Consider the following 72089-nt stretch of genomic DNA (forward strand, 5'->3'; position numbering starts at 1 on the left):
AGAGATTGTGGAACACACAACAAGCTGCAATAACAATGGGAATATTAGTTTAAATGTGCAAATGCACACACTACCAACGTTCTGCACTTGCTCAGCCTATAGTTGAACAGCTCCTGACTACTGTGCAGGATGCCTGCGTACGGCTTCATGAGCCATGTCATTAAGGGGTAGGCTGGGTCCCCAAGAATTACTATAGGCATTTCAACATCCCCAACAGTTATTTTCTGATCTGGGAAGTAAATCCCTTCCTGCAGCCATTTAAACAGACTAGAGTTCCTGAAGATGCAAGCGTCATGAACCTTTCCCAGCCATCCCACATTGATGTTGGTGAAACATCCCTTGTGATCCACCAGTGCGTGCAGCACCACTGAAACGTACCCCTTGCGGTTTATGTACTGGCTGCCCTGGTGGTCCAGTCCCAAGAGAGGGATATGGGTTCCGTCTATAGCCCCACCACAGTTAGGGAATGCCATTGCAGCAAAGACATCCACTATGACCTGCACATTTCCCAGAGTCACGACCTTTGATAGCAGCAACTCAGTGATTGCATTGGCTATTTGCATCACCGCAAACCCCACAGTAGATTTGCCCACTCCAAATGATTACCAACTGACCGGTAGCTGTCTGGCATTGCAAGCTTCCACAGGGCTATTGCCACTCGCTTGTGAACTGTGATGGCTGCTCTCATCTTGGTATTCTTGCGCTTCAGCGCAGGGGAAAGCAAGTCACAAAGTTCCATGAAAGTGCCCTTACGCATGCAAAAGTTTCGGAGCCACAGGGAATCATCCCAGACCTGCAACCCTATGCAGTCCCACTACTCTGTGCTTGTTTCCCGGGCCCAGAATCGGCATTCCACGGCGTTAGCCTGCCCCATTAACACCATGATCTCCAAATTGCAGAGGAACAGGGTTTTAGAGAAAAAAGTGTGTTCATGTCCTCATCACCGCGCTGCCGTTGCCTCCTCGCCTGGTTTTTCAGGTTCTTGGTCTGCATACACTGCACGATAATGCGCGAGGTGTTTCCAATGGTCATAACTGCTGTGGTGAGGTGAACGGGCTCCATGCTTGCTGTGCTATGGCATCTGCTCCTGCTCGGGCAATCCAGGGAAAAGGGCACGAAACAATTGTTTACCGTTGCTCTGGCAGAGGGAGAGGTGACTGACAACATGGCTTACAGGGTCGGCTTATAGGGAATTAAAATCAACAAAGGGGGTGGCTTTGCGAGAAACAGAATGGCCCCCTCAAGGACAGAACTCAAAACCTCAAGGGTAGAACTCAAAACTGGGTTTAGCAGGCCGTTGATTTCATGGAGAGAGGGAGGAGAAAATGAATACAAAACAAATCTGGTCTATTTCTTGTTTTGAGCCACTTCATCTATCTTTATACATCATGCTGGCAGCAGACTGTTAGCCATTGTCATCTCCTGGGTGCTCTGCAGAAGATGGTGCAGTATGACTGCTGGCCATCGTCTTCTGCTGGCTGCAGATTAAAAGACAGTGCACTGCCGGTAGGACTCAATCGCCATGAGACGAAACAAGGGAAATGACCTGACTGAGTCACTCCCATGTTTGCCCAGACTCCCGGTTAAAAGAGCATCCAGGACTACATTGACGACGGCTACCAGTTATACTGCACTGTCTGCTGCCAAAAGGCAATAAACTGCTGCTGTGTAGCAATGCAGTACCATGTCCGCCAGCACCCAGGAGACATATGGTGACGATTAGCTGAGCGGGCTCCATGCTTGCTGTGGTATGGTGTCTGCACAGGTAACTCAAGAAAAAAGGCGCAAAACAATTGTCTGCCCTTGCTTTTACAGAGGGAGGGAACGGGAGCCTGATGATATGTACCCAGAACCACCTGCGACAATGTTTTAGCCCCATCAGGCACTGGGATTTCTACCCAAAATTCAAATGGGCGGTGGAGACTGCGAGATAGCTACCCACAATGCAAAGCTCCGGAAGTCGACGGTTGCCTCGGTACTGTGGACACACTCCGCCGACTCCATGCACTTAGAGCATTTGTGTGGGGACGCACACACTCGACTGTATAAAAACGCTTTCTACAAAACTGACTTCTATAAATTCAACCTAATTTCATAGTGTAGACATACCCTAAGATACCTTTGGGGGTCACACGCGAATATGAAGCGGCCATTAATTACCTTATAGAGAGTAAGAATTTCCTGAACCAAAACTGAATGTGGAAACTCCAATTCATATGGCACCAAGAAGCCAATATCTTGCATGCCTGTAGAAGGTATTTATACTAGAGTCAGAGTTTAAGGACAGAAGGGACCACTAGATCTAGTCTGACCTTATGTATATCACAAGCCAACACCAACACCCAGTACTTACACACTAAACTTAACTGAAATTAGCCTCAAGTGTTGCAGCCTACAAGAGGCTAGACTAAAATATAGACTAGACATTCAAATATAGAAGTAAAAAGAAAAGGAGTACTTGTGGCACCTTAGAGACTAACAAATTTGAAAATTTTCATGAAGTTGACAGATTTCCACTCTATACGGCTAAATTCAGTGCCTTGCATAATCACAGGTTTCAGAGTAGCAGCCGTGTTAGTCTGTATTCGCAAAAAGAAAAGGTGCCACAAGTACTCCTTTTCTTTTTGCGAATACAGACTAACACGGCTGCTACTCTGAAATATAGAAGTGTTCTTACTCTGCTGATGCTAAAGGGAAAACATCAACATGAAGATTTTAAGGCTAGATTTCAAAACTTTAAGACTTATTGATACTATGGTGAAGGGTGACACAGAAGAATCTATAGATTCCTAACCAAACTGCTTTCTTACAACAAAAATGTTAAGGCTTACATTTAAATGTTAAAAGAAATTTCACCAATGAGATTCTAAATGTAACTGAATGCTTCCAAAGTACGTGGCAGTTAGGGGTAGTACAGAATTGTGACAATACTATAGTTAGAAATAGAGTCAACTAAATCTCATTTTTAGTTAAAACTCAAAAATGACTGTTCAGACTAAAATTTTTCATACTGAGTGCAGCCCAAAAGGAGAGGAGGAAAATGCAGTCTTAGCCAGTTTCTAAGTCTCTGCCACAACTGCCAAAGAGGCAATGAAATACCATTTCTCTGGCAAAGAGGTGGCAGAGTCCAAGTTAAGAGAGCTTTTCAGAATGTAAATCACTTAGGGTATGTCACATTTCAATAAGAGACCTGTAGCCCAGCCATGGCTGCCCCGGGTCAGATGACTTGGGCTCATTAGGCTACACAATTACAGTGTAATGTTGAGGTTTACTAATAGTTTGTCTACACTGCGATCAAAAACTTGCGGCACCAATTCTCAGAGCCCAGGGTCCAGCCAGAGCCAGAACGTCTATACTGCAATTTTTAGCTCTGCAGCATGAGCCCCACAAGCTTGAGTCTGCTGACATGAGCTCTGAGACTTAGTGCCACAAGTTTTTTTTAATTGCAGTGTAGATATACTGTTTGTAAACCCACATTACTTCCACACAACCCCAGAAGGCAGCAAGTCTTATTGCAAAGGGATTATCTTATTATTTCCAAGAGAAATCAGAATGTCATCCCCTGAAACTATAACCCCAACACTCCCTTTTCAAGAATTTGGCCCATTCACATAAAGTAGGAGTTGGGAAACCTACAGCCCAGATCCGGCCCACAGCTTAATTTCATCCGGCCCACGGCAAGTCTCTGCACTATGGACCAGAAGCTAGAGTTGCCAGGCCATTAAAAGTCTGGTCAGCTCCACACAGCTCCCAGAAGCAGCTGGCATATTGTGATAGATTTCTGTTACCAATCTGCCTGAGGCGTCTGGTGATCAATCAGGCTGAAGCTGCAAAATTGTTTGGGGAGGAGATGACGAAACACACCAAGTGTCTGAATTTTAAAGCTTTATTGATAAAATAATAAAGTAACAGCGGAAAGTGATGGGTGCTCCCCACATCACTCAGAGGAAGGAAGAAAGCGTTAGTGCCCCAAGCCCTAACCCACTTTCATACTCTCACATGCTCTACCTGAGGCTGGCCAAGCCTGGGTGTAACATAAGAAGAAGAGGGGGAGAGATGGACAGGAGTTCTTGTCCCAAGCATTGGTTGTCCAGGATCCGCTGCCAATCTCCGATGTGCCTCAGCTCCCAGGAGGGTTTTAAGTCCTGGGGTCTCTTGGGGGCATCTCCTTCAGAGACCTTTGTTCCCCCTGCTCTGTGTACCAGCCCAAACAGGCCTTCCGTGGCTTCTTTGGTTTTCCCAAAACATCCTGGCTTTAGGGACGCTACATCAGTTGTTTTCCCCCTCGTCGGCCTTCAGCGTCTCGCTCCTTTTCGCGACCCCTGCATTTCGTTCAACAATTCTCCTTTCTTACAGCTGGTTGGGTGGGGGTGGACTTCCCTTGCTTGTGTCTTGGCAGGCAGCAGCTGGCCTGGGGCTAAAGTCAGCTTCTATATTTGGGTTTAGCTGGAACATCAAGTTAACCCGTTCCTTTCTTTTTTTCCCTCCCCCTTTCCGGCCTTTTGCAACCTGCAACTAAACCTTTTAGTTCACATTCATAACTTTAACCCTTCCCTACATTCTTTCCATTACCTACAAAAGCATTAGCAGAATATAAGGCTAGTGTTTACTCAGCCCCAGCATATTGTGAGAGTGTCCCTGTGGTCCCTAGGCACAGGGGCAATCAGGGAAGTTCCATGTGAGGTTCCCGACCCCAGCGCCAGTTCCGCAGCTCCCATTGGCTGGGAACCACACACCACACAGAGCCACCTGGCCGCACCGCTACCTAGGGACCGGACATGCCAGCTGCTTTTGGGAGCAGCGTGGAGCCAGGGAACTGGACTTACCCTCACTGCGCTGCTGACCAGGAGCTGCCTAAGGTAAGTGCCATCTGGCCAGAGCCTGCACCCCAAACCCCCTGCCCCAAGTTGGAACCCCCTCCCTCACCCTAACTCACTCTCAGATGCCACACCCCCACCCCGACTTCCTGCCCCAGCCCTGAGCCCCTCCTGCACTCCAAACCCTTCATTCCCAGCCCCATCCCAGAACCCACATCTCCAGCCGGAGCCCTCACCCCCTTCCACATCCCAACCCCCTGCTCCAGCCCAGAGCCCCCTCCTTCACCCTGAACCCCTCATTTCTAACCCCACCCCAGAGCCTCAGGGAAGCCCTGAGCCTCCGTGCCCCACCATGGGGCTGTGTGTGGCCCATGACTGATTTTTTTCTGTGGGTCAATGGCCCAGATAGAAAAATGGTTTCCCACCCCTGACAGAATTGTTTTAGAGGTAGGCACCAATCGGGACCACCACCTATGACTGATTCCTGCCTTACCTACACAGTAAAAGGAGTAGCAAATTCCTAGGACATCAACTAAAGGGAGAGGGAAATCTGCTAGCTACCCTAAAATATGCAATAGTCTGACCTATTCCAGAGAAACCACTGCTTGACCCTAATGATTTGGCAGACTAATCCTTAGTGTCCAATTTTTTCTAAGCAAACTGAAAGACAATCTAAGTACTTTGTCTTCAACTCCTGCCCATTTCTATCTGAAATTGGCAAGGAGATTGCTCCCTTACCTGTCAGTCTCAGACTTAACTAAGTGATCTAAACATTTACGAAGTCCAGGCTTGAGGATTACAATTCATATTTAGGTATAACCACAACCCCCCCCCAATGTCACCTGGTACAAAATGCAGCAGTCCAAATGCTTAGCAACACGGACTGCCATTGTGCTTCACTGTGTTCCACTACATTCACTGGCTTCCTACTGAAGACCGTCCAATTCAAAATTTCTGTCCTGATAACCAAAGCCCTCAATAGCAGTAGCACAAGAAACTTGAGAATGCCTCTCCCTCTACAACTAGGTCACCTATCTTCTACTGGAACTTGAGGGATGCACCGAATAGAATTTTCTTGGGACTAGACCTAGAATATGGAATTCACTCTTGCAAGTGACTAGAAGTCTCATTTCATTTAGAATTAAGAGCCAAATCCAAAAGCCAGGTATGCAAATGGAAATCTTTCCATTGATTTAACGGGTCTCTGGATTAGACCTAATTGCAAAATTCAGATCTGACTTGGCTTTTCCTCAGATTTTACACATACACACAAGTGAACTAATCAGCTGTTTTTCCAGTAGGCTGAGAAGGGGAAAAAAGGGCAAGATACAGATGCTATGGCAGTTGAGACCAGATAAATACAGGAACTCCTCACTTAACGTCCTCCCGCTTAATGTTGTTTCAAAGTTACGTCGCTGCTCAATTAGGGAACATGCTCATTTAAAGTTGTGCAATGCTCCCTTATAACGTTGTTGGCTGCCTGCTCTGTCCACTGCATGTAAGATTTTGTGGAAGAGCAGTGACTTTACAAGATAGCATTGCACAAGTTCTTCTTCTCCGCCTCCTCCCCATCCCTCCCAGCGCTTCTCCAGGCACTTAGGACTTTCTGGGAAGGAGGGGTAAGAGCAGGGAAGCGCCTCCTCTCCCTCCCTCCCAGAAAGTCCTAAGCCCACCAAACAACTGCTTGGCAGCGCTTAGGACTTTCTGGGGGTGGGGAAGGAGTGGGCATGCAGCATGATCTGGAGAGGAGGTGGAGTGGGAGTGGGAAGAGGTAGGCCTGGAGCGGAGTGGGGGTGGGAAGAGTTGGGCCTGGAGTGCAGCGGGGACGGGAAGAGGCGGGCCTGGAGCATCCCCTGGCAAAGTCGGTGCCTGTTCTTCTCCAGGTAAGCTGCTACTGCTGCTGTGAAGATGCTTCCTAGTGTCCTTGCCTGCAGCGGGCTGTGCCTGTGTGAGAAGCCAGAGGCACTTCCCAACCACAGTACAGTACAGTATATAATGCCTTTTGTCTGCCCCCCAGAAATTTCCTTGGAACCTAACCCCCCGCATTTACATTAAAATGTATGAGAAAATTGGATTGGTTTAACATCGTTTCACTTAAAGTTGCATTTTTCAGGAACACAAGTACAACGATAAGTGAGGAGTTACTGTACCTTTTTTCTCTTGGGGAGATTGGGCCAGGGGGTTGTTAATCAAGTAATTGCTCTGGAAATTAACTCTGGATTTCCTTGCTTGTGAGAGTGTTCATGTCAGTGAAAGATCTGTCTTTACATTTATTGTTCTTTGGTGAAGTTCATTATTGGTTCCCCATTAAAACATTCAGTTTGCTCCAAAGTGCAAATATTTTGGCAAGAATTAAGCATTTTCAAAACACACAAAATAACTCTACACAATGCACCCATTAAATAAAGATGGACGTTACAATGAATATACTATGTACCTGCAAAATTATACATTTCCAGCCTTTTTCCTGTATTGTTTCCTAGCTTCATTTGGATCCATTTTAAAACTTCTGGCAACACAATAAGATAGTGTCTACAGGGGGAATTATATTTAGATTGCAAGCATCTAGCCTTAGAGGCCTTTAAATAGTAATAAAGAATTGAGATATAAAATCCAAACCTTCTATCTTCAGTTTGATAGCTTCATGCTTCAGAGTTCCATCAAAGGATCTAATTAACTAGATCAAATTACCAAAAAATATTCCGTTGTCTCAAGAAGATAAAAAAAATACTATTAAATGGGCATTTTCAATTTAATAAGAAAACAGTTATTTCCACGAAGTGCAATGGAATTATTAGCAATCCACATATTTCTTTTAAGAATTAGGATAAAAATGCTTTAGTGGAAAAGTGCTAAACATTTTTAATAACTGCCTTAACCGTATTGCTTCTTCAAGAAATAGAGCAGATAAGAGTTCAAAAATAGTCTTTTTCAATGAGGGTCAGGTAGCATGCTAACATACAGATTTCTCAGAGCGTAAGACATAATTGCACAATATGGCTTCTGTATACAAAAACATGGATAAATATATAAGCACAAGAGATATTGTTTCAGTAAGTGTAAATGTAGAATGTGAGCATTCTGAAGGGGTGGCATACTGTCTTGCAATTAGTGCAGATGTACAAATTTATGACCCACCATGCAGAAGCACTTCTAGTTACAGAACAGGCTCCAATATAATCTGTTCTTAGCCATGGAGTTGGGAATTCCCAAACTGATATGGTATATAGACAATTCTTCAACACACTTTATTTAGAAGATACTGCAGAACCTTTCCTTTGTATAAAGATAGTTCTTTAATAGCCTAAAGGAAAATGTCAAAGGAAAACCACCAAGTGGCTTAATGTGAGACAGAGCCACTTCCCCTTTTTCTGCACTGTCATCCGACACAACACTAGTTGCAGTTTCCATTTGAGTCCCCTTCAATTTTAAGAGTCTGCTCTAAGAAGTCACATTGATAATCCCATTAGGACTAAGATGTTCATAATCTTCTAAATATCAATGTTGTGGACACCAAAAGGGACACCCTGTAGTCTTCAATGATTCTCTTCATGACTCATGCACTTCATCAGTATGCCTATATGCAATCACGGACTCCTCTTCCCCAACATCTATGAGGAGATCCATTGGTACATGAGGTTTGTCATAACCAGAAAACTTGTTGCAGCTCTTTAGGACAAGGGACTCTTGCATCTCAGTATTGGAAGGCTCTGGGTTTGAAGGAATACTATTTAACTCCATTTGGCTACTATTAGAATGAAAATAATTCTCTTTCACTCTCTGGCTTTGTTCATCATCAGGGGTCATTTCAGCAATGCTTTCTTGGATAGCCATCTCTTCTGTTTTGTTTGATATCTCCTGGGAACTGGCAGTGTCTGATTCTTCACTGCAGTCTTCAGGATTAGGGGTCCCTATTTCTTTAACTTGGTCTACTTGTTCTATCACGTTTATCTCGTCACTCACCGAAAACATTGGCTTGGATGATGAGATTATGACCGAGATATATTTTGCTTCTGGTTTTGTTTCTAAAATGTTGCGCGAGTTCAGATTTCGTACCACAGTGACCTTAAAAGTAAAGAGGAGGTACTTTTAGTTATACATACATTATGTGTTCTGATGATAGTTTACTGTCTCTATAAATCAAAGTTTAGAGGCAAGACAAAAATAATGCTTTAAAAAGGGATACATGTGATAATTTAACTATATTTTCCTCTCAGGAAATCTGAATTCAAACAGGAGTTAACTGACATAAGTGTATGGTTTGACACCAACAGACCTGCTGGACTTTTTAGGTGAGATGTCACAAATTCCACAACCATCTAGCAGGGACCTAAAAAAAGTTTCATCACCCATTAGACTAGAAGAAGTGGTGGTATGTAAACAAGAAGGAAGGAGGAGGAAAAAGCAGGGAATATTCCTCTTACTCCTGTTATTTAAGCAATCTTACAAGCTTCAGCTACAAAGGAAGTCAAATCCTGAAACTAGCCATTTTCTTCACCAATTTCCAGCCCAGCTACTTCATTTGCAGAATTTTTTTTAGGTTATTTAGGCTTTGTCTACACCACCACTTTTGTCACTAAAACTTTTGTCAGTCGGGGTATGAAAAAAACATCCCCCTGACTAACATAAGTTTCACCGGCAAAAGTGCTGGTGTGGACAGCTATGCCTCTCCCATTGACAACAATGCTCATTGGGGTGGTTTAATTATGCCAGCAGGAGAGCTCTCTTCTGCAGGCAAAGAGTGGCTACACGGTAGACCTCACAGCGGTACAGCTGTGCTGCTGTAATGTAGACATAGTCTCAGTCTTACAACAACATTAGAGCCCTAAAACATCCCTTTTATAATCTTTAGGTATGTTAAAAGTGATATTTCTCCTTGAAAATTAATCCACAAGAAGAGCACCTGATGTGCTTTGGCTGATTTTGGCTGAAAAAAAAAAAAAAGATGAGTTGAGGGGTGCTTTAGGCTCTCAATTTCCTGGGACTATAAACTGAGGAATATGGGATGGAAAACAATGTAATTTTAAACTGTCATGAGCCCTGCTGCTTTTTTGGCAGCTGTGTCTCTCTAAATATACAATTAACTTAGGCTTGAATAGAGACTGGGAGTGGATGGGTCATTACACAAAGTAAAACTATTTCCTCCCCTCCCCCTCCCCCCGTTCCTCAGATGTTCTTGTCAACTGCTGGAAATGGTCCACCTTGATTATCACTACAAAAGTTTTTCTGCCCCTCCTCCCCCGGGCTGGTAATAGCTCACCTTACCTGATCACTCTCGTTACAGCGTATATGGTAACACCCATTGTTTCATGTTCTCTGTGTATATAAATCATCTCCCTACTGTATTTTCCACTGAATGCATCCGATGAAGTAAGCTGTAGCTCATGAAAGCTAATGCTCAAATTTGTTAGTCTCTAAGGCGCCACAAGTATTCCTTTTCTTTTTGCGAATACAGACTAACATGGCTACTACTCTAAAACCTCTCTAAATGTGCGTCACTTCTTTCTGTTATAATGGAGACAAGTATTCAGGGTCTTTTTTTGCACATGCGCACTCAAAACTATCTGAAAGTGGCCACTGGATTAAAAAGCTGCTAAAGAACAGTCACGGAAAATATAGGGAGAGAGACAAAGGGTCAGGAGTATTCATGTATCTCAAAGTAGTTATGAACTGCTGCAGTTAATCCCTAACTTTTTTGTACTGGAGTTGGAGGGTGGGGAAGAGAATCTTACATTGCTACTTCTAAGAGGACACAAAATAGTTAAGAGTCCAAGACGTTAAAAGTATCCTGGTCCTGGAATGAACATAAGGCTCAAGTCTCTACCTTTGGAACCAAATTACAGTTAACTCCCTCTCAGGTACTAAGAAACTGGATGTTAAGATCTAGATATACACTAGATAGAAACAGGAATTGAGATCTGTGTAAACACAAAGCTCCTCCCTTCACTCTTAAAATAATGAGATGCTCTGACATTCATTTAGTTCCTTGGAGCAGCTACAAATCCAACTCCAATATCTCTTATAATTGGAGGGTAAAGAGAGAGAATTCCACATTTAAGCCTGAATATGAACCATGGGAATTAAACTGAAATGATATTCTGTAAAAGCTATTAGCAACAAGAGAACAAAATGTGCATCTGCGATAATGGAAAAACATCTGCATCCTGGCTATACTACAGCTTCCCACATTTTAGCACCAGCGTCAAAGATCTCTAAATTTTTTCTAACAGCAGACTATGCCTATGAGTGAGGAAGGGAGCCTTAATCTTGATGTTGTTCTTAACAGATGTTCAGAAGGGACCATTATCATCATCTAATCTTGACTTCCTTTGAGTTTGCAGTGTTATGTTATAATATAGTTCTTTATACTGCCTCTACATTACACAGTCATATTAGCAATGGATACTATGGCGACAGAGGCTTTCTTTATAAACGCTAAGAGGTACTTGCAGCTAAGGCTTTTGTAACAGACAGTGGAATAGACTTCTTTGCAGTTAGTTTTTGAACAAAGCAAGCCCTGGTACACACACATGGTACGTCTATACTGCAATTAGATACCAGTGACTGGCCTGTACCAGCTAACTTGGGCTCGCGGGGCTTGGGATGCAGATGGAGCTCTAGGACTTTCCCCCACTCGCATGGTGCTAGAGCCCAGGCTCCTGCCTGAACCTGAATATCTACACCACAGTTAAACAACCCTTTAACCCAGGTAACCTGGCATGGGCCAACCACAGGTGTCTAATTGCACCGTAGACATACCCATAGACCTACCTATTTCTCTTGCCATAAAACAAGGAAGTAATTAGAAGGAAAAAAAAAAAAAAAACCTCCCCCAAGCAGAGGTTTCCTATCATCAGATAGATTTACTGACGCTAGGTCTAAAGGTTCCTTATAAAATATGACTCAGTGACTTCAAAAAAATTTAGCAATTCAAGGAGTCCAGCTCCAATGACAAACTTAAGCACCACTCCTCCCATCACAAATGCGCTTCCAGTAACATAAAATAAGTGCAATTAAGATACAAGTTAATGTTTTAAGAATGGAAACTAAGGGCTTGGCTACACTTGCAAGTTATTAAAGCAGCCCCAGGAGCCCTAACTCCCAACCCGTCCACACTGGCAAGGCACTTAAGAGCGCCTGGACTCTGCAGCTGGAGCGCTCCTGGCAATCCACCTCCACGAGAAGCACAACGCTTGTTGCACCTCGGCTGAAACGCCCCAGCGTCAGTGTGAACGAGGTTTTGCATTACTGCGCTTTGATCGGCCTCCGGAAAAGTCCCATAATCCCCTTAAGTCAAGTGGCCACTCTTGTCATTGTTTTGGAATCAGCTGTAGGAATGCGGATACGCCCTTTCAAAGCTCCGTTTGTTTCTGACAGCCGGCATGCTTATCTGCTCCTGGACAAAGCAAGCCATTAGTGTGGAATGTTGCTTGCTGTGAGTGTGTGAGAGAGAGGCAGCCAGGGGGATGGGGATGGGGGGGGGGGAAGGTCTGCACTTAAAAGACAGCATGCTGACACTCAGCACCCCAAAACCCCACTCTCACCCCCCCCACATAAACACAACACACTGTCACATTCCACCCCACCCCCACCCCCCCATTTGAAAAGCACACTGCAGTCAATTGCATGCTGGGATAGCTACCACAATGCACTGCTCTTTGTGGCATTGCAAGAGCTGCTACTGTGGCCACGCCAGTGCGCTTCCAGCTGAGAGTGTAAACACTCGGCAGTGTTTTCCCCGCTGCAGTCTCCGAAGGCAGGTTTAACTCCCAGCGCTCTTCATCTGCAAGTGTAGCCATGCCCTGAGTACTTAAACCTAACCTACTGGAGTAAACCCATTAATAAAGGAGAAAGTCTAGTATTAAAGGAAATACAAAGCATCTAGTTGGAGTAAAAAAAAAAAAAACCTTACTGGTGTATAAATTCAGAACACAAGATCATGGTGGAAGGATAAGACAAGTGCAAAGGATTTAATTTAAGAACAATACAGATATTGTGACAGATAAAAGCTATTTAGTTAGATAATAGTGTGGCTATACAGTATGAAGTTTTGTTTACTGATGTTTGTTTTCTCCTACATGTTGCCCACTAGGTATTTCAATAGAAATATTAGCTGTAAGACTAGGCTTGTTAGGTATTAAAATGTGCTACACAACAACAGACTGACACCAAATGTGCTACTGAACAGTACTGAAAACTTACCAAAGACTTGGGTAGTTCAATTTTTCTCTTCTTTAGTTGCTTGCAAAGACAATACACTACCAAAATCAGTCCAACGCCAAAGACAACGGCAACACCAATAATAATACCTTTTAGGTCTAGAAAGTTAAAGCAAAATAAAGTGAGAGGTTTGGAAAACAGGCCGTTGCTCTTTCACAAAAATCTTAAAACAGAAGTGGCACACAACCTTTAGAGCACCTAAATCCACAAATTAGGGTTTTCACAATTGAGTGTATATTTTGGAATTAAATGTATGATTTGGTCCAAGAGAATTCTTTAAAAAACAGCTTTAGGGTTTTTTTTATTGATTATGTTTTCTTTAATTATGAAGAGGACAAGAAATGCATGAGCAAATTGTAGCTTTTTCTGCTCTTTAGAGAGATTCAATGTGGATAAATAACTTTATATTTTTAAAAAACGAAAGTGCTCCAAAACACAAGAATTGTAGAACTACTGATTACAGACATGGGGTAATAGTGGAGTTGGTCTCTTAAATAGAATTGGGCCCAGCTCTCCTGTGTGCCCTAGTTTGCTGTAAGAAGGAGGATGGGGCTGTCCCAGGAGTTATGAATGAGAGAATCCCAAAGGCAGGAGAATTCAGAACCCAGTGTTGAGAGAACAGATAGTAAGGAAGATTAGCCATCCTCCCTCATTTTTAAGTTGGGGGAGAGGGGGAGGAGGAGGGGAAAAAAAAAAGACACTTGCTTTATATTTTTATCACAAGTTTATGGTTACCTTAAACCCAGGAAAGCCTACACATTTTTACTGGTTATAAATTTCAACTGAATGTCACTTGTGCAATTCCAAAGTCTGTCTTCCAAAGACTAATTTAATGATCCATTTTTTATTCAGTAAGTTACAAACTGTCTGGCTGCAACTGAAACAAATTATGGTTACCAGTTAAAAGTCTTTAGAAATATGGATCAGATTTTTATAAATGATTTTACCTAGTGGCTGTTTTAAAGGAATATGAACGCAACTATCATTTGATTTGGAAAATATTCGATCTGAAACAATTGATGAACGTCCTCTAGCTGAAACACAGTAGGTGGAACCAGTAGAAAACACTGGAATGTATATGCTACATGTATGCTTCTTACATTCCTCTGCTTCAAGCTCTTGGGGCTGAAAGAAAAAGTAAAGTTAGATTCAGACCCTTAATTATTTTGAAATTACAATATTGACTCAATATGTAAAGAAAGTATTGTCACCTTACAGTGTGATAACTTTTAAAGTGCCGAGTATCAGACCTGTGGCTCCTTCATCTTTGTGCATTGCAAAAGCTGTACATCTCAACTAACAGCTATTTGCAAGGCAACAGCTCTAACTTCTAGCATTATTAAGAACTCATATTAGAACACTGTGCTCTAAACTAGTTCTGAGGATCTTTCAGTTGTTTATAACTGAGAAACTTTCCCGTCAGACTGAACTGGTTTCCACCTAGAGACAGTTTTGTTTTTTTTTTAAAGGAAGTTTGAGCATAAATGGCGTAGCATTTTTTGAGAGCAAAGCTCTTATTTACTGTTAAAAAAAAGTGTTGCAAGCTTTTTTGTATTGCTTTAGTGACTTAGTTGATAGGCATATAAATTTTAAATCTTCCACAGAGGTGGTCTGGATATGTGCCTTTAAAACGTTTGGTGAAAATCTGCATTGATTTCAAAATCAAAGATGTAGATATGTACACAGAGTACAGTAATCTTTAGATCATTTAAAAAAAACCCAATCTCCCAATTTTGCATTGGCACCAATTTTTGGATCATACTAAAGCATTTCCCCTGAGGGCCGCTGCTTCATTCAGCGTGCAGAGCAGACTGTATGGTGTTCAGTGAATGAGGTAGCTCAACGCACTGAAGAAAATTTGAGTCTTGCCTTATATGGAGTCAAATTCTGTGTGTCATTATCATGCAGTAAATTCATACAAGTTAATGAATGTACTCTGAATCCACAGTGGTGACTGATTATTTGGATAAGATAAGTGAACGAGTTAGTGGACAGACGCTTTTATCCTCATAGATAAATGTAAATACTGAACAGCTCCATTCAATATAAGGTTCTCAATCATCACAATGAGTGACATGAAAGAAAAACCTAAATGGATTAGGTGTCCAAAAGGCACACTTAATAAAGCAGGGGTCCTACAGAAATTAAATGATTTATGATTTAATTGATTACATGATTAAAGATTACTGCAATGGATACTCAAAGGACAGGGCTATGGTTAAGGTTCCACGTTCAACATTTCAGGGATTCACTTTTGCATCATTAGTAGTTTTAAAATTGTTTAAAGAAATATCTCTTGGCTGTGTATGTAATTTAAGGTAATAAAAACCTATTATTTATTAATATATACCTTTTCTAAAACTATGCATCTTTGTAAAAAAGGCCAAAATACAAGCTGAAACTTTCAATTTAAAACATACCGGTTCTCCATTGGTCGAAAAAAACACATTGTATGTGAAGTCCTTATATTTTCTAACAGCAGATGGAAGTTTCCGATATGGGTGGCGAATCTCAACCCTGAGTTGGTCTCTCTCAATTGAGACATTCAGAGTAGGTGGTCCTACTTTTCCTGAAACAAAGGTTCACTATTAGGTTGAAGGATTTTGATACAGAATTCAAAGACAAATGTAGGGCTAACCGATATGGCATTTATCGTTCATTTTCAAGAGGAAAAAATTGTTTCCAAAGACATGCCAGAATAATGAAAGTGATTACACACCTGATGGGAGGAATGCTGCAGAGGAGTTGAGTCCTTGTTAAGGGAATATAGGCTTTTGGATGGGCACAAATCTAGCATGAATGGGCAGTACCAGTGACGACACTGGGCAAAAATGTCTGCCAGATGGCTTATAAAACTTAACATAGAAAAATGTAAACATATGGATGAGGTTTTTAAAAAAATGTCAAATGGTCTAAATGGGCAAAGGTTAAGGCACTGAACAGGAAAAAGGATATGGCAACTGGACAGATGTGATGCTTGTTTACAAGTGCTTACACATCCTTATTTTGGTTAAAGGGTGGCTCCTCCCCCGCAGTGTAGCTACATTAACTAGGAACAAGCCACTTTTAAACCAAACCAACCAAACAAAAATTCTTCACACAAGAGTTTTCACTGGTACAAAAGTGACTGGGACGGGCAATTTGAATGTAGCCGGGGACACAGAATCCACAAACTCTTTGACAGGCCATTTTAATTAGGCTTCTGGATATAGCAGAAGACAAAGCTGTTGTGGTCGAGGAAGAAGCAGTCCTTGCTGTCCTGGGGCAGCTCGCCTGGCTGCTGCTGTGAGAACGTATGCCAGAGCAGCAAATCCTCCACTGATACTGCCATGCTGGGCTATGTGAAATACATCTGCCTGCCCACATTCAACTCCATGATCTCCAGGAAGGCAGCAAGCCTACTAAAACTGGAGAGCTGCTGCCTCCACCAGGTGTCTGGGAACTACCTCCTCCAGGTGGTGGAAAGAGCCTCGCCCCTTTGGCCATCCTCTTGCTCCATGCTGGCAGAGCCTCTTGCCCCTTTCCTCACTCTGGACACTGGAAGAGCTGCCTCCTCAGGCTCAGATTTAGGTACTAAAACAGCTGACCCTGGCCTTCCCATGGTTACACCCCTGGTTAGCAGGCCAAATAAAAATTAATCAGAGGGCCAGATGTGGCCCAGGGCTGCCAGTCGCCCATCCCTGATTTTAATTAAACCAGTGCAACTTTCCCCACATACAAGGCCTTAACATTCAGCTCTTTGACAGAAATTAGAAAAGCTAAACAAATCATGTATACATGAGACTAAAGCACAAAATAAGGTACTATTGACTGATGAGATTTCATTCAAGTATCATGCAGAATCTAAGACCACCACATTAAAACAAAGATTATTAAATATGAAAAACAATCTCAGGAATTATCGGGACAACACGCTAGAAAGTTGCTCATAAAAAGGTAGTATCAATTTATTAGGTTATTTATTAGATTAGGCATTGGAAATGGATGTGATGAGACTACCCTAATGGGCAACAGGTTTAAGAACTCAAGACACCTAAGTTTAAGGCAAGGATTGGGCACTTAAAGGATTTAGGGAAAGGTTTATACAAAAGTTAAAAATGTATATAAGCCAAAGGCCTTGAATATGGCACCCTCTTTTTTTTTTGGTGTAAATCTAAATGAAATGCTATTGATTCTGAACGCACCAAAAACATTTTATAATTGAAAACAATATACGCAGCACAGCCTGTAGTTATCCAACTACAAAAAGTACATTAAATGTATCTGGATAATCCAAAAAGATTGTTATATGCATAAGGACTGCAATGCATAACTTTCAACATAGGACATTATGCTCTGCAGTCATACTACAGGGGACTTCTGCTTCGAGGTAACAGTTTTGGTTGATCAGAAGATGGATAACTGAAGCCACATTGAATAGGGATCATTTCACCCAGCATTGTAATACAGCAATGTCTGGGATGTCTAAGAAGGCAGTACTTTCCAAGCACAACAGTGTTCTCTCCCTACCCCATATTGGGGCGTTGGGACAGTAGCAAAATAAGGAAAGCATGCCACTGAGTGCATCACCAGCACCACTTCTCTTTTTAAAATATTTGGAAAGGTGCTCAGACATTAGTGAGGGGACCATACAAGTAACTACCTATAAAGAGTGCTCCTAAGCAACTGTTACGCTCATTTTTCATCCTGAACCCCAAGTTACTACTATGATATTCCTAACCAAATGTACAATATTGCACCAGAAATATATTTATATTCATCTTTAAATGTAATAGAAATACTATTAATTCATTTGAAGTGATCTCATATCACTTTTCTAGATGCAAAACGTATATTTACATTTAAACTTACCATCCCGCCGCAGAACAAATTCTTTGGTCTCAACGTACTCAGACTCTTCTAACTCAATGAAAGCTTTAACTTTAGCCCAGTAAGATTGACTCAGTTCTTCTATTTCATTAGAGAGGTCACAATAATGTTTTCTTGTGTTCATGCAGGTGCTGACTATCTTATATTTCCCTAGCCTGTAAAATAGATTAAAGAGTAATTAATGTAATTTTTACAGTCAATGTATTACACAATACAGATGTCAAAATGGAGACAAATTCTGTCTTCATTTACACTCATATTGAATTTCATAGGGACTGCATGATTTCACTGTGTAGAAATAAAACTTTCCTGGAGATATGGCAAAATCAAAGGAATCACACTACATGAATGCCTTTTAACGAAAATAAGGTAAAGATATAATACAAGACAGACACTTACTCATAAGGTTTGATTTCCACAATAAAGCGAGGGGTTGTAGGCATTCTCATGTAATCCCAGTGCAATACAGTAATGAAGTTCAAGGATTCTATTTCAACCTTTGTTGGCAGAGGCACTAAAAAAAGAAATCAAACAGAACAATCAGTACCTTGATGGAATAGGTTTTTGTGATGTACGAGAACAGCCATCAATATTCCTGAAGTATTCAGAAGACAATGCATTTACTGGAAGTTACTTCAGAAGTCATTAGAGAAGACTCTGCTTGCTGCCTATACGAACAGGGTAGAGCCTGGCAGATTGCCTTTTCTTCTAAGAACAACAAATCAGTTAATCCTTTTTGTCCAAGATTGCGCTGAAAGCCTCAGAGTTTCTCTTCTTCTCTCTCTTTTCCTATATTACATTCTTCCACCTCCAGTATATATTCTGTCTCTTCTTCCACTGCCTCCACTCAAGGGGCGTGCTCTCTCTCGCTCTCCATACAGGATTTCATTATCCGGACACCACACACAAACTCTGCTGCCAATCATCCCACTCACATACAGAGTTTGGAAATATCAAGCACCTGAATCCCAAGAAGAATTAAGCCTAATAACTAAAGGCAAATATGAAAGATGAACCCCCATCCCTCACTGGCTGGGGTAATGGCCCTGGGGATATGCTATCTCTTACCCCTCCAGCTGCTGGGTAAGGGGATGATGCTGTTTCTGGACCCACCTTCAAAGGCTGCCTATGGGACGTGAACAGGAGCTTTTACTGTTTCTTTCTCTAATCATAGACGTCAGCTCCTGTGATGGTTGTAGAATCCCCATTATTCTACTCCTTTCAGCCTCTTGGCTGCTGCAAGGGGTTTGTGTCCTCACTATTCTATCTTCTGGCCTCCATTTTTGGGCCCCCAGCTAAGTGAATGGCTTCAGTTTCTAGCTCTGAGCTCATAATTCCTAAAAGCAGTGAAACTAACATGATTCTTTTCAATGTTACTACTGTCTACAGGGTTCTGAACAGTAGCAGTGAAAACTGACAAGACTTTTGTTGTTAGTCTGCTGGCTTTTAACAGCTTTGAGCAGCAGCAACACTGGAGTTATAAGCAGTCTAGGTCTTGTTTACACATAGAAGTTACACCAATTTAACAGAGTTTTAAAGCAATTTAGTACAACAATTTAGTATACAAAACCCAGTATTAGCAAGTTTAAATAGACTTAACTTGCCCCTATAAATATACTAACAAGTTATCAGTAGAAGACAGGTTTAAAATGGATTTAAGTGTCCAAACAAAGTTGCACTGGTTTAACAAACAAAAACACAAACCAAAAAAACCAAAACACCGTACTATTAGTTAAAACAGTGCAAGGCCTGCTTAGACAGGCATAAATGGGTTTAAAAAAAAATAGATAAAATCACACCTTAATTTAAATAGTGCAACTTTCCTCACATAGACAAGACTACAGAAAGGTTACACTGCATTGTTTTCCACAGAGTTCAGGTTTGAGAGATTACCTTTTTAAAAAGAAAAAAAAAACCCCAAAAACTTAAATTCTGCAGAAGTTGATGACACCTGTTTAGGAAAACTTCCTACTTGCCCAGGGAAATGGATTTTCAGGCTCTGTCCATGCTTAGACACAAACGATTACAAGATAGAGGATGTAAAGAGTTTCTCTTAGAAGTATCGCTGTTCACCTGTAACAGATAGCCAGAACATAAGCAAAGAAAGAAAGGCACTGACCTGTCCAAAAGCATGTTGGCCCTAAGTGATCAAAAAATTATATGCTTTTTGATGTCCTCCTCCCTTACCTTTAAAGAGGCACACCAACTTGGGGGGAAAAAAATCACATCTATTTGAAGTGTTTATAGCTTCTGTTGGTTGAGAAGTAACATCTATCATTACTACAACTCAAAAACTCTTAAAGAGTGCCTCTCCTTCAGTTTGTTTACATTAAGCATGAAAATCCACCCAGCTTCAGCAGTTATAAGTCTTTGAAAAATGCTATTTGCACATGCTCAGTGGAGCTTGTTAGAGGCTTACTTACTCCTAAAATCTCCAAAATTTAATCTCCAACATAGTCCAGCCTACAGGGATCCCTACATCGCAGCAAAAGCATTGGACATGGACTAAATTAAGGGAGCCTTGCTTTTCACACATTTTATTATTAAAGGTAACGAGGATACTGTCATTTCAGGCAGAACTAGAACGAGAATGTGCGTCTCATAGCACGTCCACTTAGTCACACTGCTTTTCAGAATATGCAAACTCTATGTAGTTGGCTGTGCTGTCTATAATCACAAGCCTATATTCTCTCCCTCTTCCCCCCCCCCCCCGCAGAGTTAAGAATACAACCCAGGATTTCTCATTTCCAACGTATTTCTGCCATATGGCAAGTAGTCATGTAAGCTCTAACAAACTATGTGTACCATCACCCTCTAATAGCTGGTTCATAGAAGATGATAGCATACTACTGATACCAGGTATCGCTTTAGCTCAAGAGGTAGATGTCTATGCTGGATACCTAGAAGGCCTGGAAAGCATTCAGCAAGTGAATCACGGTTGTGTAGTGAATGCAGCTGTCTGTAGGACATCTGATTCATCCATTGTAGAACTACAAGGTGTGGAGAGCGTGAGGATGAGTTAGGGGACTGCAGAAAGAGAAAGAACTGCCTTCAAAGGCAACTGAATGCCACCCAGGAGAAATGGGTTCCATCCATTCATCTGCTATAGACTGCATATGTCATGGTGGGTAAGTCACTTAAATGAAGATTTTCACATTGTATTCCTCATTTTCTGGGTACCCAACTTGAGACATGGGACCTTGTTTTCAGAGTTGCTGAGCACTCAACTGCAAGTAAAGTCAATGGGAACTGCAGCAGCTCAACACCTCTAGAAGCAAGATGTGGAGTTGGGAAGTCTTGGGCTTCAATTCTGGTTATACCATTGACTCACTCTGTGGCTTTGCACAAGTCAATATCTGTTTTAGTCTCCTTGTGTTTAAAAATGGGTATAATATTTACCCATCTACTTCATAGGGGTGTTAACAGTAGTTGGTTAGTGTCTGTACATTGCTTTGAACATATACAATTATTAAAAATGCAGAATACTCTAAAAATGGATCCTTAGTTCTCAAGTTAGGTATCCAAACATGGAAGCAACCATAATTAGTAGACATGTCTTCAAATTATAGCCTAGGTTCCTTATGTGTAAAATGAGGATAACTCATTTATTCCTGGACTTTAGCAAGGCTTTCGATACGATCTCCCACCGTATTCTTGCCAGCAAGTTAAAGTAGTATGGGCTGGATGAATGGACTATAGGTGGATAGAAAGCTGGCTAGACCATCGGGCTCAATGGGTAGTGATCAATGGCTCCACGTCTAGTTGGAAGCTGGTATCAAGCAGAGAGCTCCAAGGGTCAGTCCTGGGGCCAGGTTTGTTCAATATCTTCATTAATGATCTGGAAGATGGTGTGGATCGCACCCTCAGAAGTGTGCAGATGACACTAAACTGGGAGGAGTGGTAGATATGCTGAAAGGTAGGGATAGGATACAGAGGGACCTAGACAAATCAGAGGATTGGGCCAAAAGAAATCTGATGAGGTTCAACAAGGACAAGTGCAGAGTCCTGCACTTAGGACAGAAGAATCCCATGCACTGCTACAGACTAGGGACCAAGTGGCTAGGCAGCAGTTCTGCAGAAAAGGACCTAGGGGTTACAGTGGATGAGAAGCTGGATATGAGTCAGTGTGCCCTCGTTGCCAAGACGGCTAACGGCATTTTGGGCTGGATAAGTAGGAGTATTGCCAGCAGATCGAGGGGCGTGATCATTCCCCTCTATTCAGCATTGGTGAGGCTTCATCTGGAGTACTGTGTCCAGTTTTGGGCCGCACACTACAAGGATATGGAAAAATTGGAGAGAGTCCAGCGAAAGGCAATAAAAATGATTAGGGAGCTGGAGCATATGATTTATGAGGAGAGGTTGAGGGAACTGGGATTATTTAGTCTGTAGAAGAGAAGAATGAGGGGGGATTTGATAGCTGCTTTCGACTACCAGAAAGGGGGTTTCAAAGAGGATGGATCTCGACTGTTCTCAGTAGTACCAGATGACAGAACGAGGAGTAATGGTTTCAAGTTGAAGTGGGCGAGGTTTAGGTTGGATATTAGGAAAAACACTTTCACTAGGAGGGTGGTGAAGCACTGGAATGGGTTACCTAGGGAAGTGGTGGAATCTCCTTCCTTAGAGGTTTTTAAGGTCAGGCTTGACAAAGCCCTGGTTGGGATGATTTAGTTGGGGATTGGTCCTGCTTTGAGTAGAGGGTTGGAGAAGATAACCTCCTGAGGTCCCTTCCAACCCTGATATTCTATGATTCTTATTTCAGAGGAGTTGTGAAGATACATTCATAAGACACTCATACTATTATCATTAATATCATAGAAAACTAATTAATAATTAGGCACTAGAAATTAATAATTCTGTATCCAGCATAGCATTTGGATGGTGTTCAATAAATACAGCATGAGGCCAAACCTTAAGTTATAAGCCTAAGAATAACACTGGATAGTTTCCTCAAACTAACCACCCATCCTGTGCACTGATTAAGGCAAGGGTCGCGTGGTAAAGAAACAGTCTGTGATCATGTAGTTAGAGATCATCATAATACATATACACAAGGGGACTAAATTAAGTTTGAATAGGAAATTTTACTTCTGGCATTTCCTACCTTTTAAATGTTTGACTTTGCAATCTTATTTTAATGTAGGTAACAGACCATAACTCAAACCTGACCTCTGCCAGATTATATTTTTGTTTACAAAACATAGCAGATAGACTTAAGGCTGTACGTTAAGAGAGCCTAGACTTTGCTTCATATTATACTAATAAGGGAAAGTAAAAAAACATTTCCCTCATCTTAAGACTGAGACCACAAAGTTTTAATACGTGCAATGTGCAAGGTTTGAAAGTGGTTTAGTCATTCTCTAACACATGCAATCTGACATTTCAGTTATTGGAAAGAGCAGCAGATTCTCAACCACAAGAAAAAATGTGTCGAAGTATTTATCTATTCTAAAATGCCTAACAGTAAATACAATACTTGGTGCAATAAGCCATGCAGAATATAAATGCAAATTAACATACTATTACACAAATAAAACGATATACAAATATTAAGGTTGCAAAATCAAGCACTGAAAAGTTAGGAAATGCCAGAATTATAGCTGCCTGTGGAACCTTAATTCAGCCCCCTTGCACATGTACAGTCTTTAATTACATGATCATATACTATTTTTTGCACAACCCCCCGCCTCATTAAGTGCACAGGAGGAATGGTGCTCACTTAATGAGCAACTATTCAATGTGTTGTTTTCTCCACATTCTTCAATGTGTTCCCCCAGGCCTTGTTCACACACATTGTTCAAACTCCATTCTGAAGGCAGAATTTTTAGTTCCCTTGTAGGCTTTCTATGGTGCTTGTCACTATAGTATCTGGTTGTTTCATAAACATTCATGAATTAATTTAGACACCCCTGTGAAATGAAGGGGTATTATTCCTATTTTGCAGATACAGAATTGAGACATGGAAAGATTAAGATCAAAAGCATCCATTAATGTTAGGTGCCCAAGTTAAGACACCTAGAAACAGATTTTCTGAATGCTTAGGATCATATAGCATTTTATATGTTCACAGCACTACTCTGATTAGCTACAATTGCAGCTACTGAATGCTCTGCATGTCAGACCCCAGGGCCTAGCGTCAGGCATCCAGAAAATGAGGTACACACAATTAATGACTGCCTGTGCAAAATTTGGTTTAGGTGACTTGCCCAGCATCATACAAGAATTCTGAGGCAGAGATAGAATCCAATTCTTCAGGGTAGCATTCAATTGGCTTAACCATGAGACCATCTTTTCTCTACTTGCAGTTCCCTACCTCATTCACTACACACCACCTTCCAACTTCTGAAACATATGAAGAAGGGGTCCTACAGTCACTTTCACTAAAGAACACATTCATCTCCAGAGCGTATCTATCTTGTGCATTGAACGAGGCAGGGATCCTGTGGGAAAAATGGTCTTCAATTATATGATCACACATTATTATATGCACAATGGAGGGTGAATTAAGACTGTGCAAGTAATCTTAATTCTGGCATTTCCTAACATTTGAGTGCAGACTTTACACTGACACCTGCATGGGAGACATCAGCATGGGTAGAACATATAGGTCCATTGTAGAGACTTCTGACACTTGAACTAATGGAGTACCTGATAGCAGTACTAGGCTGTCCTCTTTTATGGGGACCAGCACTAGAAGGGAATGAGACACTTTTCTATCTGTGAAACCTGCTATTTGCAGACAATTGCAGAGGAATAGAGACTCAGGGATCATGGATTCCATTCCAGGCTCTCAAGGAGAGCGTATTGTAGTGGGCATAGACCAGAGGTGGACAAACTTCAGCCCAGGGGCCACATCCGGCCCTTCAGACATTTTAATCTGGCCTCGAGCTCCCACCCAGAAGTGGAGTCAGGGCTTGCCCCCCTTCATCGCTGCAGCCGTGGACTGGGGTTCGGGGCTTGCCCCACTCTGTGCGAGCCATGACTCCGCGCAGCTCCTGGAAGCAATGGCATGTCCCCGGTCCAGCTCCTATGCGTAGGGGCAGCCAGGAGGCTTTGCACACTGTCCCCGTCCCAAGTGCGGCCCCCGCAGCTCCCATTGGCCAGGAACTGTGGTCAATAAGAGCTGCAGGGGCAATGCCTGTGGACAGGGCAGAGTAGGAGCTGCCTGGCCACGTTGCCACGTAGGAGCCAGAGGGGGGGACATGCCGCAACTTCCGGGAGCTGCTTGAAGTAAGCGCCACCAGGAGCCTGCTCCCCCGCCGTGCCCCAACCCCCTGCCCCAGCCCAGATCCCCCTCCCGCCCTCCAAACCCCTAGGTCCCAGCCCAGAGAACCCTCCTGCACCCCAACCCCTCATCCCCAGCGCCAACACCCCCAGACTGGAGCCCTAACCCCCCCCCCCCGCCCCAGCCCGGAGCCCCTTCCCGCACCCTGAACTTCTCATTTCTGGCCCCACTCCACACCCCAACCCCCAATTTCATGAGCATTCAAGGCCCGCCATATGATTTCCATACCCAGATGTAGCCCTCGGGCCAAAAAGTTTGCCTACCCCTGACACAGACTCATCTATGAATTTCCCTCAACTTTGACCCCTCCTACCTGCCTAGTCGTGCATCTTCCTCATCCCTAGTTCCTCATCCCAGTCCCATTTTCCTCACTTGACCAGTCCCAATCTATTCATTCAGCTCATTATCCCAGCCTGTCTCCTTGCCCAGCCAGTTCCAGTTCACCAACTTCAACTCCTCATTGATTTTGTCTCTCCTCCCACCCCCAGCCACTCCTCGCACCCACATTATCCATCTCATCTGAAGGTAACACTTTAAGAAGATATTTGGGATCCCCCCCAGGCCAACAAAGACTACAAAACCAAAGGAACTATAACAAAGGCCTTCTCAATTAGAACACATACAATCTTAACAGTAAGTTTCACCATGCACGCCAGCTACCCTGATACTTAAAAAGTAGCAGTTTCCAAATGATCATTCGTCACAGTCTTCAGGAATGTTATTGCTACACAATACAGAGAACGTATCATGGTTTTGAACTAGTACATTGTTTTTATATACCCCCCAAACAAAATACATAATTAAACATTTCTCCATTCTACAATATCCCATCCTGCTCTGCTGGCCTAGCCACAATTCTGGGACACCAATCAATATTGGTTACAGACACAGTGGTTACTCAAACATAAAAGTCTCTGAGTAATACCTTAAATCTAATTAAAATGCACACAAAGTACAACATTTGTGATGCAAAACCATATTTAACCGTGAGAAGTCAAGCATAAAGAAGTCAGGAAATTCGGTAGTAAACTGGGGTGTACGACATACCCCGTGTAAATATACAACATGATCCAATTTACCCTGGAATTTCTTGACTTCTCAGAACTATTTTCTTAGCCTTAACGTTAACAATTCAAATGCTTACAAATAGGCACTTCCACAGCTCTAAAATCCTCTCTCATCCCTGTCCAATTCTCTCCTCCTTCCAGACTCCCATCTTTTTCAATGTTAAGTACAAGTAAAACTAAAACTTATCTAACTCAAGGACAGGTGTCTGTACTACAGGGTGGATAAAAATCAATTTATTTAAAAATCGGATTTTTTAATTTAAATAGGTTTTTTCCCCCTCAAAAAAGTATTTTATCTAAAGATAGCTACAGTGTATTTTAATTAAAACTCAAAGATATATCATGGAATAGGGATTATAAATTTTAATTCTATACTATGAGACAATATATTCATGTAATGTTTAAGAAAAGTTTTGTAAATGAGTTCCAATAGTTCAGTGGTCCCCAACCCTTCTGTGGGAATAGCATATTCCTATTCCCAGAAGACTGTGGTGGGTGCCAGACGCTCTGCCTCCAAAATGCCGCCAAAAAATGGCAACGCTTTTCGGTGGCATTTCTGCGGGTGGTTCTACGGCGGCCGCACTCGGCAGCGGCATTTCGGCGGTGCGGTATCTGCAGGCACACAACTACCCTGGCGAGCACAATTGTGTCCGTGGGCACCGCGCTGGGCACTTCTGCAATAGTTCATGGATTAGGGACTCAATCTTCTGGGGTTCTAGAGGCTTCTGTATAGAAAGATTAATCTAAATAATCTACCCACCCAATGGGACTCCGTGCTCAGTCTAGAAGATACCATCAGAGATGCTTAGTTTTGCAGTTCTCAAAAATGTGGATGTGTCTCTCCAGAGATAACATGCTTGTTAACAGCAAAAATGTTTTAAAATAAATAAATAATATATAGAGGTGAGAAATAACAGACTGCAACCATATTGTCCCTCCGCAAATTTGTGTACACAGAATCAATCCCTTACCTCTCTCTGAAAGTGCAAAGTTTCAAAAAGTTCAATGAATAGAAGATTGTTGGGGGTGGAATAGATGTGGACAAGGAAAAGAAGTCTGGAAATAAATGTGAGAAGGAAGGGACAGGCAACAGAAACAAAAGTTAAACTGTTCATATTCCAGAAGTCTTGAGGTCTTTCTGAGTGTAGCCTTCATTAATTTGAGATCTACCATACCATTCTCCCACTAGAAGGGAAAACCTATAATGGCAGCAGGCCATAAGAGAGACCTAGTTTGGGAATATTTTAATGAAGTTCCTCTACCCGGGGATAAGACAGGCATGTGTGCAAAATGCAAACAGTGCAACAGAGAAATGCAAGGGCTACTTGCCCGAATGAATCGTCAGGAAAAGTGTTCCTTCTCAGGAGGAAGCTGCATTGAAGACCATGAAAGGAATGTGTCTGAACATGCATGATCTTCAGGTTGGTAACCTTTTTTTATTTCATACTTCTTTCTTAAGGACTGCCTGTTTTCCTTCTGAACTATACTTGAATTCTCATATCTGAGCAAAAAATATAGCTTTTTTTATTTAGTAAAAAAATATTACTCTATGGTACTATCGTTTTAGATGCAGTTGTGATAAAAAAATAAATAGCTGAAATAGGCAGATCTTCCTTTTACAATTTCACCTTTAAAGTAGTACTGAGTATCAGTGAACGCAATGAGTAATACTAAATGAGTAGTATGATAATAATTAAATAACTGCATTGACTTATTTTGTTTAGGAGAATCCATCCTCAACATACAGGATTCTGAAGACGATCCACCTTCAAGATCACCATCATTTTCTATAGTTTCAGTTATTTGCCAATGATAGTGTTTCAGTCACATCATGTATGTCACATAGCCACAGTATATCACCTATAGCAAAAAGAAGAAAAAAATCTCCATCATCCAGAAACAACCACAGATAAATTTGTGATAAGAACCAGCAGATTACAAAAAATGGTAATTGATTAAAAAATTGCCCGGTTTGTTTATGCAAGAAACTCTCTTTTCCGTATGATTGAGAAGCCACACTTCATTAACATGGTTTAGTCATTAAGACCAGGATACAGTCCCCACAACAGAGCAGATGTTGCAGGCAAATTGCTGGATAAAGTGTATGAAAGAGAAATTGAGCAGTGTGCAAAGGTCTAGAGGGTAAAATTGATAACCTGAGTCTTGATGGGTTGAGCAATGTAAAATGATCCTGTTGTATGTGCTTGTGTGGCAACAGAAGAAGGGAGTGTCTTCCTTACAGAAACAATTGATATATCCAAAATGCACACACAGCAGAATATTTACAAGTAGCAGCAGTAAGAGCTATAACATACTGACAAAAATTTCAAATGTCTAGTATGCAGCTTGGTCACAGACAATGCTGCAAATGTATCTAAGATGAGAAGAAATTATTTAGAAGAAAGTGAAGAGAGTCCCAAGCTAACATACGGTTGCAGTGCTCATTTAATGCACCTCCTAGCCAAAGACTTCAGTGTTCCAGAAATAAAGGGTAATGTTGTTGAAATTGCAAAATACTTCTGTAACAACCACTTTGCAGCAGCTGCTCTGAAAAAAGTGGGAGGAACCAAGCTAACTTTTCCATAAAACGTGCGATGGAACTCAGTAATGGACTGTTTTGAGCACTGTCTCAAGAACTGGCTTAATCAGATGAGTTTGTGAACAAAATCATAAAAAAATAGATGGCACTGTCACAGCCAAAGTTCTCAACATTGGGCTTAAGAAAAATGTTGAAGACATGCTGAGTACCCTGAAGCCTATTTCTGTAGCCTTGACCAAAATGCAGGGAAATAGCTGTTTTATTGCTGATGCTGTTGAAATTTGGAAGGAACTGAGTGAGATCTTCAAGAGAGAAATATGCAACGACAGAGTTAAATTACAAGTATTAATAAAACAAATGGGACAAGCACTATCTCCAGCTCATTTTCTTGCAAATATTCTCAATACTCGGTACCAGTGTCAAACCTTAACTGCTGAAGAAGAGGAGTTGACTATGACATGGACCTCCAGCAATCACCCCTCCATAATGCCAACTATAATAAACTGCAGCGCTAAGGGTGAGCCATTCAAGAAATATATGTTTGTTGATGATATTTTAAAGAAAGTCACACCAGTGAACTGGTAGAAGTCACTTAAGCACTTGGATTCAGAGACAAAGTGATAATCTCACTTTTAACAGCAGTAGTTTCTTTTGCTTGTGTAGAAAGAATATTTTCTTCCTTTGGACTAATTCATTCCAAGTTGAGAAATCGTTTGGGACCTGAAAAAGCAGGAAAGCATGTTTTTCTTTTCCAGATTATGAACAAACAAGAAAATGAAGGTGAAGACGACGGAGTTAACTGTAGAAGCCAATATTTTAAGTTTCTCATATTGATCTGGCTGACATAGTAGATTTAATTTTTTTTAAAAAAAATTTAACTATTTTAGTTAACAATTTTAATAAAAACAAACCTGATTTTAAAGAACTTGAATGTTTTACTAAATTCAAAAATTCATATGCCTGTTTTATTAAAATATGTGTTTGCTGTTGAAGAAAAAAATCCAAAATACATAACGTTGTTGTTTTAGTTAAATAAAACAATTTAAATGTCTGTCTGGTGATGGTTTCCTCCTAATACAGCATGGCAAGAAAATCCTCCAAATACTGATGATTAACCTGTTGAATTGAAGATAGTTCACCTCCCAATGACTTCATAAATATCTGCTTCAATTACCTTTAGTAAATGAAATAACCAAACAATCATTCATTTTCTGATATAGCTGTAAAACTAATCTGAAAAGTTTTCAAAATAGATCACTTAAAAAAATGTATAGTGTGTACCTTCTAAAAATGAAACCTACATCTATCTATCTATCTATCTGTGAGTTGTGAAAAATATGTATTAAGGTCATAACAACCAACAAGAATGCACTTATGTAGCAATCCATGATTAAATAGAGTCTACCTGACTAGTGATTTAAATCAATTTGATTCAACTCAAATCCACCCTGCTGTACTAGTCTAATTAAAGCACATATGAATTAGGCCACAGAAGTCAACATCAAGGCAGACCTACTCAGATTCCCTGAAAGTAGGCAAAACAGTATTTGTCCCAATAAAAAAAGAAAAAATACGTGGCGTGATGAGCAGACAAATCTATTAAGTTACCATGACTCCAGAGACACGAAACAAAGGCTATTTAACAGTGTGTCAAGCAATCTAAATTCTGCAGCAAAATCCCTGATTTATGTCATTGGAAATTCTGTGGCAGTTTCAAGTAATTAAAAAATGATAGGGAAGATATTTTAATACGAAAATGAATACAATCAATACACTGTTCTATATTGACATTAAAACTTTAGTACAGCATAAAATGAATTGAATCTAACGTATAACCTTCTGGAGACTTTTATACTGACAACATATAACTGCACTGTAAAAGTTGTCAGGAGGAAACTGGAGATTATGGCAGCTAGGTAGGGAATTTTTGGGACTAGGGAAAGCGTGGGAGATAGTTTGGGACTTTGGCCTCAGGTAGGTGTTTAAGGGGTGAGGTAACAGGGAGGCGATGCATTTCTTCTTGCCCTATATTGGTGGGATTAGAGGCAATGAATTGGGGTCTTGAAGTTGGTTTAAAAGCCTGTCCCAATGGAGTCAAAGGATGTTTTGCCATTGTCTTTAATGGAGACATGATTTCACCCTTCAGACTCCAACCTCAGCAACTGTTAAAAGTCACCTTTTCTTCAATCCAATAGCCATAACTACATCTAGTAAAATGATAGATAAACTGGATATTTCTGCTTAGATTACTAGCAGTGAAGCAGTTAATTTTGGCATTAGGTTTTCGTGAAATTTCAGAGCTGATGCCCCAATGATACAGGTGGAAGCAGTTCATTTAGAGGCTACTGTTTCATTCAGTTTGCAAACTAAGACAATACTGTATTGTTAATCCTTGGTTCATATTTCAAAGTTTCTTTGACATTATAAAACCTAAAAATGTACTTTTTTTTTAAATAGTAATTTAGAATCTGTTGATTATCCATCATGCAAATTCTGTGGCAAGTTTACATGAGGCCGTGGTCTAATACCCAAAAGCTGTATCTGCAGAAGACCAACTATCAGTATAGTTTTGAGAACACTTGAAGCAAACCCCAGATGAGAGCTCTGCACAGATCCTTTGCTCAGAAGTCTCCCTTTTAGTCCCAAATGTTGAGACTGAAAAAGTGGAAAGAATGGGCAGGCAATTGTCCTCTTTCTCCTAGAGGATATGACTACATCTAGGAATGGTACCTTTTAAGACGAGAACAGTTTAAAAAAAAAAAAAAAAGAGGCTAACATGGGACATGCAGACAGCTGCAGCGGCACAGGAGCCAGCAAACAGAGCTGTAAACAGGGGAGTTTGAAAGGGGAGTCTGTATTGTGGTGCTTGTTGGGGGGTTTGTTTTTGCTGTGGGTGTTGGTGTTTGGGTCTGGTTTGTGTTTCCCAGATGAACAGGATTTGGGTGGGAAGGCGATGACAGATACAGGGGCAGCTGTGGGAGTGACCAATGTAGTGGAAGACACAATGAGGACGACTGGATGTGGAAGCTGCGGTATGGACACGATCCTGGAGGGGGAACCTGGTAAGAGTTTCGTCTGCATGAAATGCCGTCTGATCGAGCTGATGGAGGAAAAGATCTGAGGTCTGGAGTTGGAAAGTCTGGTTGAGTTTAGACGAGGGTTTGAGTGGATTATGGAGCAAAGACATGAGAAGGCTGAAGGGAAAAGCTCAGACTTGCAAATGGAAACAGGACTGAAGAATTCTGAGGGGAGGCTGCTGGGTGAAGAAAATGGACAGTGGAAGCATGTGACTAAGAGAACCAAGCAGAGGAAAAGACGGGCTAGTGAAGGAGAAATAGAACACAAGAACAGGTTTGCAAAGTTGGAAAATGAAAAAGGGGCTCAGCAGGTGGTCACTGAAGGTGGAAGGGCAAGGAAGAAGAGAAGAGTGGCTAGTCCTATAGGAAAAGAGGAAGAGTCAATGGAGACTACGCCAAATATTAGCCCCAGGAGAATACAGGATGGGTTGAAGAGGATTATAATGGAGAAAAGGAATGGAAAGAACTTACAGCAAGAGGGAACAGGGGACAGACCAGAAAATCGCACCGTCACCAGGAAAAGGCAGGTCTACGTGATCAGGGACTCCTTACTGAGAAGAACAGACAGGCCTGTAACCAGAGCTGATCCAGAGAATAGAAGGGTGTGCTGTCTTCCAGGTGCGAAGATACAGGATGTGGACCTGAGGTTGAAGAGGATCCTAAAGGGAGCGGGAAAGAATCCACTGATTGTCCTTCATGTGGGAAGGAATGATACCGGTAGATTCTCACTGGAACTTATCAAGGGAGACTATGCCAGGCTGGGGAAGACACTTAAGGAAAATCAAGGCTCAGGTGATCTTCAGTGGGATTCTGCCTGTTCCTAGAAAAGGGCAACAAAGGTGTGACAAGATTATGACCATCAGCAGATGGCTCAGGCAGTGGTACTAAAGGAGGGCTTTGGGATGTTTGGCCACTGGGAGGCATTCATGGACAGAGGACAGTTCTCTCGGGATGGACTTCATCTGAGTAGGGAAGGAAATAGACTTCTAGGATCAAGGCTGGCACAACTGATAAAGAGAGCTTTAAACTAGGAATTTGGGGGAGATGGTTGGGAGATGTCCAGGTAATCTCCACGCGGGATTTTAGCATTGAGAGGGAAGAAAACAAAGTAAGAAAGGATACAGCCATGGGTAGGAGAATGGACATAAGGAGGAAGGGCAGTGTGGATACCAGTCTAATAGGTCATACTGGCTGTAGAATGCCTAATCGGGTAAAGAATGTGAGTGAGGCCAAACAGCAAAAATTAAGATGTTTGTACACCAATGCGAGGAGCCTAGGTAACAAAATGGAGGAACTAGAGCACTGGTGCAGGAAGTGAAACCATGAGCTGTAGCTCACGAAAGCTTACGCTCAAATAAATTTGTTAGTCTCTAAGGTGCCACAAGTACTCCTTTTCTTTTTTGCAGATATAGGGATAACAGAAACATGGTGGAATAGTAGACATGACTGGACTAAAGGTACTGAAGGGCAAGTGCTGTTTAGGAAAGACAGAAATAAAGGTAACGGTGGTGGAGCAGCATTGTATAATCAATGATGAGGTAGAATGTAAAGAAATAAGAAGCAATGGAATGGATAAGACGGAGTCCATCTGGGCAAAATTCACATTGGGGAAGAAAACTACTAGAGCCTCCCCTGTGATAGTGCTTGGGGTGTGCTATAGACAGCCGGGGTCTGATATCGATATGGATAGAGCCCTCTTTAATGTTTTTAATCAAGTAAATACTAATGGAAATTGTGTGATCATGGGAGACTTTAACTTCCCAGATATAGACTGGAGGACAAGTGCTGGTAATAATAATAGGGCTCAGATTTTCCTAGATGCGATAGCTGATGGATTCCTTCATCAAGTAGTTGCTGAACTGATAAGAGGGGATGCCATTTTAGATTTGGTTTTGGTGAGTAGTGAGGACCTCATAGAAGAAATGGTTGTAGGGGACAACCTTGGTTCAAGTGATCATGAGCTAATTGAGTTCAAACTGAACGGAAGGATAAACAAAAATAAATCTGCGAATAGGGTTTTTGATTTCAAAAGGGCTGACTTTCAAAAATTAAGGAAATTAGTTCGGAAAGTGGATTGGACTGAAGAATTTATGGATCTAAAGGTAGAGGCGGCCTGGGATTACTTCAAGTCAAAGCTGTGGAAACCTGCAACCCTAGAAAGGTATCATAGGCAGGAGTTATAGACCAAGCTAGATGAGCAAGCATCTCGGAGAGGTAATTAACAAAAAGTAGAAAACACACAGGGAGTGGAAGATGGGAGGGATCAGCAAGGAAAGCTACCTTATTGAGGTCAGAACACGTAGGGATAAAGTGAGAGAGGCTAAAAGTCCAGTAGAGTTGGACCTTGCAAAGGGAATTAAAACCAATAGTAAAAGGTTCTACAGCCATATAAATAAGAAGAAAACAAAGAAACTCAAACAGCTTAATGGGACTAAATCGGGGGGGAGGGGGCAGATAATCTTCATCCAAGAATACTGAAGGAATTGGCACATGAAATTGCAAGTCCATTAGCAAGAATATTTAATGAATCTGTAAACTCAGGGGTTGTACCGTATGACTGGAGAATTGCTAACAGAGTTCCTATTTTTAACAAAGGAAAAAAAAGTGATCCGGGTAACTACAGGCCTGTTAGTTTGACACCCGTAGTATGCAAGGTCTTGGAAAAAATTTTGAAGGAGAAAGTCGTTAAGGACATTGAGGTCAATGGTAAATGGGACAAAATACAACATAGTTTTACAAAAGGTAGATCGTGCCAAACCAACCTAATCTCCTTTTTTGAGAAAGTAACGGATTTTTTAGACAAAGGAAACACAGTGGATCTAATTTACCTAGATTTCAGTGAGGCATTTGATACGGTGCCACATGGGGAATTATTAGTTAAATTGGAAAAGATGAGGATCAATATGAAAACTGAAAGGTGGATAAGGAATTGGTTAAACGGGAGATTACAGTGGGTCATACTGAAAGGTGAACCGTCAGGCTGGAGGGAGGTTACCAGTGGAGATCCTCAGGGATTGGTTTTGGGACCAATCTTTTTATTACTGACCTCCGCAGAAAAAGAGGGAGTGTGCTAATAAAGTCTGCGGATGACACAAAGCTGGGAGGTATTGCCAATGTAGAGAAGGACCGGGATATCATATGGGAGGATCTGGATGACCTTGTAAACTGGAGTAATAGTAATAGGATGAAATTTAATAGTGAGAAGTGTAAGGTCATGCATTTAGGGATTAATAACAAGAATTTTAGTTATAAGCTGGGGATGCATCAATTAGAAGTAATGTAGGAGGAGAAGGACCTTGGAGTATTGGTTGACCACAGGATAACTATGAGCCACCAAATGTGATATGGCCGGGAAAAAAGCTAATGCGGTCTTGGAATGCATCAGGCGAGGTATTTCCAGTAGAGAGAAGGAGGTGTCAGTACCATTATACACGGCACTGGTGAGACCTCACCTGGAATACTGTGTGCAGGTCTGGTCTCCCATGTTTAAGAAGGATGAATTCAAACTGGAGCAGGTACAGAGAAGGGCTACTAGGATGATCTGAGGAATGGAAAACTTGTCTTATGAAAGGAGATTTAAGGAGCTTGGCTTGTTTAGCCTAACTAAAAGAAGGCTGAGGGGAGATATGATTGCTCTCTATAAATACATCAGAAAGATAAATACCGGAGAGGGAGAGGAATTACTTAAGCTCAGTACCAATGTGGACACAAGAACAAATGGATATAAACTGACCATCGGAAGTTTAGACTTGAAATTAGATGAAGGTTTCTAACCATAAGAGGAGTGAAGTTCTGGAACAGCCTTCCAAGGGAAGCAGTGGGGACAAAAGACCTATCTGGCTTCAAGATTAAACTCGATAAGTTTATGGAAGAGATGGTATGATTGGATAACATGATTTTTGCAATTAATTGATCGCTAACTATTCATGGTAAATAGGCCCAATGGCCTATGATGGGATGTTAGATGGGCTGGGATTTGAGTTACTACAGAGAATTCTTTCCTGGGTATCTGGTTGGTGAATCTTGCCCACATGCTCAGAGTTCAGCTGATCACCATAATTGGGGTCGGGAAGGAATTTTCCTCCAGAGCAGACTGGATGAGGCCTTGTGGGTTTTTCGCCTTCCTCTGTAGCATGGGTCACTTGCTGGAGGCTTCTCTGCACCTTGAAGTCTTTAAACCATGATTTGAGGACTTCAATAGCTCAGACATAGGTGAGAGGTTTATTGCAGGAGGGGGTGGGTGAGATTCTGTGGCCTGCATGTTCAGGAGGTCAGACTAGATGATCATAATGGTCCCTTCTGACCTTAATATCTATGAGTCTATGAAACATTTAAAACCAGATTGAAATATGGGTGAGGGTGATCTTTAATGACAGAAGGAAAGGAGAAGCTAGGGGATCTGTCCCTTATCTCTAACACTGTTAAGAGAGAAGATGTTTTGAAGGATACGTCAAAAACATCCAAAGCTAGGAATTCAAGTTTTCTGTCCCAGACATCCTTAGAGGCAAAGCAACAGCTAAAATTGTCTGCCTGTAACAAGCCACTATGATCTTTTTGGATGCCACCATAATTTTAAGAATTTTGTTTGAACACAAAATGGAATAAGACACCAGTAGCAAGAGGATGAAACTAACTTAGTTTACAGAGTAGCAGCCGTGTTAGTCTGTATTCGCAAAAAGAAAGGAGTACTTGTGGCACCTTAGAGACTAACAAATTTATTAGAGCATAAGCTTTCATGAGCTACAGCTCACTTCATCGGATGCATTTGGTGGAAAAAACAGAGGAGAGATTTATATATATACACACACACACAGAGAACATGAAACAATGGGTTTATCATACACACTGTAAGGAGAGTGATCACTTAAGATAAGCCATCACCAACAGCAGGGGGGGGGAAGGAGGAAAACCTTTCATGGTGACAAGCAGGTAGGCTAATTGGTGATGGCTTATCTTAAGTGATCACTCTCCTTACAGTGTGTATGATAAACCCATTGTTTCATGTTCTCTGTGTGTGTGTATATAAATCTCTCCTCTGTTTTTTCCACCAAATGCATCCGATGAAGTGAGCTGTAGCTCACGAAAGCTTATGCTCTAATAAATTTGTTAGTCTCTAAAGTGCCACAAGTACTCCTTTTCTTTTAACTTAGTTTAAACACAGTTCAGTTAAGTGTTCAAATCTATGTACTGAATGCTCAATTGTGTTTAAAAACACCAAGTTAGCGTAGTCCCCATGCTACTAGGTGTCTTGTTTCTTCAGCTTGTACCTCTGAGGGGTGAATGAAAGAGATTTGTTCTCTCTCCCACTTTTTATCCTATCAAAACAGGTAGAGCAGTATTTTTCAACCTGTGGGTCGGGGCCCAAAATTGGGTCGCCAGAATGCTTCAAAGGGTTATGTGGCAGCTCCTGTGGCTACTGTCCAACAGGGCTCGCCTCCCTGCTCTAGGCATTGCAACTTCTGGAGTCCCAATGCCACTCTAGTTTGATAGGAGTCTGAGTAGGCCAAATTTGAGTGAGTGGCACTGCAACCCTATGAGCCAGGTCAGAACTCCACTCACAAATTTAATCCAGTCAAAATGACGGGGCCAAAGCTGAGCAGTGCTGCAACCCCGGAGGTTCCAACGCGAGGAGCAGTGGCATAGCTAAGTGGGGAGCAGGGCAGCGGCTGCTCCCCCACAGAGCAGAAGTGGCGCCTTTTAAATTCTTTGGCACCTTTTTAATTTTTACTCACTTGACGGCGCTCTGGGTCTTTGGCGGTGGGTCAGGCAGCGCTCCAGGTCTTCAGCAGCACTTCGGTGTCGGGTCCTTCACTCCCTCCCGTCTTCGGCGGCATTGCGGTGGTGGAGGGGTGTCCTTCAGTGCCGTCAAAGACCGCAGTGAATGAAGGACCCAATGCCGAAGTGCTGCTGAAGACTCAGAGCGCCGCCTGAGACCCAGAGCGCCGCCGGGGTGAGTACCAGTGGGAGGCGCCTTTTTTTTTTTTTTTTTTTTTTTAAATCTCCGTTCCCCCTGTTTTCTTTACCTGGCTATGCCACTGGTCAGGAGTAGAAAGCCAAGCCCAGCCTGTCCCACAGCACAAGAGCTGCAACTGTGTGGTCAGTGCTGGGCAGGACCCAACCCCCCTCAGAGGACAGGATTCAACCAAACCCACCACAAGGTGTCCACCCCCATACCATTTACTGGGTCAAGACAGGCCATAAACATTTACAAATGGGGTTGGGGTGCAGGAGAGCGTAAGGGGCACTGGCTCTGGGAGGGGGTTCAGGGGGCTGGCTCAAGGATGGGGCTCAGGCCTGGGGTGCAGACTCCCACTGGGCAGTACTTACCTTGGGTGGCTCCCAGGCAGTGGCGCAGTAGGGTTAAGGCAGGGTCCCTGCCTGCCCCAGCCCTGTGCATAGGCACCGATTCTGTGGGTGCTCCGGGGCTGGAGCATCCACAGGGAAAAATTAGTGGGTGCTCTGCACCCACCGGCAGCCAAGCTCCCCGCCCTGCCCATGGCCCAGCGCTGCTCCCAGAAGCTGCCAGCAAGGACTCCCTGTGGCCCTTGAGGGTGAGTGGCTCACATGGTTCCTCACACTGTCCCTCCCTGCAGGCACCGCCCCTGCAGCTCCCACTGGCCATAGTTCCCCATTCCCGGCCAATGGGAACTGCGGGGGCGGTGCCTGCAGGCAGGAGTGGCGCGCAGACTCCCTTTCCCCCCCACAGGGACGTGCCAGCCGCTTTTGGGAGCGACGCAGGGCCAGGGCAGGCCTAGCCGCCGGACTTTTAGCGGCTGGAGATTGCGATTGACTGGGAGAGGCTCCGCGATCGACCAGCTGATCGTGATCTACAAGTAGGTGACCAATGTTGTACAAGTACTGTATTTGTCATACTGGCTAGTGATAGTCCTGGGGCTAGTAGTCAGGTACATTTTTCAATCCCCATAAATATACATGTAAGATACAAACAGAATAAAAGATATAGTATAAAAATGTTATCTGTATTCGTCTGTATGTCACATTAAACATGCCTTTTAAGAAGCTCAGAAGTTTGGAATGTTAGAAGCAGTTTAGGAAATAGATTAGAGAGCTGAGGGCAAGTGAAGTATGTGACAGTTAAATGCAATTGATTAAATGCTTCTATCACTTGGAATTATATAAATCCCATCTTGCCTTTCTGAACCAGCCTTGAAAAAGCTGCCATTTAGCATACATATGTATTCATTAAGATGTTATTAGATCATCTTAAATAATATGTTCAATCAAAGTATTAATATTGAAAAGACTGAAAGCACCTGATTTTACACACACACAAACATTTACAAGCAGAAAGGAACAAAATGAAAATAAACAGAAATATTTCAGGGGTAAAACCTGGAAACCACTCTGAAACTATTGCTTCATTACTGTCATTTGTTTTTTGGCTTTATTTACATAGTAGTATAGGTTGCTCCAATGAAGTTTGTGTCTGAACTGCAACCATGTATGAAAGACTGGGGGAAGGAAGAAAGACAACTCTCCGCATTGATTCTGTGGTTGAGTAAGCAGTGCAACTCTGTTTCAAAGAATTCTTTTCCATGTATGTTAAGGACAAATGCACATTAGATTTGACTATGGTACATGTTCTCAAATACTACAGAACTCTGTCCTTCAATTTTAAAAGTGTACAGAAAGATATTCCTACTCCAACTGGAGCTGGGTTTTATTGTTTACAGTGTACTTTATATGCCCTTTATACACTTTAGAATACTGTACAGGTAAGGTTACTTTGCTCTACTTTTGACCAATTTTTGAACGGAAAGGATAATTTGTCAATGAAGCGTGTTCTTGGAGTACTCAGAAGTAACCTAGTATACCTTAATATTCCATATATATTCCAGAAATATAGTGCTTCCCCAACACATGCTGTAATCAACAGCAATGAGTCTAAATCAAACTTACCAAAGGAATTTTAAATGTCACCTTTCCCTCTTTCAGCAAAACCATGAAAAAGTACACTTTTTCTACTCATTACCTTTTCTTAATCCAATGTAAATATTTAACTAAGTGCAGCTGAGAGTATTTAATTAATGCTTTCTAGATTTGAGTGATCAAGAGCTCAACAAAATAAGTGTTGATGCACTGACCCAAAATGAGACATTTAAGAAAATTAGTGCAGGAACCTTAAAAAGGATGATTAACTTCTTTATTTTTAAAATATGGTTTAACTTTCATATTAAACATCAGAAATAAAAGGAAATCAAGATAATGTAGTGCATGTCCTTTTATAGGATTACAGTGTAAGATCAAAAAGAAAAGGAGTACTTGTGGCACTGTAGAGACTAACAAATTTATTTGAGCATAAGCTTTCGTGAGCTACAGCTCACTTCATCGGATGCATGAAGGGTATGCTCAAAATTTTCTAGAATTTCACCTTCTCAATTCAGCATTTTTATTTTATGTACTGCATAAGTCACATTAAGGGGATTCTAAATTGATTGACAACTGAGAAAGACTAATTTGGCATTGAGGGCACACAAAAATATTAACTAGATTACATTTTAGATTTATTTGTTTTGAAAGGCAATTCTAGTGGGTCACCTACTCCAGTCCAGCATCATGGCAAGTTTGATTTATATGTCCCTACACTTCTTGCAACTGAAGCCCATTACAACTCAGTCTGTGCTAACTGGAAATTAGTTTGGTTGTTGGCACTGATGACTTAGGTCTTTGATGTCATACCTATGCACAGCTGATATGTTACTGCAAAAATATATTGAGATCAGCAGAGTCAGTATATATTTTCAGACCTTGCTTTGGGGAAGCGGAACCCGGAGAGCATATGTGATCGACATCTACACAATCGACTATTAATAGTGTGTCAGGTAGGTGGGCAGAGTCTGGAAGAGTATCACTACCTTTCCCGCCTCCAAATCTCACTCCTGCATATATGCCACAATGTTTAGACTCTTTCATGAGAAGGATAATATACAAGGCCTGATCTAACTATTCTTTAATATTAGGTGCAACTGCAATGATTTAAACATAATTTAAGCAGTTAAAACTAGACAGGTTTCAAAACCACTTCAAGATTTTCTGCCAGATCTGAACCACACTTGCATGAACCATTTTTAAAGAAAAGTGTTTTCTGATCTCTACTAGCACATAATAATCATTCTTAAAACCTATTAAAATGTTAATTATTCAGTGTTCTCAAGAAGACAAGTCTCAACCAGGAGATTTTTTTTTGGCTTCTGGCTACACTCACAGTTAGGGCCGTCTGTAGGGGAATGAGAGGCCAGGGACTACCCTGCCCCACCTGCCCAGGCCCTGCCCTCCTCTTCCCCCCAAGCCTCTGCCCTACCTCTTTCTGGGTTCCACCCCCTCCCTGAGCTATGCCAGGAGCCAGCGTGGCAGAGCGGAGCCAGGTTGCTCGCTGCTGCTGGCACCAGACCCCCGCTAACCTCCCAGGCCACCCTGGACCCCGCATCCTGAAGCACAGGGTCTGGGGCACTTGTCCCAGTCTGGTCTATGGACTCCTAGGATGGCTCTGCTCACAGTTGCTGCTGTTCCTGATCGTACTGCAGCCAGATATTATTCCTAAAAAGGAAGCCATTTGGAGGCAAGTTATTTTTAAAAAAATCCTAAAGCTTAGTGCTATAATGCTATCTAAAACACTCTTTGTAGGCAGGAAATGTAAACAAAATGAAAACAATCACGTGGGAGATGAGGAATAGAGATAAAGCGGAGAGAACAAAAGGAGGAAATAAACATGCTATACCTTTCACTTCCTCAAACTCAGACACACACACCAACATGCCCTCTGCAACCTAACATGCCCTCTGTGACCTAAGAAACCCAACAGGGCCAAAACCTTGTCTTCATTACATTTGCAACACAGAGCTTCTCATCCTGTCCTAAAAACCCACCATGACCACTCAAAGAAAAGGAGTACCGGTGGCACCTTAGAGACTAACAAATTTATTAGAGCATAAGCTTTCGTGAGCTACAGCTCACTTCATCGGATGCATTACCACTCAGAGACCCCTCTCTTACCCCAGACCCCACCTCAAGCACAGCCCCCAACCCATCACTCCACAACCCTATTGCCAAAAAAATATCCCTCTCCTGCCCAACCCCCCCAGCATAGCAGCCTTCCACCATTCCCTTGCTAGGTTCAGAGTAGCAGCCCTGTTAGTCTGTAGTCGCAAAAAGAAAAGGAGAACTTGTGGCACCTCAGAGACTAACACATTTATTTGAGCATAAGACATTCCCTTGCTACTGTTTCCCCTTCCACCGCAGCCCCCCTCCTCATGTCAACAATCCTCCCCCCCTTCACATCAGGGCACGGCTGCTGTTTAAAGGCCCAGATTCCGGAGTCCAGGGATTACACGAGAATCCCTCTACCGCTTTACAGAGCAAAGGGTGCATTTCTAGCTGCTTGTGGCTAGGGAAGAAGAGACTGAAATCAGAGCCCAGTGCTCTCTTCTGGCTCCGAATCCAGGGAGCAGGGGCAGAATTTTTTAAATGCCATGGTTGTCTACCCATCTTATTAGGGGAAGGGGAGAAGAAAAGAGCCTGATGTGATCTTTGAACTCTTAGGGCCGGCTAGTTACTGCCGCCCCCTCCTCGCCCCATCGGTACCTGTTTCCGGGAGTTCCCCGGAGCTGGCCCCGCTCCGGGAAAGCAGCACGGGGAGCAGGAAGAGAAGCGGGGCCGCGGGCCGCATCCTCGCTCGAGGCGCGCGCGCGCCGCACCAGCCGAAGGCGCGAGCGGGAGACGGGCTCGAGGGCAGCTCAGGCTCCGGCCTCGGAACCGCTAGGAAAGTGGCGGCCGCCGCCGCCGCGCCCCGTTCTGGTCACGTGACTGGGCGGGCCGCGAGGCCGGCTTCGGCCTGGGCGGCCTGTCTGACGCCGAGCTCATGGGCCCGTGCCAGCGCGCCGCGCAATCGCAGTGCAGGGAGGGCTCTGCGCCGGCCCGGCCCGGCCCCTCGGCACCCACTGGAAAAGAGCACCCGGCCCAGTTAACCCTCAGCTGCCTGCAGCCCAGCGCGTGCCCCGGGTGCTCCCCTTCCACGCAGTCAAGGAATAGGTTTCAGAGCAGCAGCCGTGTTAGTCTGTATTCGCAAAAAGAAAAGGAGGACTTGTGGCACTTTAGAGACTAACAAATGTATTAGAGCATAAGCTTTCGTGAGCTACAGCTCACTTCATCGGATGCAAAATGCATCCGATGAAGTGAGCTGTAGCTCACGAAAGCTTATGCTCTAATAAATTTGTTAGTCTCTAAGGTGCCACAAGTCCTCCTTTTCTTTTTAAGAAAGTCTGAGGAACAGTAGGGGGTGGGAGGGATGGGGAAATAGGTTTACTTTGTGTAATGACCCATCCACACTCAGTCTCTATTCAAGCCCAGTTAATTGTATCCAGTTAGCAAATTTAATTCCAAATCAGCAGTCTCTCGCTGGAGTCTGTTTTTGAAGTTTTTTTGTTGAAGTGTTGCTGGCACAAAATGCCCGAGGCAGGCAACAGTTGGATTCGTTGCCCAGTGTGCATCGCCCAATAATCACAGCGGGGTGGAGAAATAGAAAAGTTTATTTGAAGCTTCAAGTGGTACAGGGAGACAACAATCTCAAATCCTGCACACTAGTGCAAGCAGTTACACATATTTTATACATTCATTCTTTAGCGTGCTTATCCAATAGGAAGCTGTCCTAAGGATCCATATAGCCAATCCGGTATACCGACCAGTTCCCCTTTTTCCTCTTATCATCTATTCCCCCCTATATGGAGTTGTTTGTTCAGCACTATCTAACATTCCTGTCCTGCTTGACCTAATCTTGCTCCAGTTAGTCTGTGCCTGCAATACACTGTTACAAATCTCTCAGCCTGAAGGCTGTGAGTATCTCCAGGCAGAAAAGGAAAGGAGGGTGGGCCACCTGGGCCTAGAGCGAGGGGGCTTCATCGACACTCGTGGTCTTCCATCCCCTTGAGTTACCTAGTGGCCATGCCCGGTGTCCCCAACAACTCCCTCCTTTGAGAATACTGAACAGCCTTGTTTCTGAGTTTTCTCACTTGGGCTCTTATCTTTTTATAAGGGGACTTTGCATAAGCACTTTGTGGTAGCCCTAAAGGGAATGCATTACCATGTTTTTTACAAGGGCTCTGACACATGATATTGCACAACATAACACCATTAGTACGATTAAGACAGGAAGAAAACTTTTTAACAACAGACTAAATAAACCATCAAGCCAAGATGATAAACCCCAGCCTGAAAACTAGGTTTGCAACCAATTACCCTCGGGGGCAGTGTAAGCAGCCTGTGCTCCGGCTCAGGCATGTGCCTCAGCCTGTATCACCTTATCATAAATCTCATAACTGCTGTCATTTACATATCCACAACATCGGGACCCAACAAGGGCACAAACACCCCTTGGGATGCCAAAAGGTAGTCCAAGGCCAGCCTGTTTTGGAGGGAATACATTCTGAGCTGCTGTACCTTCTTATTTAATCACAGGTTTCAGAGTAGCAGCCGTGTTAGTCTGTATTCGCAAAAAGAAAAGGAGTACTTGTGGCACCTTAGAGACTAACAAATTTATTAGAGCATAAGCTGTGAGTTGCATCCGATGAAGTGAGCTGTAGCTCACGAAAGCTTATGCTCTAATAAATTTGTTAGTCTCTAAGGTGCCACAAGTACTCCTTTTCTTCTTATTTAATGTTACTACTGCTGACCCTAGATCACGAATCGAGTCCTCTAATTCTAAGGCTACTTTTTCAAGCACCATTTGAAGCCTTACAATATAGCGGCCTATGCATGCTGTGGCTGGCCCGGTAATCAGTGGCACAATTCCCAGTATGGAGCACCCTGTAAGCTTTTCAGTTGTGAGAGGATTCTTAGCATTGCCCTCCAAGGCCGCATTGAGTTGTCGCAGGGTCTCTTCTCGTGACTCAACAGAGGTATTCCTAATCTTTCCTTTGGGCAGTGTGGTAGTTATTGAAAGATGAGGAACTCCATAAGCTATAAGCTCCATAAGCTCCATAAGCGAGCAGATCGAGGGACGTGATCGTTCCCCTCTATTCGACACTGGTGAGGCCTCATCTGGAGTACTGTGTCCAGTTTTGGGCCCCACACTACAGGAAGGATGTGGATAAATTGGAAAGAGTACAACGAAGGGCAACGAAAATGATTAGGGGTCTAGAGCACATGACTTATGAGGAGAGGCTGAGGGAGCTGGGATTGTTTAGTCTGCAGAAGAGAAGAATGAGGGGGGATTTGATAGCTGCTTTCAACTACCTGAAAGGGGGTTTCAAAGAGGATGGCTCTAGACTGTTCTCAATGGTAGCAGATGACAGAACGAGGAGTAATGGTCTCAAGTTGCAATGGGGAAGGTTTAGATTGGATATTAGGAAAAACTTTTTCACTAAGAGGGTGGTGAAACACTGGAATGCGTTACCTAGGGAGGTGGTAGAATCTCCTTCCTTAGAGGTTTTTAAGGTCAGGCTTGACAAAGCCCTAGCTGGGATGATTTAACTGGGACTTGGTCCTGCTTTGAGCAGGGGGTTGGACTAGATGACCTTCTGGGGTCCCTTCCAACCCTGATATTCTATGATTCTATGATTCTATGATTCTATATAACAGCTACCTGTCCAATTGGCTGGCAATACCTTGTAAGCCTTTCGGGCACATATAAAATAGTGACCCTGTAGGGCCCAGTAAGGACTGTTTCTTAGAGGGATTCCTGGGATATTTAAGGTCGCTTTTCCAAACAATTCATATGCCCCCAGGGGAGCTTCTCATCCTCCCGAGTGTGTACAAGGGGGGTATTCCTAATTGTGCCATTCAAATTGCACTCACCATAAGGACCTCTGCAAATCCACCATTGGCCTGCTATAGTGGAAATATTAACTGAACGGCAATTTATATTTCCTGACCCTCTTTTTGTGGAAGGATCATTCGTAAGAGTTTCCCCAAAAGGGGAGGAACCATTACATCCACACTGTTGACCTCCCCTTTCAGTTTTTATCCAATATCCATCGGCCCACTGTGTAATAACACAGAAACTCCTTCCCACAGGACGCCTATAGTGATCAGATTGGTTTCGGGTAAAACAAAACACTCCCTCAGTGAGCACTGCAACTGAATACTCCTGATCCTGGTAGGTAGCTAGCTGCAAAGAGATCTTATACCAGAACGGTGAGTCCGTTCAATTTCTACTTTCCTGCTCTTTGGTGGCAGCTAATTCTGCTAGGGTTAAGGGCAGCATGACAAGAGGGCACTCCTTTTCTGGGGGAAAATGGATTCGGAGCACACACCCAGCAATCAGTTTGGTTTGTTAAAGTAGCAACATGGTGCGCAAGTAAAACAAAGGAATTATGTTCCTGATATGCACAGTTTAGAAATAACAGCATAGAAAATAACAGGGTTACACGATTAATTATTACCGGGGTCTTCCCGGTCCAGGGTTTCCAGTTTTTGAGTGGGTCCATTTTGGTGTTAAGGTGCCTGCTGTTTGTGTCTCTTAAAAAGTAACTTTAGCCCAAGATCGTCACTAGATGAGGAGTCAACGGGGTGGACGGTCCACTGCTCTGCTGATGAAGGGGTGGGTACTGCCTTCAGACGCGAGTGAAGGATCCAGTTCTTGTGTCCCTCGACCTTTGCCGCCGTATGGGAGATCAGCAGGACGATGTAGGGTCCTTTCACTTTTCCTGGAGAGGCGTGTCTTTCCAGGTGCGAACAAGCACAGAGTCGCCGGGCTGCAAGGAATGGATGGGAGAGTCCAAGGGAAGAGGCTGGGAGTCTTTAGTGTACCTGTGAAGAGACAAGAGAACAGCAGACAGGGAACACATATACTGAGACAAAAAGCCATTACCCAGCTCCCACTCCCCTGACAGAACCGGTGTGCCATTCATAGGCCATACCCTCCCAAACATAATTTCAAAGGGACTAAGCCCTAATCTACCCTTTGGGACAGCGCGGATTCGGAGCAGGATGAGGGGTAAGGCATCAGGCCATCGCAGGGAGGCTTCTTAGCACACTTTTGAGAGATGTCATTTAAGGGTCTGATTGGTACGCTCTACTACACCGCTGGCTTGCGGTCTCCAAGGCGTATGGAGTTTCCAGGGGATCTGCAAGGCATTCGAGATGCTTTGGACAATCTTTGATGTGAAATGTGTCCCGTTGTCAGATTCCATCCACTGGGGAAGTCTGAAGCGAGGAATGACCTCCTTAACAAACTTAAGGGCCACTGTCCTGGCAGTGCAATTGCAGCATGGGAAGGTTTCTGGCCATCTGCTGAATCGACCCACTAAGACAAGGAGATATTTGTACGCTTGGGTCCGAGGAAACTCAGTAAAATCTATTTGCCACGCCCGCCCGGGGCCCGGAGTGGGTTCCAGAGCAGCGGGTGGCCCTTGATGTCCTGGTCAGGGGTTATTCTTTTGACAGACTAAGCAGTCCGCCTGTACCTGGGTAGCCAGGGGTCGGAGTCCAGAAGTTATAAAGTATTTTCTTATCAGTTGGATAAGTGCTTCCCTGCCAGCATGAGTGGTTTGATGTAATTTTTGTAACACTGGCTGGATCAGGCCCTTCGGTAGAAGGACCTTTCCTTCCGGGGAATGGAGCCATCTCTCCTTTTCCTGGAGACCGAGTTTGTCAATTAGCTGTCTCTCCTCTCCAGAGTACTGGGGGATTGGAAGCTCCCCCACAGATGGGATAAGGGCATGCATATGGGCATTCTCAGTCTGAGGGCATATGAGGGTGGCAGCATGCTTAGCCTCTCTATCTGCCCGGGCATTACTCCTGGCCACATCTTGATCTTCCATTTGATGGGCTTTACAGTGTACCACTGCCACTTCTGAGGGGAGTTGTACGGCTTCTAGGAGCCGGAGGATTTGGGGCACGTACTTGACTGGGGAGCCTTGAGCTGTCAGCATTCCCCTTTGCTTCCATAAGCCAGCATGAGCATGTAGCACTCCAAAGGCATATTTTGAATCGGTATAAACATTGACCCGCTTTCCTTTTGACAGTTCAAGCGCACGGGTGAGGGCGACTAGTTCAGCCAGCAGGGCAGAGGTCCCAGTGGGCAAACCCTTGGCTTCCACAGTGTCATGGAGGGTTACGATAGCATAGCCGGTCCTCCTTTGCCCATTTATCACAGTGCTGCTACCATCAGTATACCACTCATGATCTGCATTTAGGAGGGGTATATCTTTTAAGTCCGGACGGCTAGAGTATTGGGCATCTATGATCTCTAAACAATCATGTTCCTGTTCCTCAGTCTCCGGTAAGAGGGTGGCGGGGTTAAGGGAGGGGCAAGACTGTAAGGTGACTTCAGAGTTCTCCAGAAGTTTAGCCTGGTACTTAGCCATCCGAGCCTGCGTGAGCCAAAGGCCTCCCTTTGCATCCAATAAGGCTCAGACCATATGAGGGGTATATATCTGTATTGTCCCTCCCAAAGTTAGTTTCTCAGCTTCAGCCAGCGTCAGGGCTGTGGCTGCAACTGCGCGCAGGCACGCTGGCCATCCCTTTGCCACTTGGTCTAGCTGCTTAGAGAAATAGGCCACGGGACGTTTCCATGCTCCCAACAACTGTATGAGCACTCCTAAGGCCACCCCTTTCGTTCATGTACATACAGTTGAAATGGCTTAGTGAGATCTGGGAGGCCCAGAGCCGGAGCTTCCATCAGCTTCCTTTTCAAGATTTTAAATGTCCTGTCAGCCTCTGGGGTCCAATAGAAGGGGTCATGATCTGCTCCTTTTACACAATCATACAGGGGTCTAGCCCACAGTCCAAATTCCGGGATCCATATCCGACAGAACCCCGCCATGCCCAGGAAGGCTCTGAGGCCTTTACAATTAATGGGAACAGGAACCTGGCAGACAGCCTCCTTCCTCTCATTGGAAAGCTGACGCTCCCCCTGCCTGTACTTTGAAAGCAGCCAAATCCATAGGGTTAACGGGCACATGGGTATAGACCTGCATAGTCGTGGCCGGACGCTCACCCGTGCCAGTACGGGAGATCTTAGTCTCAGTAAGTAAAGGATATAAGCCCACTGTAGGGGCCCTATCAGGTGGGAGCATGGGGGCTGAAGGGGACACCGGACCTGCCATCACAGTTGGGGTGGAGGTCTGGGGACTAACATTAGCCACTACCGAACCAGTCGGAGTCAAATTACATCGTTGTAAGACATCTGATCGATTACACAAAGCCAAAAACAAATGCGCATACAGATGTTCATTCCATTTCCCCGTTCACTGACAGATCAAAAGTAACTGGAGGATCGTATTGTAATTAATTGACCCTCCTGGTGGCCACCGCTCCTGGTCCTCTAGTTGATATTGAGGCCAGTCAACTGTACAGTATCATTTTAATTTATTCTTAGTCATCGGATCCGATCCAAATACCTTCCAATTTGCTAGGATACACTCTTGGGGCGTACACTGTGCCCTCCCTCCAGAGCTCTGTCTCTGTCCCATGCCTACAGGGTAACTCTGGGCGTCCCCAGGTTCAAAACAGAGCAGACAATCCGGATTTCAAAAGGTTCCTACCTTATCCGAAGGACCAGTTCCCCACCGTCGCCCGCAGCACTTCTCCACTGATCAGGTGCGTTGCACCGTTGTGCCCTACGGGGCCGGTTGGGCTATGCCCCTCCGAGGCCCCCGGGAATCACACTGGTGTGCACTGGGCGTCGATCGGAGTCCTCACCCATCGGTCCCCGCAAGGGATCCGGGCAAGGCTTGTGTTGTAGCCTCTCGCCCACCCAGGGACGCCAAAAACTGTTGCTGGCACAAAATGCCCGAGGCAGGCAACAACTGGATTCGTTGCCCGGTGTGCATCGCCCAATAATCACAACGGGGTGGAGAAGTAGAAAAGTTTATTTGAAACTTCAAGCGGTACAGGGAGACAACAATCTCAAATCCTGCACACCAGTGCAAGCAGTTACACATATTTTATACATTCATTCTTTAGCGTGCTTATCCAATAGCAAGCTTTCCATATAGCCAATCCGGTATACCGACCAGTTCCCCTTTTTCCTCTTATCATCTATTCCCCCGTATATGGAGTTGTTTGTTCAGCACTATCTAACATTCCTGTCCTGCTTGATCTAATCTTGCTCCAGTTAGTCTGTGCCTGCAATACACTGTTACAAATCTCTCAGCCTGAAGGCTGTGAGTATCTCCAGGCAGAAAAGGAAAGGAGGGTGGGCCACCTGGGCCTAGAGCGAGGGGGCTTCATCGACACTCATGGTCTTCCATCCCCTTGAGTTACCTAGTGGCCATGCCCGGTGTCCCCAACAGAAGGATAGACACTCTCAGGTCTGTAATCGAGTGACCGGAGAGATTGAAGTGTTCTCCGACTGGTTTTGAATGTTATAATTCTTGACGTCTGATTTGTGTCCATTTATTCTTTTACGTAGAGACTGTCCAGTTTGACCAATGTACATGGCAGAAGGGCATTGCTGGCACATGATGGCATATATCACATTGGTAGATGCGCAGGTGAACGAGCCTCTGATCTCCTCTGACTGGCCTGTCTCCCAAGATCTGTGAGAGTGATGGGTCATCCTTCAGGATAGGTTGTAGATCCTTGATGATGCGTTGGAGAGGTTTTAGTTGGGGGCTGAAGGTGATGGCTAGTGGCATTCTGTTATTTTCTTTGTTGGACCTGTCCTGTAGTAGGTGACTTCTGGGTACTCTTCTGGCTCTGTCAATCTGTTTCTTCACTTCAGCAGGTGGGTATTGTAGTTGTAAGAATGCATGATAGAGATCTTGTAGGTGTTTGTCTCTGTCTGAGGGGTTGGAGCAAATGCGGTTATATCATCGAGCTTGGTTGTAGACAATGGATCATGTGGTGTGATCTGGATGAAAGCTAGAGGCATGTAGGTAGGAATAGCGGTTAGTAGGTTTCCGATATAGGGTGGTGTTTATGTGACCATCGCTTATTAGCACCGTAGTGTCCAGGAAGTGGATCTCTTGTGTGGACTGGTCCAGGCTGAGGTTGATGGTGGGATGGAAATTGTTGAAATCATGGTGGAATTCCTCAAGGGCTTCTTTTCCATGGGTCCAGATGATGAAGATGTCATCAATGTAGCACAAGTAGAGTAGGGGCATTAGGGGATGAGAGCTGAGGAAGCGTTGTTCTAAGTCAGCCATAAAGATGTTGGCATACTGTGGGGTCATGTGTGTACCCATTGCAGTGCTGCTGATTTGAAGGTATACATTGTCCCCAAATGTGAAATAGTTATGGGTGAGGACAAAGTCACAAAGCTGCTACCTGGGGAGGAGAAGGCAAGTTCTGCCGGGGAGCCGAGGCTGTGCCACCTCATCTGCATACTGGCTGCTTACTGCCTTGTGCCACCCCTTGTATAGGGGCTTCTCTGCATGGCTGGGCGGGGGAGGGGGTAAAGCCCCTGCAGGTGCTGGGAGAAAGTGACATCACTCCGTCCACTTCCAGCGCCACCTGCGAGCCCCAGCCCCACCTGAGCTTGGGGCAGCCAATTTTTTGCTTGGGGCAGCAAAAAAAAACCTAGAGCCGGCCCTGAGGCTATTGCTTAAAGGTATCTGTTCTGAAAGTCTGGTAAAACATAATTTGATTACTAATAAGATAAGAGGCTTTTTTTTAAAGTAACTTCCTGCTAAGAATATTTTCTTTGGAAGAATTTTTATTTGCATAGCTAATCATCATCAATAAGCCTTCATCTGTTTTTGAGTTACGGTAAGGTGAAGAAAAATACATTTTCCCCTAAGTGAAAAATTCGGCCTACACTATTTTTAAGTTAGGCTATTGATCAGTGTCTGACATTTGACACTTTGTATGAATATAGTTGTGTATTTACTTGATTGGGTAAAAACAAGAATTAACAAATGAGACCAATTTTATAGTGAGCGCACACAACAGAAAACTTCCTAAATGTACAGACATGCACAGAGTGCCTAATCCAGGTTTCATTGACAAAGGGTGTCATTAACACTGGGCTTTGGTTGAGGCCCTTATACATGCATGAAGTTAAAGTGCCCAGGTATACTGTGTGGACTAACTGGCTCAAGGACCTGACACAACATGATTGAACAACTCCAACCCAGGAAAAACTTAATGCTATGCCCAAGTCTCTTTGGCTAGGTACTAAAAGTAACAGTATTGATGTTGCAGCTCAGGCTCTCATGCCCAAGGGATTGGGGGTGGGCTTCAGAGCCCGAGCTGCAGTCCAAATTTCAACATCCACACAGCTATTTTTAGCACGCTAGCTTGAGCCCAGCAAGTGTGAATCTGTCTGTCTAGGCTCAGAGCTTGCTGCTCCCAGCTGCAGTGTAGACATAAACATGAGATAAGCTTAGCATGCTAATGCATGAGTCTCACTCCCAATGAGTGTGACTTGACATATCTGAGGGCTGGCTGGGCCCTCTCAGAGTAAATACTCAACAAAACTCTTCCCCATGCCAACCCAGACTGTAAGGGCCTAGAGGCATTTTACTTTGCACCTCAGTCTGTGGCAAGTCAGAGGAGCCAACTTCCCTCCTGCAGCTCTCCCTTGGCTGAAAGTTCAGCCCTTTAGGGAACACCTGACTCCTTCTATGTCTGATAAGCGAACAGAGTTGGCTGGCCCCAGGTCCTTAAAGGGGTAGACTGCCTACTCTTACACTGGACTTCTTGGTTACCTGTGCTGTTACACTCCTCCTCCCAGAACCGTCCACAGCCACAGGGCTGCAGGGTCTGTGCACATATGTGCTCCAGCTCCCCTTCAAGCTCACAGACCATCAAAAGTAGGCAGCACCTCTCCTTCAGTGTTTGCTGATGCTCTTCTATCACTTGTTCACAGGTATACTGATGTGTCCCCAACATATTCCATTTCCCTTGAGACAACATCTGGATTCCCACCATATACTGATCAGTCTCAGATCTGAACTTCTGTTCCTTAACACTCGTATCTGCCTGGGGAAGAGCCAGTTCTGTTCCCGCAAGTATTTTGCAATACAAGTCTGTAAGTTGCAAGGTTGGATTACAACCTCTACTCTGGTCTTGTCAGCCCTGCACTCAACCTACCTGGGTCTTTGAGTCCGGGCCCTCTCCCTGGGCGAGAATGAAACCCTTCTTCCCTCCTCTCTAACTTCAAAGGGCACCCCTTTAATATGTGTCCCACCATCCCACATCTAAAGCAAATCTCAAAGTAGTCCTTCCTCTATGATTAGCTGATACATCACTCATACTGTTTATGGGATTAACTCTTAGGAGGGGATCCCTGTCTTTCCCCCTTGGCTAAAATAGTTCCCCATGTAGCTGCACTCCATTAATGGGCATTATCTTGATGTGTCCAGGTTTTCTGCATTGAGGTAACCAACTACCAGGACTTTCTGGCCATTCCCCAGGGGAATTTCCCCTAGGTTTGGGGACTGGTAGTTCTTCTAAAACACTCCATCTAGGGCTTCCCAGGATTCTGTCCCCTTGAGTCTCCCCCAATTTCCCCAGGTCAGGGCATCTTCTCCTCTTGCCTTTCCAAGTAGATCACTCTTGGTCTGGCATACTGTTCAATTCCCTTGGCCTCCAAGTACACCTCCATTCTCTCTTGCACCTCGTACACGGAAGATGGCTGAAAATGCCGTCCCCAGCTTTGGGCTCCCAGAGGCAGGATCTACAGTAATTGTTTCAGAGCCACCAGGCCCATGACTCAGAGTTGCCCTGCAACAACTGGCCCAGCTTATACACACCGGAATGCTCCGAGTGGAAATGGCTCAACCCAGAATCGGTGACAATATGCCTCTAGAGTCCATCCTATTTGGCTAAGTGGCAGCTTTTACTTCAGGAAATGAGCCAGGCTGCTCGTTGCTCAAGGCTTGGTATGCTCCTGGGCCTCTTCCATCAGACATGGTGCCACACCAGGATCAGCTGGCAGCACTGGGCACTCAGGGCTTATCTACACTACGCAGCTTTTAGTGACAAGTCTGTGCTGACACAGCCTTGTCGCTAAAAGTCAGTGTGTGTGAATGCTCTCTATCGGTATTTATACTTCCAGCCCTGTGAGCAGCAGTAGCTTTGTGAGCAGGAGAGTGCTCCTGCCGCTAAAGCCATGTTCACACTGCCACTTGCGTTGGCAAAACTTTTGTCTTTTGTGGGGGGGCTTTAAGTACCCGTGAAAGACACAAGTTTTGCTGACAACGTCGCAGTGTAGACAATGCCTCAGAAGTGTGGAGGAAAGCTCTAACTTCACCAACCCCGGCCAGGCCTTCCTGAACTATCCTCCCCAGGACCAATAAGACTCCCTATAGCAAGTTACTTCAGGAACAGCTCCTGTTGCTGATATTGGGCCTCCTGTCACTGCTGTTGCACAGCAAACCCCTTCTCCCGTTGCTGGCTTTGGCTCTTTAGTAGTTGCAAGAGGACTGCCAGGATCTGCTTCTGCTGTTCCTCTTGTTGCTGCTGGGCCACTGCCACCAAGCATAGAATGTCCACCATCTCTTCCCCTAAAACAAACATCTATACCAGGGCAGGCATCTGACAAACCATGCCCACTATCCCTTCCATCTCTTCTGAAGCTGTTGTCTCTTCTGCTTCCTCAGTTTCCTCTGAGGGGCTGACCACCTGCCTGCAGTCTCTACCAGATGCAGGGTGGTCGACTCCCTCACCAGCCCAGGAAAACTAGCACCACATCCATGTTTCTTTCAGGCCCTTCCCTAGGACATGGTTTGCTAACTCCAACTTGCAAAGCAACACCAAACACTGACCAACAGCCGCTGCAGAGGCTTTTCACCCTTTGGCAATGGCTCTCTAGCTGAGCTCTCTCAGCCCTTCATAGAAACACCTGAGCCCTTCTGATAATCAAACTGTGTTGGCTGGCCCCATCCCCCAGACCCTTAAAGAGATAGGTCACTCTTTTACACTGGACTCCTTTGTTTCAGCCGGAATAAAAGAGGTGGTGGTTGTTCAGTTGCAGAAATGAGGAATTGATAGAAATGTCATGGGGAAAACTGTTCCCTTAATTTAATAACCCTTCCTTTGCTGTATTTCTACAGTTTCATGAGAGGTTTTTCTTCTAGGTCTGGTCTACACTTAGATGTTTTACCACCATAGCCCTATTGATAAGGGATGTGGCTTTTGTCTTTTGTTTTCACTGAGATGGCACTAGTGTAGCCAAGGCCTGGCATTGTGGATCCTAGATGGGTGCCAGGTAGCACCAATATTAGAAAGAAAAATACCCTAGGGAGAAGTGGGGGGAGGAAGCTGCAATACTATACAAGTAGAAGAAATAAAGTATGTAGGGTGAGATTTCTCAACACCCTTAGTGGTTGCCTAACTCTGTCACTGCTGAAATCAATTAGTTTTATTGTTCACTTCAGTAGCAACAAGATTAGGTCAATGATGACCCTTTTGAAAAATCCTACCCACAAGCTGCTATCCTTCCCTCATCTAGCAAAAGGTAAAGTTTTATTACAATAGCACTGGAGGCCTCAGCCAAAATCAGGACTTCATATATAGTGACATTCCATTCCCTGAAAAGCTTATCTAAATAAACAAGACACATTTGGGAACTAGGGAGTGATGGTGTCCAGAGAGGTGAAAGAGCTTCAGGGATAATAGGAACTTACTCTAACAATTTTTTTGTTTTGTTTTTTTTTGTTCAGTGCTAGAAGAAATCAGGTCAGTGCTTCTTTACCATTGTCATATTGCTTTCTCCCATATTGCATTTTGTTTTTAATTTGCTTTATGTAGTATGAGATTCCATGGCTGAACAGAGCCAGAGCAGGTAGCAAAGTATCAAGCCTGATGCACAAATCCTTCAGTTCTTCTGCTGTTCAGTGGTGTTTATAAAGGAAAGTGAGACAGGAGTTTTAAGTGCACTTTGTCAATTTTTTCCAGTAGGCAGCAAGTAATTTTCCTGTTTCCAAACTAAGCAATTATTTGTCTAGACTTCACAGACTTAAGAACTGCTAAGTCTCAAGGGCCTAAAAAGCATTAAGTCCAGTTTGGGGGATGGGGGGAACTTCTAATTAGATGTTCTGTTTTTTCTTTCAATGGTGGTCTTGTATTGCAAAATAGCAGTGGCATGTACAATGTTGGCTGTAATGCATTTACCACATGCCATATTCCAGTTCACTACACTTCCATAAACAAGCCAGGGTTTCAGGGCTTTTTGGTGGGTGAGGATTTTTAAAATTTTTTTTTACAAGTCTTTTTCAGTGTGACTATTCCAATGAAAGGTTTCAGAGTAGCAGCCGTGTTAGTCTGTATTCACAAAAAGAAAAGGAGTACTTGTGGCACCTTAGAGACTAACAAATTTATTTGAGCATAAGCTTTCATGAGCTACATCGATGAGATGCATCCGATGAAGTGAGTTGTAGCTCACGAAAGCTTATGCTCAAATAAATTTGTTAGTCTCTAAGGTGCCACAAGTACTCCTTTTCTTTATTCCAATGAAAGACAGGATTCACATTACTTTAGTCAATAAATTTGACTAATTTTGGTTGCTTCAGGTTTTGGGTCCCAGTCTGAGAAACCCTGAAACTGAATTTCAGAGATGCTGAATCCTTGCAACTCCTAAAAAAAACAGGCACTCAAACCAGTGGACACACTTCATTTTTGGCATGAGTGTCTTGCCTACAAGTTCACTGTCTGTTACAGTAAAATTTGTTTTAAATCCAGCCTCCCTTAGTAATCAAAACTTGTTCCTATTGGATAAGTCTTTCTACATAAATGGTTAGTGGTCTTCTTTTCAGTTCCTAATGAGTACCAAGTCTTTCAGAATTGGTATCCTCAATGGCATTCCCATAAGAGAACCCAAAGGTGGAATAGGCATGGAAACAACTGAGATGCTCAACTCTAGATTCATGTCTCTTCTGGGACAAGGAATCTGGAACCTGAAATCTTTTACTACTGCTATCTTGTTTTTGTGGGTTTAGAGAAGAGTACAATCAAGCACCTTTCACAAACATGCCAAACTTCAACAGACACAAATTGATAACTTATGAGATTGCCAAGTATAGATCCTATTTTCTCTCTTTTCGAAGTTCAGTGGTATAGTAGGGAGGATAGGAAGGAAGACTAAATGCTCCATTTTCCCTCTTTTAATGCAGCAAAACTGAATAAAAAATTGAGCTGAATGTCAGGGGAAACCTCTTGACCTAAAAATGACCAGAAATAAACTTCCCCTCATAAAGGGATCCCTCTTTGCCAGTGAAAACACATCTGGCCATGGCAGGAGCTCCAAGCTGGAAGTTTATCAGTGGTCATAGGTGAGGAAGCAGGACTCCTAGAACTGGACCTAATGTTTAGAGGTCTGTGCTTCATCTTCAAGAAGCATAGTACAACAGGTGCAGCTCAGGTGGCTTTATGCCAACCTTGTGCCCTCCAGATTTTGGGCTACTTGAGAGCCCAAAACAGCCTCTGGCTGCTCTGCCTTCTGCTGGCTTCTGGCTTCTGCTGAGCTGAGTTGCAGTCCAAAACTCATGCAGCACCATGTGCTGTAGCCTGCCCTCTATCCAGGGAGGTGGTGATGGTAAGTGCCATCACAGTGGAAATGCTGCAGATGCTGATGTATGTTTTTGCCATCTTCCCCCCCCCCCTCGATGTTTTCCAGCCCTCCAATATCTCATGGAGGTGGGAGAGGGACCCAGCATGTTTCAGTGATGCATGGGATTGGATTGGCCACCAAGCAGCAGGAAGGAACAACTCTCCTTTCCCTGTCTTTTTTTACTTAGCCAGTCATAGGAGTCATGCTGGCCAGGGCTAGTGTGTAGGGACCATGTAGGGTAACAGTGTATGCTCCCCAGCCAGCCCAACTCAATACCACCTTCCATCCACTGTGGATCCTGATGAAGACACCCAGACTGCAGGAGGGGCAGCACAGGGCATGGGGCACAGCCACCCAGGAACTACTGGGATATCTCTTCCCTGCCTGGAGCTGTGTCCCCCAACCCCTGCTGAACTCAGTAATGTCCTTTGCTCCCCTCCCTTTTCCTTTTCCCCCCTCAATCACACAACTTCCATGCTTCCCTGCCCCAGCCTGCTATCAGCATGCCATCTATCCTAGGGCTGTGAAGGGGTAGCACAGGGCCTCTTATGGTGTCCTCATGTTGTGCTTTCACTGGGGGGTCAGTTATGGTACATTACCAGTCCTTATAAGCTATACATAGCAGTGCATAGGGGTCTGAATGGGGGACAGAATCTCTCCTATTATATTTAAAAGCATGGACTTGATTCCCAAAAGATTGGACTTGTTGCAAAAATCTGAGCAGAGTTGACAAAGTGGAAACTTTTTTTTCCCCAAGAAGAAAATTATAGAAACAGATATGATGGACAGGGAAATTTCTTGCTTAAGCTATGACAACAAGTTTGCTGTTGTTCTGAAAGCTAAGTGAGAAAGTCTGGCAAAATAGACCCAGTGACTTTGAGAGTTGAGTCCAGGCCTTTATTATCTGAAGAATGGGCTTGTTGTAAAATTAGGTTTCAGAGTAGCAGCTGTGTTAGTCTGTACCTGCAAAAAGAAAAGGAGTACTTAGGCACCTTAGAGACTAACAAATTTATTTGAGCATAAGCTTTCGTGAGCTACAGCTCACTTCATCAGATGCATGCTGTAGAAAATACAGTGGGGAGATTTTATATACATAGAGAACATGAAACAATGGGTGTTACCGTACACACTGTAACAAGAGTGATCAGGTAAGGTGAGCTATTACCAGCAGGAGAGCAGGGGGGGGGAGGAGAGGGGAAAGCTTTTGTACTGATAATCAAGGAGGACCATTTCCAACAGTTGACAAGAACGTAGGAGGAACAGTAGGGGGTGGGTGGGGGGGAATAATCATGGGGAAATAGTTTTACTTTGTGTAATGACACATCCACTCCCAGTCTTTATTCAAGCCTAAGTTAATTGTATCCAGTTTGCAAATTAATTCCAATTCAGCAGTCTCTCATTGAAGACTGTTTTATGAAGTTTTTTTGTTGAAGAATTTTGTTGAAGGTTCTGCCTCCCACCCCTGCTCTCCTGCTGGTAATAGCTCACCTTACCTGATCACTCTCGTTAGAGTGTGTATGGTAACACCCATTGTTTCATATTCTCTGTGTATATAAATCTCCCCACTGCATTTTCCACTGCATACATCTGATGAAGTGAGCTGTAGCTCATGAAAGCTTATGCTCAAATAAATGTGTTAGTCTCTAAGGTGCCACAAGTACTCCTTTTCTTTTTGCGGATACAGACTAACATGGCTGCTACTCTGAAGTCTGTCATTATGCAAGGCACTGAATTTAGCCGTATGGAGTGGAAATCTATCAACTTCATGAAAAACTCCGTACAGATACAGACAGACATAATCTTCCTTTCCAAATGCAAAGAGATGGACATCATACCAAAAGGACTGAAGGTAAAAAATCCATTACAATCTACATACCACACAGACTATGCTGACAGCTTGTGCCACACTCAAAGAAACTGCGGAACCACCTGATCAACATCCTATACAGCAAACAGGGAAAGATTAAGAATAAGCTCTCAAAACTGGATATTCTCATAAAAAAACAACCTTCCACACAAGCTTCTTCATGGCTGGACTTTACAAAAACTAGATAAGCCATTTACAACACACACTTTGCTTCTCTACAAAAGAAAAAGGACACCAAACTATCTAAACTACTACATGCCACAAGGGGCCACAACAATGGTTTCCTTAATCCACCCAGCAATATTGTTAATCTATCCAACTATACTCTTAGGACAGATTCTTCTGCTAGGCTATCTCGGGGCCTCTCCTTCTGCCTCTCCACCCCCATAAACATAATACAGTTCTGTGGTGACCTAGAGTCCTATTTTCGACATCTCTGACTCAAGGCATATTTCCAACACACCTCTGAACAACACACTAACCCACAGAGACCTTCCTACCAACACTACAAAAAGAAGGATTCTGGGCGGACTCCTCCTGAAGGTCAAAAGAACAGACTGGACTTCTACAAAGAGTGCTTCCGCTGACGTGCACGGGCTGAAATTGTGGAAAAGCAGCATCACTTGCCCCATAACCTCAGCCATGCAGAACACAATGCCATCCACAGCCTCAGAAACAACTCTGACATCATAATCAAAAAGGCTGACAAAGCATGTGCTGTCGTCATCATGAATAGGTCACAATATGAACAAGAGGCTGCTAGGCAGCTCTCCAACACCACTTTCTACAAGCCATTACCCTCTGATCCCACCGAGGGTTACCAAAAGAAACTACATCATCTGTTCAAACTCCCTGAAAAAGCACAAGAACAAATCTGCACAGACACACCCCTAGAACCCCGACCAGGAGTATTCTATTTGCTACCCAAGATCCATAAACCTGGAAATCCTAGACACCCCATCCTCTCAGGCATTGGCACCCTGACAGCAGGATAGTCTGGCTATGTAGACTCCCTCCTCAGGCCCTACGCTACTAGCACTCCCAGCTATCTTTGAGACACCACTGACTTCCTGGGGAAACTACAATCCATCCTAGCCACTATGGATGTAGAAACCCTCTACACCAACATTCCACACAAAGGTGGACTACAAGCCATCAGGAGCAGTATCCCTGATAATGTCACAGCAAACCTGGTGGCTGAACTTTGTGACATTCTCCTCACCCATAACTCTTTCACGTTTGGGGACAATGTATACCTTCAAATCAGCGGCACTGCTATGGGTACCCGCATGGCCCCACAGTATGCCAACATCTTTATGGCTGACTTAGAACAACGCTTCCTCAGCTCTCATCCCATAATGCCCCTACTCTACTTGCGCTACATTGATGACATCTTCATCATCTGGACCCATGGAAAACAAGGCCTTGAGGAATTAAACCATGATTTCAACAATTTCCATCCCACCATCAACCTCAGCCTGGACCAGTCCACACAAGAGATCCACATACTGAACACTACAGTGCTAATAAGCGATGGTCACATAAACACCACCCTATACCAGAAACCTACTGACCGCTATACTTACCTATATGCCTCCAGCATTCATCCAGACCAAACCACACGATCCATTGTCTACAGCCAAGCTCTACGATACAACCACATTTGCTCCAACCCCTCAGACAGAGACCAACACCTACAAGATCTCTATCATGCATTCTTACAACTACAATACCCACCTGCTGAAGTGAAGAAACAGATTGACAGAGCCAGAAGAATACCCAGAAGTTACCTACTACAGGACAGGCCCAACAAAGAAAATAACAGAATGCCACTAGCCATCCCCTTCAGCCCCCAACTAAAACCTCTCCAACGCATCATAGATTCATAGATACTAAGGTCAGAATGGACCATTCTGATCATCTAGTCCGACCTCCTGCACAGCGCAGGCCACAGAATCTCACCCACCCACTCCTACGAAAAACCTCACCTATGTCAGAGCTATTGAAGTCCTCAAATCGTGGTTTAAAGACTTCAAGGAGCAGAGAAGCCTCCCTCAAGTGACCCGTGCCCCATGCTACAGAGGAAGGCGAAAAACCTCCAGGGCCTCTCCAATCTGCCCTGGAGGAAAATTCCTTCCCGACCCCAAATATGGCGATCAGCTAAACCCTGATCATATGGGCAAGATTCACCAGCCAGATACTACAGAAAATTCTTTCCTGGGTAACTCAGATCCCATCCATCTAATATCCCATCTCAGGGGATTAGTCCTATTTACCCTGAATATTTAAAGATCAATTACTTACCAAAATCACATTATCCCATCATGCCATCTCCTCCATAAACTTATCAAGTAGAATCTTAAAGGCAGATAGATCTTTTGCCCCCACTGCTTCCCTTGGAAGGCTATTCCAAAACTTCACTCCTCTGATGGTTAGAAACCTTCATCTAATTTCCAGTCTAAACTTCCTGGTGGCCAGTTTATACCCATTTGTTCTTGTGTCCACATTGGTGCTGAGCTTAAATAATTCCTCTCCCTCGCCTGTATTTATTCCTCTGATATATTTATAGAGAGCAATCATATCTCCCCTCAACCTTCTTTTAGTTAGGCTAAACAAGCCAAGCTCCTTAAGTCTCCTTTCATAAGACAAGTTTTCCATTCCTCGGATCATCCTAGTAGCCCTTCTCTGTACCTGCTCCAGTTTGAATTCATCCTTTTTAAACATGGGAGACCAGAACTGCACACAGCATTCTAGGTGAGATCTCACCAGTGCCTTGTATAATGTATCTCCTTATCCCTACTGGAAATGCCTCTCCTGATGCATCCCAAAACCGCATTAGCTTTTTTCACAGCCATATCACATTGGCAGCTCATAGTCATCCTATGATCAACCAATACTCCAAGGTCCTTCTCCTCTTCCGTTACTTCTAATTGATGTGTCCCCAACTTATAACTAAAATTCTTGTTATTAATCCCTAAATGCATAACCTTACACTTCTCACTATTAAATTTCATCCTATTACTATTACTCCAGTTTACCAGGTCATCCAGATCCTCCTGTATAATAGCCCGATCCTTCTCTGAATTGGCAATACCTCCCAGATTTGTATCATCTGCAAACTTTATTAACACACTCCCACTTTTTGTGCCAAGGTCAGTAATAAAGATTTTAAATAAGATTGGTCCCAAAACCGATCCCTGAGGAACTCCACTGGTAACCTCCCTCCAGCCTGACAGTTCGCCTTTAAGTAGGACCTGTTGCAGTCTCCCCTTTAACCAATTCCTTATCCACCTTTTGATGTTCATATTGTTCCCCATCTTCTCCAATTTAACTAATAATTCCCCATGTGGCACGGTATCAAATGCCTTACTGAAATCTAGGTAAATTAGATCCACTGCATTTCCTTTATCTAAAAAATCTGTTACTTTTTCAAAAAAGGAGATTAGGTTGGTTTGGCACGATCTACCTTTTGTAAAACCATGTTGTATTTTGTCCCATTTACCATTGACTTCAATGTCCTTAACTAATTTCTCCTTCAAAATTTTTTCCAGGACCTTGCATACTACAGATGTCAAACTAAATGGCCTGTAGTTACCCAGATCACTTTTTTTTCCTTTCTTAAAAATAGGAACTATATTAGCAATTCTCCAATCATTCGGTACTACTCCTGAGTTTACAGATTCATTAAAAATTCTTGCTAATGGGCTTGCAATTTCAGGTGCCAATTCCTTTAATATTCTTGGATGAAGATTATCTGGGCCCCCCGATTTAGTCCCATTAAGCTGTTTGAGTTTCGCTTCTACCTCAGATATGGTAATATCTACCTCCATATCCTCATTCCCATTTGTCATGCTACCATTATCCCTAAGATCCTCTTTAGCCTTATTAAAGACTGAGGCAAAGTATTTGTTTAGATATTGGGCCATGCCTAGATTATCTTTAACCTCCACTCAGTGTTTAGCGGCCCCACTTCTTCTTTCTTAGTTTTCTTCTTATTTATATGGCTATAGTAACTTTTAGTATTGGTTTTAATTCCCTTTGCAAGGTCCAACTCGACTCGACTTTTAGCCTGTCTCACTTTATCCCTACATGTTCTGACCTCAATTAGGTAGCTTTCCTTGCTGATCCCTCCCAACTGCCACTCTCTGTATGCTTTCTGCTTCTTCTTAATCACCTCTCTAAGATGCTTGCTAATCCAGCTTGGTCTACAACTCCTTCCTATGAATTTTTTCCCCTTTCTTGGGATACAGACTTCCGATAGCTTCTGCAGCTTTGCTTTAAAGTAATCTCTGGCCTCCTCTACCTTTAGATACATAAATTCTTCAGTCCAATCCACTTCCCTAACTAATTTCCTTAATTTTTGAAAGTCAGCCCTTTTGAAATCAAAAACTCCAGTTGCAGATTTATTTTTGTTAATCCTTCCATTCAGTTTGAACTGAATTAGCTCATGATCACTTGAGACAAGATTATCCCCTACAACCATTTCTTCTATGAGGTCCAAAATTAACTCACCAAAATTAAATCTAAAATGGCATCCCCTCTAGTCGGTTCTGCAACTACTTGATGAAGGAATCCATCAGCTATCACATCTAGGAAAATCTGAGCCCTATTATTATTACTAGCACTGGTCCTCCAGTCTATATCTGGGAAGTTAAAGTCTCCCATGATCACGCAGTTTCCATTAGTATTTACTTGATTAAAGACATTAAAAAGGGCTCTATCCATATCCAAATTAGATCCCGGAGGTCTATAGCACACCCCAAGCACTATTGTAGGAGAGGCTTTACTAGTTATCGTCCCCAATGTAATTTTTGCCCAGACGGACTCTGTCTTATCCATTGCATCACTTCTTATTTCTTTACATTCTACCTCATCATTGATATACAAAGCTACTCCACCACCTTTACCTTTGTTTCTGTCTTTCCTAAACAGCACATACCCTTCAATACCCTTCATGTAGTCCAGTCATGACTACTATTCCACCATGTTTCTGTTATCCCTATAATATCTGATTTCACCTCCTGCACCAGTAGCTCTAGTTCCTCCATTTTGTTACCTAGGCTCCTTGCATTGGTGTACAAACATCTTAATTTTTGCTGTTTGGCCTCGCTCACATTTTGTACCCTATTAGGCACAGTCATTCTACAGCCAGTATAACCTATTAGACCAGTATCCACACCGCCCTCTCTCCTTATATACATTCTCCTACCCACGGCTGTATCCTTTCTTACTTCGTCTTCTTCCCTCTCAATGCTAACATCTGGCGTGGAGATTATCTGGACATCTCCCAACCATCTCCCCCAGATTCCTAGTTTAAAGCTCTCTTTATCAGTTGTGCCAGCCTTGATCCTAGAAGTCTATTTCCTTCCCTACTCAGATGAAGTCCATCCCGAGAGAACTGTCCTCTGTCCGTGAATGCCTCCCAGTGGCCATACATCCCAAAGCCCTCCTTATAGCACCACTGCCTAAGCCATCTGTTGACAGTCATAATCTTGTCACACCTTTGTTGCCCTTCTCTAGGAACAGGCAGGATCCCACTAAAGATCACCTGAGCCTCAGTTTCCTTTAGCGTCTTCCCCAGCCTAGCATAGTCTCCCTTAATACTTTCCAGAGAGAATCTAGCTGTATCATTTGTTCCCACATGAAGGATAATTAGAGGATTCTTTCCCGCTCCCTTTAGGATCCTTTTCAACCTCAGGTCTACATCCCGTATCTTAGCACCCGGAAGACAGCACACCCTTCTATTCTCTGGATCAGCTCTAGTTACAGGCCTGTCTATTCTTCTCAATAAAAAGTCCCCTATCACATAGACCTGCCTTTTCCTGGTGACAGTGCTATTCTCCAGTCCCTCCCCTGTTCCTTCTGGCTTCAAGTTCTTTCCATTCCTATTTTCCCTTATAATCCTCTTCAACCCATCCTGTATCCTCCTGGGGCTCATATTTGGTGTAGTCTCCCTTGACTCTTCCCTTTTTCCTATAGGACTAGCCTCTCTTCTCTTCTTCCTTACCCTTCCACCTTCAGCAACTACTTGCTGAGCCCCTTCTTAATTTTCCAACTCTGCAAATCATCAAGGATCTACAACCTATCCTGAAGGATGACCCATCATTGTCTCAGATCTTGGGAGACAAGCCAGTCCTTGCTTACAGACAGCCCCCCAACCTGAAGCAAATACTCACCAGCAACCACACAACAAAATCACTAACCCAGGAACCTAACCTTGCAACAAAGCCTGTTGCCAGCTGTGCCCACATATCTATTCAGGGGACATCATCATAGGGCCTAATCACATCAGCCACTCTATCAGAGGCTCGTTCACCTGCACATCTACCAATGTGATCTATGCCATCCTTTGCCAGCAATGCCCCTGCCATGTACATTGGCCAAACTGAACAGTCTCTATGTAAAATAATAAATGGACACAAATCAGATGTCAAGAATTATAACATTCAAAAACCAGTCAGAGAACACTTCAGTCTCTTTGGTCACTTGATTACAGACCTAAAAGTGGCAATTCTTCAAAAAAAAAAAACCCTTAAGAAACAGACTCCAACGAGAGACTGCTAAATTGGAATTAATTTGCAACTGGATACAATTACCTTAGGCTTGAATAAAGACTGGGAGTGGATGTGTAATTACACAAAGTAAAACTATTTCTGCATGTTTATTCCCCCTTCCTCCCCCACCACTGTTCCTCACACGTTCTTGTCAACTGCTGGAAGTGGTCCACCTTGATTATCAGTACAAAAGCTTTCCTCTCCTCCCCGCCCTGCTCTCCTGCTGGTAATAGCTCACCTTACCTGATCACTCTTGTTACAGTGTGTATGGTAACACCCATTGTTTCATGTTCTCTCTCTATATAAAATCTCCCCACTGTATTTTCCACTGCATGCATCTGATCAAGTGAGCTGTCGCTCACGAAAGCTTTGCTCAAATAAATTCCTTAGTCTCTAAGGTGCCACAAGTACTCCTTTTCTTGTTGTAAAAGGCACTTCTGGATATTGAACTTGCTCATGAGAGAACTGGAACACATATTGCCATCCTGCTGTAAAACACTCTTGCCCTGTGTTTTAGATACAATCTTAAAATGCTCCTGGGCTTAAATGAAAGATTGCAAGAACGGGGCTGGTATTGCGAGTCTGAGAGTCAGTTGTAATATTCCAAGATGGACGTTAAATGTTCAGCACATACATGATATGAAGAGGTTTCAGAGTAGCAGCCGTGTTAGTCTGTATTCACAAAAAGGAAAGGAGTACTTGTGGCACCTTAGAGACTAACAAATTTATTAGAGCATAAGCTTTCGTGAGCTACAGCTCACTTCATCGGATGCATTATCCGATGAAGTGAGCTGTAGCTCACGAAAGCTTATGCTCTAATAAATTTGTTAGTCTCTAAAGTGCCACAAGTACTCCTTTTCTTTTTATGATATGGAGAGTGTCTGAGAATTTGCAGGGGAGAAGAAACAGATATATTCTATAGGGATCTCCTTTTTCTGTTATAACATGTATCACTAAGGGCATGATTTGGTTTGCAAATCATGCCCTATCTATATATGCATGCAATCTGGGTGAAACTGTGAAATTGTGAAATTGTTATACAGGGAAGGCAGGAAGAACTAACCTTGGAGACAATATTATTCATATTTTTGGATACCAGTATCTGTTTTAATTTTTCTCTCTTTAATGGCTACTATGCTAACCTTTATATGCTAAGTTCTTTGAGACCGATACTTACTTATTTTTTACTATTTACATGTACATCAGAATGGACCTATGACCTCCGACAAGGTCTCTAGGTTCTATTGTAATACAGATGAACAGTAATTATACAAGTAAAGCAATGTTTGCATAATGCAAAGACTTTCCTGCAAACTATTTATATGTGATGTGAAATACCTTTTGAAGTAGCATGCCAGTGGAATGGTGCAGCAGTGTAAAACACCATTTACCCAAGGAGGAATTTTTGCTGATGTGGTGTTCATTTGCATTTATAACCCATATCTTGTATGTGATCAGTGATATGTGCAGTTACACCTAAATACAGTTTTACAACAGTTTAAAGGGTGATGGACTCAAAGTCTCACCAGCGTAAAGGGCTGGATGCGTGTTCTCATTCATGAGAACAATGTATCAGTTCCTCAAAACAAGGACTTAAACCCTCATGAAAATCCCAACTTCTTAGCTGTGTGTTCTGACCGCAAATCTAGGTTTGTCTGAGTTTGTGGAATGCACATAGTATCTTTCATTGTTTTGCTTGTCCTTGTTTGTATATGTTAGGATAGTCTTGAAATAGATAAGAAACATGTGATTTAAGAATTATATTGGCAGGGTAACTTGGTGATTCATCCTAGCTGAACATTAACATCCACAGACCAAAATAAACCTTGTAGTTTGATTTCTAGATTTGTCAATTTCCCTTCAAATTTACTTGCTTATGCCATATTGAAAGTCAAAAGCAAACTTTAGTACAGGAGCAGAAGAGATCAGACTGCTTATAAATATCTGCATGGCGGATATTTGAGAAACCTAAAAGCACTGATTATTCTTTTATTCCAGGCATTCACTAGTCTTATTATCTAATCTAGGCATTTATAACCCTTCCAGCAGAATAGATACCGAGTGTCTTTATGTGGCTAACATTATAGGCAAAAACATTTTCCAAAGCTATAAGAAACAAACATAAAAAATGGACTTGTTCTCCTGCAACACCATAATTTAAAGGACAGCACATTTGCAAGGAAGGTGCATAGTGTATTATTTAAACAATACCACCACATATTTTCTTTTTGCTGCAAGTCAAGGACAGCTGATTAATTTGATACAAAGTTGTATGTAGTTTTTTTTGTAAACAAGGGAATATGTAAGAAAGGCCCTTAGTGGAGTTCATAGGTCAATGTGGAGGCTTCTGGGGAGGAAGTTCTTAACTTGCTTTAGTTAAGCTGAGGTTAGCAGTGAAGACATGGTAATTTGGCTTTTAACTCAGATTAGCAATTCATGTTCAACCCAGGATCTCTGCTCAGCTTTAACCTAAGTTTAAAAAGTGAGTTGTTGTGTCTTCTCTGCTTTTTTTTACCTGCGGGTTAGCTAATCCAAATTAAGTGCACACCTCTTTTTTGGCAGTACAGACATACTCATTTACAGAGTTCCTAAAGTGAGAAATATCAGGGGACTGTCTGGAGAGTATTGGAATACAGTGCCTGTGGTTATTACCTTGCATGCGGACAGTTCATTGAATGTACTTGTGACGTATTAAAAATTCTGATGTGGCATTAGATAAATTAGATATAGTATCAAATGGAGAATCACTTTTTTCTTTTTATACCTGTGGCAGCAAAGACCCTGCTGGGGTCACAGGAAGTTTATCTCCTTTCCCCTATGGGGAATAGCTAAAGAATAGATGTTCAGAGAGGAGACTGCACCTTGTTTTATAGAAATATTTATAATGCACCCATATTTTTCAGAAGTACTCACTCTTTTGTGTGCCTCAAGTTTTAGATTATCTTAACCTGAGATGCTTTGTGCCTTATTTTCATAGGCTCTAAGGACCTTCTGTGCCCATTGAACCCCAAAATGGAAGTGTGACCACTTTCTCAGGGTGCCCAGGACTGAGTCATCCCGTTATGGCCCTGCTTCCAGCATGAGGGACTCTTTCTTGTAGTAGCTGGGTGTCGGCTCGCTGACTCTGCCAGCCTTCAGCCACTCAAGCATTTTCCTCTGCTAGCCCCTACTTTGCCTTGCAGATTACCAATAGGTGCACCCCAGCCTCAGAGTCTCTCTGAAAGCATTCCCCTCTCATGTCCAGTCCCTGTTTTGGACACTTGCAGTAATTACCAGATTCAATGCTCCCAAGGGATTAGTATGCACACACCAGTTCATTTGAGTTAACTATCAGCTTCAGTATAACAATATAGCACTGTAATCTATTTATAGTGAGAACAAATACAAGTTTATTAATGAAGACTAAGATCTTAAGAGATGGTGAGCAAGGGTAATAAGAACAATAGGTTACAAATACAAACAAGAATATAACCTGCTTTTATTCACCTAAAACTTAACTTGAACAGGCTACAATCCCTTGTTTCAAAGACTCTTTCACCTAAGCTTTTTCTGCAAGGCTTGCTGGCTTTCAGTGAAACCAGGATCCAAAACATCCACCAAGGTTTTCTCCAGTGAAATGAAATAAATGGACATTTTTTTATTTTCCAAAGTTCATTCTTTGTGCCCAGAGTCAGGATGACTCCCTAATGTTTAATCTCTGGTGCCTTTTGACTTCACATGTCTGTTCTTTATTCGCATTCAGTTCAAACTGGAGATGGGAGGCCCATTGTGAAACAATACAATGCTTCATTTACTTGATCGTTACCTAGATGGATGGACAGATGCTCCTGATCTGAGAGAACCTGTCTCGGCTGGTGACTCATACCTTGATACAGACTCTTGGGATATATTTTTGCTATATAGACAACATTGAAAATATTGTCAGTACATACATGTCACAATGATGTTAATGACCAAGGTAAAGCCAGCTTTCATCTGATACCTAATAAGACACTATTTATGGATGAAGACTATGAAAGCTGTGTTGTGTTGAGTTTGTCAGGCCTGATAAGATTTGCTAACACACAGTTGTGAACCGTTTGCCAGTTTGCACCAATTGGCCTCTGTCAGAGGAGGCACACACAATGAATGAAAACTTCTGCAAATGCTGGTTTTTACCTTTATTTAAATCCTACTCCCAGTTTTGGAGTGGGCAGGGTTCATATCTCTCGTAAGCAATTGTTCTAGGTACCCATTCCAGTTGAAATTGCTGTTCTCCAGTTAAAAGGCTAGGCACACAGATTTCATAATGAGAGAGAAAATGATGACCTCAGTTTAAAATAGGTTTGCTATTTATAGAGAAGTCAGTGGTTGTATCTCACATAGACAGCGATGTGTAGCACTTATTAATAGGGAGGATTTTATTAGAACTGTTTGTACTTAATGTGGGGTGTTTTGCAATAGATAAACAACAAGTATTGAACTAAGTACTTGTTTTGTTACTTTATATTGGGAACATGGACTAGTCACTAAAGCATAGGACTAGGTGTCAGGAGTCATGAGACCTATGGCTTTGTCACCTCAAGCAAGTAATTTATGTTCTCTGTTCTCAGTTTCCCGATCTACTAAATGAGTATAACAATGCTCACTTCCTTGTTCTTGGGTTAAATTTGTTGACTACCTCAAAGCACTTCACAGACAAAAGTTGTGGAAGAACAAAGTATAATTTTAAAATGACTTATGCCTTGCTGGCTGTACATATCTGATTATTCATAGCAACTGCAAATGTAACTGTTACATATAGAAATCCAAATAAAATACAAGGCATATTCAAATGTTGATAGAAAAATATTTCATCAACATTGCTGCCAGATATACAGCCAAGTAGTGGATTCTCTATCACTTGATGTCTTCAAATCAAGACTGGCTGCTTTTTTTGGAAGATATCCATTAGACAAACCGAAGTTAATTTTGTTCAATGTAGGGGTATCTGGTGAAATTGTATGCTCTGAAATACAAGAGGTCAGGTTGCATGATCTAATGGTTTCTTTGGGCCTTTAATGTCTGTGAAATACTTCTGTGTTGAGCTACACATCAACAAGTTACAAGACAGAAGCCAATGCAAAAAAGGGAAAAATACTTCAAATATTTTAAAATACATAATTGTATTGTAGTAGAGAAGTATTCATTCTATTCACGCTAACAAAAAGGATATAGCTATGTTTCACCACTGAAGCCATTTCCTCAGTCAAAAACATCATATTACGCTCAAGATAATAATCTGTTTTATACAAAAGCTCCAAGCAGTGAACAGGAAACAAGTCACCAACACCATAGTTAATACTAAGCAAGATAATCACAAAGCCATTGCATACAACCACTCACTATGTCACTTCTAAGGAATTACTTGGTAAAATAAAACATAAAACTTGAGTTCTTTATTTACCAAGAAAGAAATCCCTTAGAACCCTGGCCTTTTTTAAATAGATCAAACAGTATGGCAACCAAGGAGTAAAATACTTGGTTGGTTTTATCAATACTTGATCAGTTTTTAATCAAGATGAATTGAAAAATATTGTTAAAGGGAAAATGCTAATTAAATAGTCATAACTGAACATAGTAAAGAAATTGATGGGAGGTCATCAAGGAAAAATATATTTTGCAGATATTTAGGGGTTGTTTTTTTTTTTCATGCCCTGCTGTTCCAATACAATCACATGGGGGTGGAGAAGAAAGAGAAAATAACTCTGAAACAGAAACTTGGACAGATATAGATTCATAGATTCATAGATCCTCTCCAAACTGCCCTGGAGGAAAATTCCTTCCCGACCCCAAATATGGCAATCAGCTAAACCCTGAGCATATGGGCAAGATTCACCAGCCAGATACTACAGAAAATTTTTTCCTGGGTAACTCAGATCCCATCCATCTAATATCCCATCTCAGGGGATTAGTCCTATTTACCCTGAATATTTAAAGATCAATTACTTACCAAAATCACATTATCCCATCGTACCATCTCCTCCATAAACTTATCGAGTAGAATCTTAAAGGCAGATAGATCTTTTGCCCCCACTGCTTCCCTTGGAAGGCTATTCCAAAACTTCACTCCTCTGATGGTTAGAAACCTTCGTCTAACCATGGCTTAGTGCCGCTCGGGGAGGTAGTGTTACTGCGTCGCAGTAATGGTTCACTTACATCAGTGGGAGATAAATTTAATTGTAGACACACGCACAATTAGGTCGACACAAGGCAGTTTACGTTGACCTGACTTTGTTGTGTAGACCATGCCTCAGTCTTGCACCTGCCCCATTGGTTTAAAATATCTCAGCAGGGCATTGGTGTCATGATTGGTGGTGGGGAAA

General features: G+C 43.0%; 1 protein-coding gene and 1 long non-coding RNA gene across 3 annotated transcripts; both read right to left on the reverse strand.

The window, feature by feature from the left end:
• Window positions 1-7547: 7547 nt before the first annotated feature.
• Window positions 7548-42908, reverse strand: IFNGR1 (interferon gamma receptor 1). 2 transcript variants are annotated; one of them, XM_038396806.2, is made up of 7 exons: window positions 42474-42908; window positions 18306-18420; window positions 17889-18061; window positions 15458-15606; window positions 13985-14162; window positions 13020-13135; window positions 7548-8882 (listed from the first exon to the last, which is right to left on the reverse strand). In XM_038396806.2, the coding sequence occupies exons 1-7, from the start codon at window positions 42556-42558 to the stop codon at window positions 8367-8369; spliced, it is 1332 nt and encodes a 443-aa protein (XP_038252734.1). In that variant the 5' UTR covers window positions 42559-42908; the 3' UTR covers window positions 7548-8366. The 2 variants fall into 2 exon arrangements, with proteins under 2 accessions (XP_038252734.1, XP_043366999.1); XM_043511064.1 differs by lacking the exon at window positions 42474-42908 and adding an exon at window positions 19020-19038.
• A 3815-nt stretch (window positions 42909-46723) lies between these two features.
• Window positions 46724-59662, reverse strand: LOC122459365. The gene is made up of 3 exons (XR_006279997.1): window positions 59651-59662; window positions 50330-50333; window positions 46724-46951 (listed from the first exon to the last, which is right to left on the reverse strand). It is a non-coding gene; the product is annotated as an uncharacterized LOC122459365 (long non-coding RNA).
• Window positions 59663-72089: the final 12427 nt, after the last annotated feature.

The sequence above is a fragment of the Dermochelys coriacea genome, chromosome 3 (assembly GCF_009764565.3).
Source record: "Dermochelys coriacea isolate rDerCor1 chromosome 3, rDerCor1.pri.v4, whole genome shotgun sequence".
Classification (NCBI taxonomy): Eukaryota; Metazoa; Chordata; order Testudines; family Dermochelyidae; genus Dermochelys; species Dermochelys coriacea.

What these genes read in the sequence shown, in the direction of transcription:
- IFNGR1 (XM_038396806.2), bottom strand. Translation starts at nt 42,558, where the DNA reads ATGCGGCCCGCGGCCCCGCTTCTCTTCCTGCTCCCCGTGCTGCTTTCC. An exon ending in GTGGAAATCAAACCTTATGA is followed by an intron (nt 18,062 to 18,305) that starts GTAAGTGTCTGT and finishes TCTATTTTACAG; the next exon opens with GCTAGGGAAATATAAGATAG. An exon ending in ATTTGTTCTGCGGCGGGATG is followed by an intron (nt 15,607 to 17,888) that starts GTAAGTTTAAAT and finishes CCTTTGTTTCAG; the next exon opens with GAAAAGTAGGACCACCTACT.